This window comes from Lactuca sativa, chromosome 6 (assembly GCF_002870075.4).
Source record: "Lactuca sativa cultivar Salinas chromosome 6, Lsat_Salinas_v11, whole genome shotgun sequence".
In the NCBI taxonomy this organism is placed as follows: Eukaryota; Viridiplantae; Streptophyta; class Magnoliopsida; order Asterales; family Asteraceae; genus Lactuca; species Lactuca sativa.
The window spans coordinates 46,147,343-46,219,431 of record NC_056628.2 but is presented as its reverse complement, the minus strand read 5'-3'; the positions used below and the strand labels follow the sequence as shown (position 1 = coordinate 46,219,431).

General features: G+C 37.9%; 3 protein-coding genes across 3 annotated transcripts; 1 reads left to right on the top strand and 2 right to left on the bottom strand.

Moving 5' to 3' along the window:
* Nucleotides 1–32,109: 32,109 nt before the first annotated feature.
* On the top strand, nucleotides 32,110–34,225 carry LOC111887447 (60S ribosomal protein L2, mitochondrial). Its single transcript, XM_023883618.3, has 2 exons — nucleotides 32,110–32,351; nucleotides 33,113–34,225. The coding sequence occupies exons 1-2, from the start codon at nucleotides 32,249–32,251 to the stop codon at nucleotides 34,060–34,062; spliced, it is 1,053 nt and encodes a 350-aa protein (XP_023739386.1). The 5' UTR covers nucleotides 32,110–32,248; the 3' UTR covers nucleotides 34,063–34,225.
* A 2,540-nt stretch (nucleotides 34,226–36,765) lies between these two features.
* Nucleotides 36,766–38,768, bottom strand: LOC111887458 (uncharacterized). Its single transcript, XM_023883633.1, has 8 exons — nucleotides 38,504–38,768; nucleotides 38,173–38,292; nucleotides 37,969–38,036; nucleotides 37,761–37,869; nucleotides 37,556–37,682; nucleotides 37,225–37,460; nucleotides 37,088–37,139; nucleotides 36,766–36,968 (listed from the first exon to the last, which is right to left on the bottom strand). The coding sequence occupies exons 1-8, from the start codon at nucleotides 38,504–38,506 to the stop codon at nucleotides 36,901–36,903; spliced, it is 783 nt and encodes a 260-aa protein (XP_023739401.1). The 5' UTR covers nucleotides 38,507–38,768; the 3' UTR covers nucleotides 36,766–36,900.
* A 20,177-nt stretch (nucleotides 38,769–58,945) lies between these two features.
* On the bottom strand, nucleotides 58,946–59,870 carry LOC111887456 (histone H2A). The gene is made up of 2 exons (XM_023883631.3): nucleotides 59,550–59,870; nucleotides 58,946–59,430 (listed from the first exon to the last, which is right to left on the bottom strand). Exons 1-2 carry the CDS (start codon nucleotides 59,757–59,759, stop codon nucleotides 59,188–59,190), a joined length of 453 nt encoding a protein of 150 aa, XP_023739399.1. The 5' UTR covers nucleotides 59,760–59,870; the 3' UTR covers nucleotides 58,946–59,187.
* Between the last annotated feature and the right edge of the window lie 12,219 nt (nucleotides 59,871–72,089).

Genomic DNA, 72,089 nt, shown 5'->3' with positions numbered 1-72,089 from the left:
GGATCACTGCTGCAGGAGAGACCACTCCGGACCCACGCTGAAATACAAGGGCGCTTCATTATCGTATACTTTTAAATTGGTAAAAACTAGTGCAACTCGAGTCTTATATTTTGCGTGATCCCGACAGTCAATGGACTCTCGTGCTACATGCACTTGCTTTTGTAGTATACCTTGTTCGCAACAGTAGGGTTGCAGATAAAACTAAAGTACTAAAACGAGTCCTAAACGCCGTCTTTGGGATATCCAGATAAAACTAAAATACTAAAAGAGTACTAAAACGAGTCCTGAACGATCCAACATCGTCCTACACACCCTGTTCATGAGATCCATGAATGCCGCTGGTGCATTGGTGAGCCCAAATGGCATCACCACAAACTCGTAATGCCCGTAACGAGTCCTAAACGCCGTCTTTGGGATATCCTCATCTCGAACTCTCATCTGATGATACCCCGACCTCAGGTCTATCTTGGAGAAACAAGACGCCCCCTGCAACTGATCGAATAGATCGTCGATCCTCGGTAATGGATAATGGTTCTTGACCGTCAACTTGTTCAACTCCCGGTAATCAATGCACATCTGGTGTGAACCATCCTTTTTCTTGACAAAAAGGATTGGCGCTCCCCAGGGAGAGCTACTGGGACGGATGAACCCTTTCCCCAACAGCTCTTGCAGCTGAGAGGATAACTCCTGCATCTCTGGCGGCGCCTTAGCGATAGGCGCAGCCCCGGGAATCAAATCGATACGAAACTCCACCTGCCTCTCGGGAGGCACACCCAGCAACTCCTCGGGGAACACGTCCGGGAACTCACGCACTATCGGCACATCATCCACTGAACTTGGCCTCCCAACGGCCTCTCGCATATCCGCCACATAGGCTACGAACCCCTTGCAGCCCTGCTGCAAACTCCGTCTCGCTCTGGCATCCGAACAGAATACTGAACCACCACGGGTCCCCTCGCCATAAACTGTCAGCACTCCCCCACTAGGATCTCGGGTCGTCACCAATTGACGCTCACAATCTATGACAGCCCCGAAATGGCTCAACCAATCCATGCCTACTATAACACAAACATCCCTCATGGCAATCGGTACCAAATCAATCGGGAACTCCACCCCGAAGATCTCTAGTACGCACCCACGTATCACCTCGGTAGCACACACCTCACGCTCATCGGCTATGGAAACATGCAGAGGTTGACTCAACGCCTCTCTCGGAATACTAATGTGCCGACTAAAAGTCACAGATACGAATGACCGACTCGCACCCGAGTCGAACAACACTAATGTGTTGGATTAATGTCTAAGTCCATAACTATATTTGGTATGTACTTGACCCGACCCGGCATGGTCCATTTGGGTTGCACTTCACCGACACAATTTATATGGATAATCTTTTGATAATAGTATGTTTATGATTAATATTAATATATTATAAGTTCTAATATATCATTATGGAATCATATTATTTAATTAGTATTGATCAATAATTAATTTATAATTAATTAAGTGATCAAAAGGAACTAATTAAATATGGACTCTTATATATATGGAATGGGCCAAGTTCATTTAGGTTGGGCTAAGCTTTCATGGATAGTCGATGGAGAGTTTAACCCATGGATCCTAGGAAATGATAGGTCATGGGTATTAGGGTTTAACCCTAATCCTCCATACTATATAAAGATGTCCTTGGTTGGTGAAATTGGCACTAGTGTGGATACACAAAAGAAGGGCTAGGCAATTTCACTAGAGAGAACCAAGTAATCATATTCTCTAAAGTATTCCAAGGTGTCTTGGTGATTTGTGATTCCACTTGAGGCTTCCACACTATTGGGGCTAAGCTCTTAAAGCTTGAAGACATCAAGCTACATCAAGAGGTATGTATTCTATCTTGTTACATTCATAGTTTTTGTATGCTAGATTAGAATAATACCTTGGATGTTCTTATTTTCATGTATAATAGAGAAAACATAGATCCAAGGTATTTAGGGTTGCATGTACACTTAGGAGTGTTAGAATGCTCAAAACCCAACAGTGGTATCAGAGCCATGGGTTGTTTTCTATTATATTTGATGCAAATGAATTTTTTTTTCCAAGTTGAAGAAAAAAAAAACATGAAGTTTGTCAAATTTTAAGATAATTTCTTGTTTTTGTGAAAAACTAATTATTTGTAAAATTTGAATCATTTGCTATATGAGCTGAATTTGGTCAAATTTAGTAAAAGTTAAAACGATATGATTATTTTATTAGTTTTAAAAGGTTGATCTAAAGAGTTTTTTGAAACCTCCATAAGTTATGGATATGAAAAGGTTTTAAAAAATTGATTCAAAGTTTTTTATGGAGTTACAAAACTTGGTCTTAATATTTTAAAGAATTCCATAACTTGTTCTTAAGTTATGGAACATGAAAAGTTTTTTTTTTCTGTTATCTTGTTTTATGAGTTAATTTAGATTGATGAAAAATATTATTTGTTAGTTGGTTTTAATCCAAATTAATCTAAAAGAAGTTCATAAAATGTGTTTGTGTAACTTGTCCTCAAGTTACATGAAAAGTCACATTTAAGACTCATAAAACTCATAAAAGTTGGCAATGGTTACAAAATGAAGAGTCTTGTGTCATTGAATAATTTTTTTTTATGACTCCATAACTTGTCCTCAAGTTATGGAAGTTCAAGAGTCACTTCATTAAAGAAAAATATGTAACCATAATTAAATCCATAAGTTATAAAATAAAGAAAAAGTTAGTTCTTTTATTAGTTTAAAGTCTTCCATAACTTGTCCTCAAGTTATGGAACTTGAAGAGTTTTTGGATTAAAACTACTTTAAACACATAAGTTATGGAATTAATTAGCTTTGAATAGTTTCAAAACTTGCCCTCAAGTTTTGGAATTTGAAAAGTTTTCACTTATGAATACTTTAATTCCAAGTTAGCCCTTAGAATTTTAAAAGTTAAAATTCAACCCTTATACTTTATAATATTATAAGTTAATAATATATATATATGTATAAGAGTAAAGTCAGTCTTACCGCTAGTACGCCTCATTCACGAAGCCTGTCTATAAGGTGGGTATAAGGTTGTTGCCTATAAAATGGCAACTTAATGGGTGTCCACTCTCACCCACCGCTTGCTTGACCGGTGGAGGGTCGTTAGCCGAACGGGTTTGACAAGACTATAATTCTCCTTCATTAAAAGTATTAATGATAATACTAAGTAACTAAACTCTTAATAATACCCAATCTTAGTTACTTAGGAAAAATGTGAATAAGGTGCTAACCCATGAAATTACACTTTACACTTTGTCTAAGTCGTTAGTGGAGCGTGTGTGGTTAACCGGCACACTAACTTGGACTTAACAAGGTAGGTAAAGGGTGACTTAATATTTATCATAGTATCGATGGAGCGTGTGTGGTTAACCGGCACATCGATTGAGGGGTAATTTATTAAGGGTACCAAGTGATTTGCATGGTTACTTCACACCTTGTTTTGTGATCCTCGGCATCCCAGTCACAAAACCTGAAGGGCACACTCGAGATTTAAACATGCCTTTGAACAGTTCAATGAATCTCAAAGATCTAGGAGTTTCAAAACCAATTAAAACCTAATAATACATTTCGTTTATTTTGGTGGAAATTGGTGAATCGTCATTCACCTACCTTCAAATATTTTATAGCTTGGATTACGGCATACCTCTTCTAAGTTATAAAATAGTTTGTTGGGTCCTAGCCTTAATATTTCATATTGGGTGTCATATTAAGGACTTTAAAATCAACTATCTTGAATATCTCCCAAAAGATGTCTGGTATAGACACCTATGATCTTCCCAAATCTCTTGAAACAAGGTTTCCTAAATGAAGATGATGTCCTTTGGAAATCATACTTCTTTCACCTCCTCCAATTATTCTCCCCAACCCACAAGTTCTTGAAAAGTTTAAGGTCACTCAAGCCCTATTGGCAAGGAAAGGTCTAGGTGTGATCACATCTTGGAGATGTAGTCACATATTGACAAGCCGGGAGAGTTGGGTGTCAAAGTCTTGAGAAAGTTGGCGGTTCAATCACTTTCTAAGTCACATAGTGAGTTCCTTTGGGACACCTATGGAACATACTATGACAAGACCCTTAATGATCTTATCTATTTGTTAAGATCAACTTCCTTAAAACTCTATGGACATTGACAATGATGACATTGGATATCTAGTAAAGCTCTCTCATCCCGGTGGAAAGGGATCAGCCATAGTCAACTCGGTTGACCAAATGGTAAAGAGAAAAGCTAAGTCTGTGATAGTCTCGTGTACCATTATCAAAGGGTTCATATGTTTATATTGCCAAAGGAAGGGGCATTGGTCACGAAGCTGCCAAATTTACCTAAGGATGTTAAAGTCAATAAGTTTGACTCTACTTCAGGTAAAGTCCACTATCTAACTCTGTTAAGTTTCTATTCTGAGATTCTTGATACTTGATGTGACTGGGTCACATGGTGATGTTTTAAGAATCAAAGAAAAAGTGGAGAAACTTAAAGAAAGAATATGCTGAATCCGATCGCATAGATGGATTTCTATCGCATAGTTTGAAAAATCGGATTCTTGAGCTACTTCTTAGGAGTTATGAGATATTGCTTAAGGAATAGATAACAACAAGTTTTCATATGGATTGTAAGGATAAGTTTTTCCGCAAAGTTTTAAAATAAAAGAAAAATTTTTGATTTTATTTATTTTAAAATATCCTTACAATGGCATTTAAGGAAAAATTGTTGCTTATATGATTCCATTAAGAGCAAGAGTGGAAATATGAAATTGATTCTTTCATTTGTGGTAATGTCTAGATTTACCAAATAAGGAAAGATTCTCATCACCCAAGTTTCAATTGGACCGGAACTTGGAATCATGCAAGTTGTATAGCATGATGAATGAGAACTTTCAAGTTTTGGAAAATTAAGACTAATTACTTGTTCACATGGATGTGTGAGTCAAGTAAAGGACTAAGGGATCGAGTACACATTCTTGTGCACTGGTCAAGTCCACCACAAAAAGATTGATAAAACTATTCGTCATAGTTTAGTAAAGCACAATAAATATGATTATACTTACAAGCTTAAGTGTAATTCTGAGACATTGGAAAAGGGTTCCAATGTAAGGCAGAGCGAATAAGAAGAATCAAATTAGGCAGAAGGATAAAAGTTTCTCAAATATGAAAAGATGGGAGAGTACTGTAGTATCAGTTTTTGTGATCATCTTAATGATTAAGAAACCATAGCACAATTAGTTCTCTAAGGAAGTCTTAGTGCATTCTTATGACTAAGAAGAGGGATCTTGAATTGTTGAAATGATTAAATCAAGAAGATGAGTCATACTTCGTTCCAATACAAGTCTTAGAGTCATACTCCAAGATTGTAATTTGAGTGACATGTCTTAAAGAAGGTTTAAAACGCTTGTCAAATGTAAGAGTAAAAGTTTTGTACTCTTGTACATTTGAAATTGGTAAGTTGTGATGTTTTGGATAAAACAAAGACCAACTTAGGCCAATTGTGTGAAGTGTTTGTCTTGATAAGAATCCACACTATCTCTTGGATGTTTGACAAGGGAGTCTTATAGGTCAAGAGGACAGTGGGAGTCTTAAAGGTCTTGAAAGTCTCAAGAACTAATCAAGAATAAAACCTGAAGGTCTTCCCTAGCACACGACTTGAGGTTTATAACCTATCGTGTTGACATATATGTGCCCATTCCAGTTAAAGTTGGCTTTGCATATGAGTTCTTAGAGTTCTCAATTGGTTACACAACTACTTGGAAGCAATGGCAGGCCCTTGAACTGCCACGTGGCAAGAAATTAAGATTGAGTTCAGTCCATATGAGTTTGGATTTGTCATTATCCTTGTCTTGTGACTATGATTTTGACAATTCACACGGATAAGAACACATACACCATTAAATCTAAGTGTCATAAGGTTTCTCTCCGATTCATGAAAATGATGGTGAGGAAACACTTTCACTAAGTAGATTTTAGCTAGATAGCAATTGTGATATTTGCATTCTCAAAGTCGTTAGTGGAGCGTGTGTGGTTTACCGGCACACTAACCTGAACTTGTGAGAAGTGGCAAAAAGGTCTAACCATTATGATTACGGCATACCTCTTCATAATTGTTTAGACTCACAAGTGTGCTATCTAAGGGAAGGTGTATGATTTTGATAAAGTCTTATCAAAACAATCTAGTATCAGAAATCTGAACTTTGGTAAGAAAGTCAATGAAGTATTGATTTCTAGAAGTCCAACTGATTTCTGGGTACATGTCAAAGCTAGTGGGAGCATAAGTGTTATGCTAATAATCATCATGTTAGTGGGAGCATGATAATTATGATAAGTATTGCAAGTTAGCAATGTTAATTATAGAAAAACAAAAGTTTCAATTGGGAAAGAGTTGTTTTGCTATAATTAAGGGAGAGGAAATTATACTTCATCTCAAATCTATAAGCTTAGATCATGAGGTTTTAATCATTTAGTCAAGGATATATATGAATTTCATGTTGGAATGGCTCAACATAAGGAAATTCTGTATACGGGTCCATTATTTGCGTTCTAAAATTCGATTATGATTACGGCATCCCTTTTCATAATCTGAATTATGAGAACTTGGCAAATTGAAATGGTAATAGTATAGCAAAAGACTGGTTTAGTCTTTATGTGAGACATCATGAATCGTGTCCCATATGCTTCAGATATAGGATCGATTACATGTGCTATATTCATCCTTTCTAAAAATTTTCAAATGCCTGGGGCATTAAGGAGGGAAAAGGTTTAGAACTGGATATGACTAAAAGGATTAAACAATTGTCGAGGACAATCTAAGGTTTACCAAAGGTTGTTTACTCAAGGACAATTGGAAGTATAGTGATAATTCTGGAAGGACCATATTGACATAATCTGTAAGGAGGCAACTCTTGTTCAGAAGTGATAGTCAAAATGGAATCTGGAAATGTTTCAAAGTTAGAATTTTCAATCTGTGTAAGATTAAGGAAACTTAATGCAAGAAGGATATTTCCAAGGAGTTGATCTCCTTTGGAATACTTTGTAATGATTGTTGCCAAGCCTTTGTGAGTTTGTGCATAATCGTTACAAGAGTATCAATGCATATAAGTTTAGAATCTAACAGATTTCAGTAAATGACATGAATTTGGGATTCTTGCATTTGCAGTAAGGATTTGGGAGTGTGAAAAGAGAATCATTGAAGCTATGTTCAATTGATCTAGTTCACAAAGTAAAGATCATAGACAAACATAGTATGCATACTTGGTGTGTGGCATGACTAGTGTTTAAGAAAACATAGTGTACATGCTTGGAGCATGGGACAACTATTGTTTTAAATTCAAGAATAAAGTTGATAGTTGAAACAGTATACAATGAATAATGTGTAATCATATGGTGATAAATAAAAGGTGTTTTATTTATGTTCAAAGGGTTGATACCATATTGGATTCAATTATTATTGTGTTTCATTTTGCATGTTTTGACTTCTCGAATAAACTGGGTTATTCTTCCGGAATGACTAAGTTATTCAAACCATCCACAGTCGGTCATATGTTGGAAGTAGATATGAATTAAGACTGTCATGGGTTGGCTTGTAGAGGTCTAAGGTGTTGGACAAAGGGCTACAACACTCATGAGTGCTCATAAGTTCTGAGTATTGGATTCAACCCACGCTCATTGGAATCACTTCATGGATTTTATCACGAGTGATCATGAGACGATAATATCTTATATTCTTCAAACCTAGAGATATGAGTTGTTACTATGAGTTGATAGTACATTGATTGCACGAAAACGCATACGGTAACTCGGTGTTATAAAACGTGCCTTTGTGTATGATTCAACAAGTAGTAGAACAAGCCATATGAGTCGAAGTTTATCCGTTCCTTTTACCTTCGGGATAAAAGCGATATCTGTGGGCCCCTCGATGATTTGATGATGACAAATGGAAGTGCTCGGCCGGGCCAGGACTGATTTGATTTGTTCAATTAGTCAGTCGTCATAAATCGAAAATCGGGAAACAACAAATGGACAGAGAGAATGATTATAATCCATGTCTCAGTCCATATGATATCTAGAATGGAGGAATGTATGATCCCTTATCTAATGGACAAGTCATTGACAAAGGTCAGAGTTCACCGACAAGGTCAGAGTTCGACAGCGGCTTTAAGAGCTACGATTGCCAGTTAGGTTTGAAGTCATACGCAATAATAGTTTTAGACTTATCCAAGTGGGAGACTGTTGGATTAATGTCTAAGTCCATAACTATATTTGGTATGTACTTGACCCGACCCGGCATGGTCCATTTGGGTTGCACTTCACCGACACAATTTATATGGATAATCTTTTGATAATAGTATGTTTATGATTAATATTAATATATTATAAGTTCTAATATATTATTATGGAATCATATTATTTAATTAGTATTGATCAAGAATTAATTTATAATTAATTAAGTGATCAAAATGAACTAATTAAATATGGACTCTTATATATATGGAATGGGCCAAGTTCATTTAGGTTGGGCTAAGCTTTCATGGATAGTCCATGGAGTGTTTAACCCATGGATCCTAGGAAATGATAGGTCATGGGTATTAGGGTTTAACCCTAATCCTCCATACTATATAAAGATGTCCTTGGTTGGTGAAATTGGCACTAGTGTGGATACACAAAAGAAGGGCTAGGCAATTTCACTAGAGAGAACCAAGTAATCATATTCTCTAAAGTATTCCAAGGTGTCTTAGTGATTTGTGATTCCACTTGAGGCTTCCACACTATTGGGGCTAAGCTCTTAAAGCTTGAAGACATCAAGCTACATCAAGAGGTATGTATTCTATCTTGTTACATTCATAGTTTTTGTATGCTAGATTAGGATAATACCTTGGATGTTCTTATTTGCATGTATAATAGAGAAAACATAGATCCAAGGTATTTAGGGTTGCATGTACACTTAGGAGTGTTAGAATGCTCAAAACCCAACATAATGCAGGTACAGAACTCACAAGAAAAGTACCTACGCATAACATATAACAATTACCATAGCATAAACTCAACATAAAATAGATAGAGAATACATACCCGCCACGACGTCAGGCACTGCGCGGACCTCCTCCGCAGTCAACTGGAAGGCTTTTCCCCTAGCCTTCGGTGCTTCGTCCTTTGCTGGTTTGGTCTCAGTAGCTCGAATCGCAGGTGCAGATCCCTGCGCTGACCTCTGAAGTTGGGGGCACTCGGCCTTCCGATGGCCGGTCTGGTTGCAATGAAAGCAAACCGAGAACCCCTTAGGACAATCCCTCGCGAAATGTCCTTCCTTCCCACACTTGTAGCATACCCCAGTCTTGCATGACCCATCATGACTCTTGCCGCACTTCCCACAAGTACGGCCCCTCGAACTAATCGTCCTCGAATCAGCGGGCTTTTCCCGCTTGGCGGCCGGCTGCGACTGCGTCGGTCGCCGATCACCCCTCTGAGACTCGGTCTCCTCCCTCGCCTGTGTCTCAAGCTCAATCTCCCTCTTCCGAGCATTTGCCTGGAGCTCGGAAAATGTATGGTAAGTCGAGTTCGCCACGAACTCACGGATGTCCCTCCTCAGTATACTCAGATAACGGCTCATGTGAGCCTACTCAGTGGTCACCAGTTCCGGGCAAAACAACGCCCGCTCATGAAACATCCTCGTAATCACTGTCACCGACTCAGTCCCCTGCTTGAGGGTCAGAAACTCCTGGGCTAAACGTTCCCTCTCCACCTGGGGAACATACTCATCACGAAACATTGCAGTAAACCTCTCCCAGGTCACTGCCGTCATCTAGGCTGTCGAATAGCTCGCGGTTGCAAACTTCCACCAGTCCTTCGCCCCCAAGCGAAGCTGGTTGAGTGCAAATCGCACCCTCAAGTGCTCCGGACACGAGCACGTATAGAAACACCCCTCTATGTATGAGATCCACCTCATAACGGCGATCGGATTATGTGTACCATCGAACTCTGGTGGTTTCGTGTTGCTGAACTCTCGGTACAGCAACAAATCACCACCCTGGGGTCTCGCAGCAGCAACAGCTGCGGTGGCTGCAGCAACAGCAACATCAGTCAAAGCAGCGTAACGTTCGTCAAACGTCTCGATCAGTGTGGTCTTAATAGACCCAAACATCTCCGGAATCTCGGCTCTGATGGCAGCAGCCACCTCCTCATGGATGATCCGACGGATCTCCTCATCACTCAACCCACTGCTCCCGGTGGTCTGGCGTGTCCCGACCATGATCAACCTTTGAAATACAACATAAGGAAATATCAGGGAAACTCTCGAGTATACTCACACTCGATAACTCAATCATCCTCAACTTCTGGTACCCCAAGGATTCTTACTTGGACTGCGCACCAATCCGGTGTCTTCAATAGTACGGGCCCAATACTATCGTCCACACCAAATCGATATACAACCCAAGTCCTCCTCCTAGGATCCCAAATCGCAAATACACTACTCTCGCTATGCACTGGCTACCCTCAATAGCCCTCTCCTGAGCTCCTCACTGCTACCTACTCACTCTCAAAGTATCTCATAGCAACAACGATCTCCTAAGCTAAGGCATCACAAATCAGGCCCACTCTAGTCCTAATAGGAATACCTAGCCTCTCTACCTGCACAACATAATATCTCATAACTCATAACATATAATGTAAGGGTATTTTGGGGATTCACCGTTCGGGCGCTGGCTGACCGTACACACCTTCCACTCTGCTCGTTTCCAAAACCTCTTTTTCTTTTTAGAAAATTTTAGTTGTATTTGAAAATTTCTCAAATCCTCGGTTTGAGTTCAAATACGCCCGAAGGTGCATCCGAATCCCTCAAACCAAGACTCTGATACCAACTTGTAACACCGTAAATTTTCAAAATAATTTTTCGTTTTCAAAATCACATAATGTATCACATCACAATTACAAATCCATAATCAATATTGTTTTCAAAACAAATCCCAAGATCTCTACACATAATAAACTCCATCGGTGTGTGTACGTGTCAAGCCGTCGCCTTCCCACAGTCCTCGCTGGTACCTGAGACATCAAACACAACAATTGTAAGCATAAATGCTTAGTGAGTTCCCAAAATACCACATACCACAAATACGCCACTCAAGGCTAAATCCGACCCTCTGGTCTAGATGTCTCGGCGGGACCCTCCAGTCCCGCAGCTCGTCGGACCCTCCGGTCCAGTCACAGCTCATTGGGTCATCTGGCCCGGTCAGAATCGTTGGGCCCTCCGGCCCGATCAGAATCGTTGGGCCCTCCGTCCCGATCTATATAACCATACAGCATACAAATTACACATAACACAAAATTTCTAAGACAACACATAATCTCATAGCACATAAGACCCCCTGGTCAACTCGAAATACCACTCAAGGTAATGTATACTGAGAAGACTCACCTCGTATGTCTCGGTAACTCGTAAATCTCATAACCACTAGTGCTCGATCTCCCGAGCTATCGTCCTCCTACAACACAAGCGTATTTCTACTTAATACTACTTGACTCTGGCTGACTAATACCACGAAGTCAAACCGGTCAACACTAGTCAACGGTCAACGGTCAACCTGACTCGCCGAGTCTAGCGTGGACTCGCCGAGTTCCTATGGGAACCCGATCCCTCTGAATCTCTTCCGACTCACCGAGTCACTCACCCGACTCGGTTACTCAACCCCCGGGTTCGTAATCGTTGAACAACCCGCACCAACTCGCCGAGTCTGGGGAATGGACTCGGCGAGTGCATTCCATGCACAACCCCAAACGACCTTCTGAGGTCAGATCCGCTTCACTAACTCATAGATCCAGTCTCCTTAAGCTTATTGACCACGTAAAGTCCCAGTCTTGATGCTCATCAAGCATCCAATAGCTCATGAATGGTGTTTTAGCCTCAAATCCATTGATCCCAAGCCAAAACCTCCATGAATGCATATAAAGCTTTGGTAAAGAGGTGCTCTGGACCTCCATGGGTCCAGATCCAGGACCCTAACTCGCTAAGGGACCATGAGGACACTAGATCTAGCCACAAATGGGTTCAAAAGCCCTAAATCTACATGAACATCACAATAACAGAGAATGATTCGAGATTGTACCTCAGTTATGATGTCCTGGACCTTAGTTCTTCAAGAATCCACCCCTCTCTTGTTTCCTCTTGGCTAGATCTCCTCTTTCCTTGCTAGACAACAACTCCAAGATCAATAATGGCTCCTTCCCTCACTAAAATCGCTCAAATGCTCTAGGGTTTCACTCTGGGGACTGATGAGCGCAAATGACGGCCATAAGGCCCTTTAAATATGCCTCAAACCTGAGAAATTAGGGTTTCATTAAACAACATGGACTCGCCGAGTCCGGAGGCGAACCCGCGTCCAAATCCGCGATCATACTCGGCGAGTCTAGGCTCTAACTCGCCGAGTCTCCTCACAAATTACCAAAATAAATAAATGAATAATACATGGGAATCCGGGCTGTTACACACATCATCGTAACAAGCCAAGAAGTCAAAAACATTCAGAACATTCCAGGAGCATGCGACTTTCCCGACATCTTTCCATAGAAACTACCAGGATTACCTCCGCGATGTCAAGTCGAGTTCAAAATTGACTTAATTCCAGGGGCTACCCCAGTAGCCAAATCGCCCTATCGTCTAGTGCCTGCTAAGATGCAAGAACTGTCCGATCAACTTAACGAACTGATCAACAAGGGCTTTATTATACCAAGTTTCTCACCTTGGAGAGCACCGGTCTTGTTCGTAAGGAAGAAAGACGAATCGTTTCGTATGTACATCGACTACAGGGAGCTCAACAAGCTTACCGTTAAGAATCATTGCACTCTGCCTTGCATAGACGATTTGTTCGACCAACTTCAAAGGGGCGAGTTACTTTGCAAAGATAGATCTGAAATTTGGGTATCAACAATTACGAGTGCTAGAGGAGGATGTCCCGAATATAGCCTTCCGAACTCGTTACGGACACTACAAGTTTGTAGTGATGCCATTCGGATTGACCAATGCGGCCGCAGTATTCATGGACTTAATGAATAGGGTATGTCGTCCTTACTTGGATCAGTTCGTCATTGTCTTCATAGGTGACATATGTATCTACTCTTGTAGTAAGGAAGAGCATAGTAAGCATCTACGTTAGATCTTGGAAACTTTACGATCAGAGAAGCTCTACGCGAAGTTCTCTAAATGCGAGTTTGGGATTCGAAGAGTCGAATTCCTAGGTCACGTTGTTAGTGAAGAGGGAATTCATGTAGACCTTTCCAAAGTCAAATCCATTGAGAACAGATTAGCACCGAAGACGTCTACAAAAATTTGCCAATTTCTAGGTCTCGCTGACTACTATCGTAAGTTCATTCAAAACTTCTCTCAAATTGCGAAACCTCTTACGACTTTGACCCATAAGAGCATGACCTTTGATTGAGAAGAGAAGCAAGAGAAAGCGTTCCAAACGCTGAAACGAGCGTCATGCACCGCACCGATACTATCCTTCCCAGAAGGAATAGAAGACTTCGTGGTCTATTGCGATGCATCCACTCAACGGCTCGATTGTGTTTTGATGCAACGAGGTAAGGTCATTGCCTATACCTCCCATCAACTTAAGACACTCGAAGCCAACTATACAATACACGATCTGGAGATAGGAGCAGTGCTAATTGCTCCGCAGGTCCGAAGATCATCTGGGAAACGACAGAGAAGATCGTTTAGATTCGTGAACGATTGAAGGCCTCTAGAGACTGACAGAAAAGCTATGCAGACAAGAGAAGGAAACCTTTAGAATTCCAGGTGGGAGACCGTGTTCTTTTGAAAGTCTCACCCTGGAAGGTCTTGATACACTTCGGAAAGCGTGGAAAGCTAAATCCAAAATACATAGGGCCTTTCGAGATCCTTGCTAGAATCGGACCTGTAGCTTACAAACTCAACCTACCCCACGAAATTAGTAACACACATTCTACTTTCCACGCCGCGAACATGAAAAAGTGTCTATCTGATGAGACTCTTGTAATCCCACTCGATGAGATCGAGATCAACGAGAGCCTCAACTTCCTGGAAGAACCTGTGGAGATCATGGACCGAGAGGTCAAGCAAACGAAGCAAAGTCGTATCCTTATAGTGAAGGTTCACTGGAATGCCAAGCGAGGACCTGAGTTCACTTGGGAGCGCGATGATGAAATTGAAATATCCTTATCTTTTTACTTAGTTATTTGTAACTACTTATTAGCTTAAACTCTAATTTTGGGACGACATTCCCTCTAACGGGGGGATGATGTGACAATCCTAAATTTCTATTTGTACAAACCCTACAATCAAACACTTCAATTAAAAGTCAAACTCATTTCTGCTAAGTTTTAGCTCGGTTTAGAGTCCGTTTGGGCGATTTAATCTTAATTCTTCAAAAGAACGAATGAGAGGAAGTACCTTATAGAGTTTTTGGTGTAACAATCAAACATTAAACACCTTAACATGGCATTTACGGCCAAACTTGAGGAGTTTGGGCCATAAACTCCCTTATGGTCGTGAACTCACGGTTAAGGCATGAGTTTACTCCTTTCCTTCCTCATTTCTTACTTCCAAGTTCAAGAACATCACCATTCTCTCTTAAGTATCATCATATCTTCATCCAAATCTTCCAAAAATGTAATTGTTTCTTCTCTTGATTTGTTGTTATAACACTTCATCTAGTAGTTATACATGATTTCATCCATGAAATCTTCTCTTTTTCTTAGATCTTCAAGTGTTCTTCAAAACACCAAGAACATACACTAATGTTCTTGGACCTTAAACACTCTTACAAGCTTCCTATAAGTAAGTACACTCCTCTTAACTAGTTATATGCTTGGATTACTTGTTAAACCATTGAAAAACACCAAGAATGCACAAGAACACATGGGTTTACGGCCAAGGCAATCTCCTTGGGCCGTAAACACCATTAAGTGTTGCATATGTGCCACCATTACTTCCTCGGGATTGGATATTGGAATAGAACCATTCATACTTGAGCTATAGACCATAAAATTCGAAATGGTAAGAGTTACCATGGGTTTACGACCGTAAACCCACTAGGGCCGTAAACCCTAGGCCGTAAACTCCATGGGAGTTGGTCCTTGGGCCGTGAACTCTAAAGCAATGCCTTACACCCCTTTGATGCAACCCTATGACCCTATAACACTTAAACCAAAGTGTTTTCCACGTTTTAGGGTGTTTATACTTGCTAATTGTGGTTATAATCACTAATTAGATACATATATGTGTCATTATATGCTAAATAGGATCCGTGTGTACTCAAGTCTTCATTTGACTCTTAGCATCCTATCCCAATCTTACACTCGCATCACTCACTTCAAGTGATTTCATACCCCTTAACTTAAATTTTAAATGATTTTAAATTATTTTATGAGGGGGGGGGGGGGAGGGGGATACAAGTAGAAAACATGTTAGTTATATAATCAATCACATGTGATTTATAACTGTGTTTCAAACAAAGGATTTCATACAATTCAACTATGTTTCAAATAAATGATTTCTTGTACTTTAAAACTGACATCAAGTCATTATTATTTATTGTTAAACTCTTTAGAATGTATTACAAAACATCTTTTAAATGTTTTAGTTTCATCATTCACTTAACCCTTTGTACAAGTTGAGCAATGGGTTTACATTCATACTCAGTAACAATTCAAGACGTACATATAAATTATTATAGGTATAATTTATGATTCATAGAACATTGTTACACAACTCAGGTATACTAAAGTACATTGTATATTCAATAACAAGTTAAGAATACTAGTAAAGAGCATACTATCAATCATTTATTTCAGAATGATTGGGTTTTCATGACTAAAATACATGTAACATTTATATACTTTTATGAGACATTTGGTACAGGTTGTTTATTTCATTTTAAACAATATTATTAAGTCCTTATATTATAACCAGAATCTCTAGCAGGGGATCAAAACAATGTGTGTATCTATATTGGGATTGATAATCCCACACTCAGGGTGCTAGCTACTGTCAGGCATACATGCCTACGAGTGACAATTGTTATCAACAGTTTTCAATGCATTCATAGCATTGGGTCAGGCCATCTAGTCTGTATGGTTATAATAACTCATATAAAAGATATTACCAATACGTTAGTGTATAATTAGTCAAGCATAAGTACAATTCCAAAACATTGAATTATAGACAGAACGAGTTTATACAAACGAAACTACTTTTCATGTACTACAGAAAATATATGATTTTCTGGGAAACATTCATCTATTCAAAGAAACAGAAAGCATTCTCTTAACATAAATACTTATGAACTCACCAGCTTAAATGTTGATCTACGCTTTCAAAATAACTTGTATTCTCAGCCTCTCAGGTGATTAGTAGACAGGTATCGATGGTAGGTTTTGAGAAGACGGAGTACAGTCAAGACTCGTCATTTATTTTGATCATTCATTTTTGGTGTCTAATACATTTCAAAGAACACACATGTATTATAACCTTACTATTAATGCAATGGATGATGTTGTTGCTTGTTTACTACTTTGCATTGTTATGATACTTTACATGACGTCCTTCACCCCCAAACGTTTTCCGCCGTTCCGGTTTTGGGGTGTGACACATAAAGTTCTAGCCTTTAGCAATTTATGGCCTTTTTCTTACCAGGGACTTCTTCTTTGGCTTCGTTTTAGCCTTTAAGATTTTGCATGCACGTAAAGTTTGCAACTTTATGTGGTAACTATGCCCTAGGATGCTAGATCTACAATTTGGAGCTTTGGAGTAGCTTGAAATCATCTGGATAAGAAGTAGATTGTATGTACTCGATGAGTTGGACAAACACACACATCCACACAATTATTTAATCCTTCTCCTAATTTTATAAATTATGATTTAATATTTATAAATGAAAAAACAATATTAATAAATGATTATAAAACATCGATTGATTTATATATATATATATATATATATATATATATATATATATATATATATATATAACGAATAACGAATAGTATAAAAAATAAATATTTGATGATTTTATTGACCATTTTAAGGTTTGTAAATTGTATATAAATTCTATGTTAGTTTATGTATTTAATGAATAACAATATATGAAAACATAAATACTACAACTTTCAATAATATACAAAACACTACAATGTCTACTATAATATTTGTAACAAAAAAACCTTATTAAACACTGATAAATTGATAGCTTCATTTTATTTACTTGTTTTTAAAGTTTATTTTAGCACATTTCATTCACATTTTAGTTAATTTTCATGCATATTTTCCTTTTTGTTATTTTATGACCATTTCGGGTACTTTCTAGTTTCTTGAGCATTATTTGCACATTTTTTTGGAGACTAGCGGAGCGGGATTTTTGGGAGGCGATTGGACTTGAAGGGGCAATGGGGATTTCAAGCTTGATGTCTATAAAGGTGATTCATGGAGTGGGCTTGTTAATTGCTTGAAGTCTTGGAAGATTTGAACTTTAAATTTGCAAGGCGCGAGAGAATTTTCAAGTGTGCAGAGATTGATGATTGGGAGTTTGTGAAAGATTTAAGTGATTTGGAGAGGTAATTTGGGCTCAAATTGATGAAATCTTGAAGAAAAATGAGCTAGAAGTTGATTAGACTCGAACTGGGCCAATGGAATAGCTGTGGGGGCCCAAATCTTGAAGAAGCCCAAAACTACGTCATACTCATGCGGCCCGCGTAAGATTTCCACGCGGCCCACGTGGATTCCTGCAAAGGCAAATTCAGGATTTTATTTGGAGATCTATATTGGGAAGGTTGGTGTGCCTCTTTAGCCTAATCTTTTACATCCGATTTAGAGGCATTATCTCGAGTTTTGGAGCACTTTGAAGGCCAAGAACCCTCAATAACTTCATCTTTTTGCCCTTGAATCTTGTAAAAATTTTGGTACAATCTTCACTAACTTTGTTTTCTTGAGTTTAACCATGCTTGGCTAGACAAATCTTGGTTGACTTTGGTGAAATCTTTTGACTATTTGTTGAATGTTGAAGACTCCATGAAATTGTGTTTGAATCTTTATGAGAATGTTTTGTGTTTTAACATCTTATCACTACTTGTATGTTTTTATTCATGAGTTTAAATGTGTTTGTGGTGATTAGTCCACTAATTTCTTGATTAAGTAAAAGATCCTCAAATTAGCAAGCAACAAATCACACAATCATACAAATATTTCCTCCAACATGGTAGTGTAAGCATTTGACTCGTCTTGGATTTGGTGACTTTTTGGTTCTTAATGCTAGTTGACTTTCACTAATTATATGCTTAATGGAAATTGTGACTTTGACTAAGAAAATTGTATGAGCTTCTGTAAGCATTTCAACAACTAAGAAAAGTCTAGGTAATCTCAAGCTTCTTGGATTACTATAGCCAAATTAAGAATTTAGAACAACTATTGCACCATTGGAATCTAATGATATCTTCATCAAAAAGTCAAAGTGAGGAAACTTTAAGTCAACCATCTTTCACTTATTGATTTTATATCAAACTCTTGTTTTTATTGAAATTGTCTATTTAAATCTTAGTTTAGTTTTAGTTTATTTCAAGTGTTTCAAAAGACTAAACCTCGATTTTTACTTTTATTGTCATTTTACAAGTATTTTTAAAAAGATATTTTTCATAGAGTTACAAAATTGAACCAATCTACGTGGATACGATCCCTTTACCACTATACACTATTTTATTGTAAAAGATATAGGGTTATTAATTTTTTTGGCCTCGACAACCACTATAAATCATACAAAAAATATATAGAATACATATATATATATATATATATATATATATATATATATATATATATATATATATATATATATATATATATATATATATTGTAACGCTCGTAGATTCGGGCTAGTCAATTTAGAGACGATAAACATCAAAAATGACTCTTTGATGGAAGATTATTTAGAAGGATTCATCTTAACCAATTTGTAGTATATGTCACAAGGTTTCCGTGCATATAAAGAACGCCAAAATCCGAGTTATAACGAAGAAGTTATGACTTGTCGAAGTTTCGCGACGGAACCGACACGACCCAGCGCGACGTAAATAGTGAATTTAAGGTAGACAGATATCTATCCTTAGTTATCTAAACGAGAGTCTAAGATGTCTTCGATAGTAGTCCAACGATAAAAAGACAGACGAAAACGGAATTCAGATGAAGGAGTTATGAATTTTAAACGGAGTTTTCCTGTCCCGGCCTACTATAAGTAATATATAACTAATATATTTATAATATATTAAAAATAAAGTCAAAGTTAGCCAATGGAGTCTAAACGAGAGTTGTAGAGCATAATCTCACATACGCGTCGATATAAAGAACGTCGAAAACGGAGCTCGTATGCAAAAGTTATGAATTTCTGAAGTTCGGGGCGCGAAACCCCAAAACTGTCAGATACCACGACGTGGCAAGCAGTGCCACGACGTGGCAAGTCTTCTGACACCTCCGGGAGTCCCCCAGATGCAACTTGCGATGACGCATGCAGTGACAACTAAGCCCACAACGTGGAAAAAGGTGTCACGACGTGGCAAGGGCAGATTTTGCCCTATAAATAGATTTGAAGGGCCAGCCGAGTTTGGTTGCTCATTCTCTCATCTCTCACCCATATTACATCGTTTTACGTGCAATTTTAACCCCCCGAAGCCCCGGTATCATCCCGAGACCCGAAGCGAGTCCCGAAGTACCGAAGATCCTGAGAAGAAAAGAGTTTCCGAGCCAAAGCACTGCCCGCGAGAAGTACGGTGTGTGAAGAGATCACAGTTTCACCGAAGGATACTACTTCTACAAGCCGTAGTGCTTCACGATCATCTTCTGATCAAGTGAGTGTGTGGTCACTTTCTTCTAACACATTAATATTAAGTATTTGATATGAAATACGTGCTATGTGTGTATATATATTGTTGTTTATTTGAGATGTTTGTGGGATGGATAAATTATATAGGTTTTAATGAGTTAAACTGTATATGTATTTTGTATCTGCAAATATGTTTGGTAGAACATGGGCATATAATGTAACGCCCGCAAATCTGGGCTAGTCAAATTAGAGGCAATAGGGGTCGAAAACGACTTTTTGACAAAAGATTATTTAGAATAAATAACCTTAATCAAGTTGTAGAGTATGTTACAAGGTTTTCGTACATATAAAGAACGCCGAAAACCGAGTTATAACGAAGAAGTTATGACCTGTTGAAGTTTCGCGACGGAACCGACACGATACCGGGAAACGTAAATAGTGAATTTACGATAGAGCGAGATTTAGCCTTAGCGATATAAACGAAAGTCGTAGAATATGTTAAAATAAGAACATCGATAAAAAGAACGCCCAAATCTGACTTCGTATGAGGAAGTTATGATTTTTCTAAGATTTAGCATAGCAGTGCACAGCCCGAAATCTGAATTTTAGATCGGTCGATTTTTAGCCGACGGGATCTAAATGAAAGTTGTAGTACTCGTAAATACCAACGCGTGGATATAAATAACGTCGATAATAGAGCTCGTATGCAAAAGTTATGGACGAAGCTTAGTCCCTACTTTTCGAGCGCGGCGAATTCGATACAGTTTTGTAAATACGAGATAGAATGAGAATTAGCCAACGAGGTCTAAATGAGAGTTGAAGATCTCATTAATAGGAACTCAACGGTAAAAAGACAGACAAAAACGGAACTCGTATGCGAAAGTTATGGACGAAGCTTAGTCCCTACTTTTCGAGCGCGGCGAATTCGATACAGTTTTGTAAATCCGAGATAGAATGAGAATTAGCCAACGAGGTCTAAATGAAAGTTGAAGATCTCATTAATAGGAACTCAACAGTAAAAAGACAGACAAAAACGGAGCTCGTATGCAAAAGTTACGGACGAAGCTTGGAGACTACTTTACTATACACTTCCTATAAATACAAGGGTAAACTCCTCATATTTTCTTCACACCATAAGCCTCTCTTTCTCTCTCTAACTTCTCTCTAGCCTCCCTAAACCCCTCCCAAGTCTAGGGAACCTCCCTATCACGAGAAGAAAGCCCCGGAGCGCCCGACGGCTCCGAGAAGAAAAGCTTTCGGCTCGGAAACGCTGCTCCAACGAAGCCCGGTTTTTAATAAAAAAAACCCGTTGTAAGAGAGCTACGCCTATAGTATATTTAATATAGATTTTATTTAATTATAGTAACATTGTTAGGACCTTAAAATAATTATTTAGGCTATTATTATGAGTTATATTGAGTGTTATTTAACGCTTATATAATAGTAATAATAGCTAGACTATTAAATTAGTCTCGTCAAGCGTTAGACTAAACTCTAGTGGTAATGATACTAGGTTTCGTCAAGGGATAATTGTTTTAAGAGTAACGAAGTGCTGTCCGAGTGCCGACTCACCACCTTTCAAGTGAGTGCATGGTCCCTTTCATCTTACACATAGATATGAAGTATTTTAATATAAATTACGTGCTATGTGTGCATATTGTTTGAATACTTGTTGTCTATGCTGGATGAATGATTTATACATGTTTTAAATGATTTAAACTGTATATTTATTTTATATCTACAAATATGTTGGGATAAAACATGGGTAGATGAAATAGTTGGTGAGTGATGAAATAAAATAATGAGAGATAGGTGATGATAGGAAGATGATGATAATTAGGTGAGGATAGATAGGTGATTATGAATCGGTGATGTAGGATACTACAACCTTGTCCGACAATTTGGAGATGTAGTCATCTACTAGACTATAGATGGCGACCACGGACTATTATAGACAACCCCGTGGAAACACCAGCAGGCTAGTAACCTGTAGGTGATGAATTACGAGTTCAGGTGATGTTGTAACTACGTATTCATGCGATGATAGTCTAACCCTTATTATGAAGTATGAGTCCAGGCGATGTTGTGGCTACGTATTCGTGCGATGATAGACTAACCCTTATCATGATTTACAAGTCCAGGTGATGTTGTGGCTGCGTAATCATGCGATGATACCCTAACTCTTGCTAGACACATATTGAGGGAGTAATCCCCGGATTAGTATTGTCTATGCAATGTGGGCGATGATCCTTAGGTAAAGTTCGTAGGAACACTCAAATAAGGAAATACGATGTAAGGAGATGAGAAGTAAATATGATATAGGAGATGACCCTTGAGATAATATCCTTAGGGAAGACTAAAAGAAGATAATGGGGATGGGTAATTGGGTTGATTGTTTGATTGTTTAAACATAATAACTATATTATTGTGGGTTGAAAACCCTATGTACTCACCAGGTTTCCCAACCTGACCCACTCAGTTTATTTACATCACAGGTGACGATATGAAGTGACATTACACTGAGAGATTTAAAGAGATGTAGAACACTAGTGTAAATAATTGTAAGTTCTGTTTATGCTTATGTTTCTGTATTAACAATGACATCCCAAACGTTTTAAAATGAAATAAATACGTTTCTTCGAAAATGTTTTAATAACGTATTTATCGTGTTTTTCTGGGAACAAATTCCGCAACATTTTTATGAAAAGAAGTACTCTGATTTTTATAAAGCATAAACAAAATCGGTCTTTTCTGGCCGTGATTTTGGGGATGTCACAGTTGGTATCAGAGCATTAGTTTAAGCGAACTAGGAATATGGATTTATTTCTAGACTTAAACTTAGAATGCTAAGCGATGATTGTGAGGTGTGAGCACTAGCTTATTTTAGGAATGATGCCTAAAATGCTTTTATGTGCTAAGTACTTGTGCCTGATATGCTGTTAGTTGTTCGGATCTATGGTCTGTTGCCGACCGGATCTGGAAACCTTATGTGTTTAGGATTCTAAACGTACGAATACGATATTAGAACTAGCATGTAAACGTTTCGGAGTGATAAGGATGATTTAAACGTCAATCCTAAGTAAAGGTCTAGATTCACCTCATTAGGTGTATAGATCAAGATGGTAAGAACACGTAGCGGAAACATGAATGCAAATGGGAACCGAGATCAGCCCCCAGTGATTGAGCAAATACCGGTGATGGAAGCCACTGCTGAGCTAGTCACAATGGCCGGAGTGCAAGCGATGATCCAAGCGATGTTGGATCGTCAAATGGAGGAAACCAGGCGTTTGCTCCAGCAAAATCGAGAGGAAGCGACCATTCAGATCGAACGACCCGAGTTGAACGAGGGGCAGACTGAGGAGGGAAACTACAGTGGGACTGTTGGTCAAGCCAACCCACCGATAGTTAGGCAAAACCACCAGGATGGAGGAAATGATGGGCGTGGATGCAAATACAAGGATTTCATGGCGTCCAAACCACCGAGTCTATCTGGAAGCCCGACACCGGTGGAAGTCATAAACTGGATCTCCGAGATGGAGACGATGTTTGAGAGTTGTGAGTGTAGCAACAGGCAAAAGACCGCTCTCGCGGTTCCTCTGTTGAAATCTGGAGTACTAAGCTGGTGGAAGCTACTAGCTGATTCGATGCCCAAAGGAGAAGCGAGCAAGATGTCATGGGAGGATTTTCTGGTGCAGCTAAAAATGCAGTACTGCTCTGAACAGGATCTTCTGGAAATCAACAACGAGTTTCAAAATCTAAAGAAGGGAAAGATGAGTGTCATCGAGTATGCTGCTAGTTTTACGGAGAAAATGAAGCTTGTTCCTTATCTAGTTCCAACTGAACTCTCCAAGGTCAATAAGTTTGCCCATGGATTACCAGCAGACTTTGGTCCAATGGTCAAACAAGCAACCACTTTGAAAGCCGCCATCTGGGCAGCCAAGAATGTTGAGACCCAAATAAGAGAAAAGGGTCTGGAGAAAGTTGAAGTTGGTGAGAAGAGGAAGTTGGAAGGATCCTCAAGACCTGATAATAAGGGAAAGTTCTCGAAGTCTAACCTGGACGACCGAAGGAATGAAGCCAAGTGGTGTGAGAAGTGCAAGAAGAAGCACTTCGGAAGATGCGATGGTGAAGTGACGTGCTATAAGTGTGGCAGGACCGGTCACTATTCCAGAGATTGTACATTCAACAACAAGAAGTGCTATGAATGTGGAAATGATGGGCATATTTCTAAGAACTGTCCAAAGAAAAACGAAGCTGCAAGACCAAATGCTCCGCCGAAACCAAGGGCATTTCACATGATCCTTGACGAAGCAGAGAACCATGCGAGGAATCAAGGATGAGGACTTCATATCCGAAGATCAAGTTATGCAGTAGCCATAGTATTGTATGATGTAGCCTATTAGAGGCATAGCCTAGGGTGAACTTGAACACCTATGTAATCATTTCAAGAAATAATATAAAACCTTTGTTTCGTTATCTGATGTGTTAAGTTGATTCGCTGCATGGTGACTTGGGAAACTGCGAGACAATACTTGGGACGAGTATGAGTAGGTGTGAATGGTAGTAGAGGCCTATACTACCGGAAGCACAGGACTCACACTTGGATCAGGGAAAGTCACAAGGTTACCAAGAAGCTAGTAATTGATTTCGTTTTATTCAAGTGTGTTGTTACCATCGTTTCGGTAATGACTAAGAAGATTGTTGATATTCCGACCCTAGTGGTCATATCGAATCGAGTCCGACTACGATGAGTATGTTGTGTGGTTCAGAGAACCAAGTTTGATGTAGCGTCCGACTTAAACCAAACGGTTGAAATCAAAGCGATCAATAGAAGTATCACACTCGTTGTTAAAGAAGTTGGTGGCTAGAAATGCCTAATGTTAAAGTGTGATTATATCACATTAGAACATGAAGGAAGGCATAGTCTGTTTTAGAATTTAACTCTAAGAGACCTAAGTCTAAGTGTTGCAACATACGATGATAGGTCATTACAATATGACACATCGATCTATAGTAGTAATAAAAGAACTTATCTCAAGTCCGTATCCAACAAGGATCGAGATTGTGACTTGAAGGTCATAATTTGGAGTCTAACCTGAGGTAGAGAGCAGGTGCACGATCGAGTACTCTTACAGTCAATGAGTTTAAGAGATAGAATCGAAGGAATGTAGAAGTTATAATTATTACCTAGGATGAAGAGATGACATATGGATTCATTATACGACCCTGTTTCATTGATGATTCCGGGACGTAATCATCCTAAGGGGGAGATAATTGTAACGCCCGCAAATCTGGGCTAGTCAAATTAGAGGCAATAGGGGTCGAAAACGACTTTTCGACAAAAGATTATTTAGAATAAATAACCTTAATCAAGTTGTAGAGTATGTTACAAGGTTTTCGTACATATAAAGAACGCCGAAAACCGAGTTATAACGAAGAAGTTATGACCCGTTGAAGTTTCGCGACGGAACCGGCACGATACCGGGAAACGTAAATAGTGAATTTACGATAGAGCGAGATTTAGCCTTAGCGATCTAAACAAAAGTCGTAGAATATGTTAAAATAAGAACATCGATAAAAAGAACGCCCAAATCTGACTTCGTATGAGGAAGTTATGATTTTTCTAAGATTTAGCATAGCAGTGCACAGCCCGAAATCTGAATTTTAGATCGGTCGATTTTTAGCCGACGGGATCTAAATGAAAGTTGTAGTAATCGTAAATACCAACGCGTGGATATAAAAAACGTCGATAATAGAGCTCGTATGCAAAAGTTATGGACGAAGCTTAGTCCCTACTTTTCGAGCGCGGCGAATTCGATACAGTTTTGTAAATACGAGATAGAATGAGAATTAGCCAACGAGGTCTAAATGAGAGTTGAAGATCTCATTAATAGGAACTCAACGGTAAAAAGACAGACAAAAACGGAACTCGTATGCGAAAGTTATGGACGAAACTTAGTCCCTACTTTTCGAGCGCGGCGAATTCGATACAGTTTTGTAAATCCGAGATAGAATGAGAATTAGCCAACGAGGTCTAAATGAGAGTTGAAGATCTCATTAATAGGAACTCAACGGTAAAAAGACAGACAAAAACGGAACTCGTATGCGAAAGTTATGGACGAAGCTTAGTCCCTACTTTTCGAGCGCGGCGAATTCGATACAGTTTTGTAAATCCGAGATAGAATGAGAATTAGCCAACGAGGTCTAAATGAAAGTTGAAGATCTCATTAATAGGAACTCAACAGTAAAAAGACAGACAAAAACGGAGCTCGTATGCAAAAGTTACGGACGAAGCTTGGAGACTACTTTGCTATACACTTCCTATAAATACAAGGGTAAACTCCTCATATTTTCTTCACACCATAAGCCTCTCTTTCTCTCTCTAACTTCTCTCTAGCCTCCCTAAACCCCTCCCAAGTCTAGGGAACCTCCCTATCACGAGAAGAAAGCCCCGGAGCGCCCGACGGCTCCGAGAAGAAAAGCTTTCGGCTCGGAAACGCTGCTCCAACGAAGCCCGGTTTTTAATAAAAAAAACCCGTTGTAAGAGAGCTACGCCTATAGTATATTTAATATAGATTTTATTTAATTATAGTAACATTGTTAGGACCTTAAAATAATTATTTAGGCTATTATTATGAGTTATATTGAGTGTTATTTAACGCTTATATAATAGTAATAATAGCTAGACTATTAAATTAGTCTCGTCAAGCGTTAGACTAAACTCTAGTGGTAATGATACTAGGTTTCGTCAAGGGATAATTGTTTTAAGAGTAACGAAGTGCTGTCCGAGTGCCGACTCACCACCTTTCAAGTGAGTGCATGGTCCCTTTCATCTTACACATAGATATGAAGTATTTTAATATAAATTACGTGCTATGTGTGCATATTGTTTGAATACTTGTTGTCTATGCTGGATGAATGATTTATACATGTTTTAAATGATTTAAACTGTATATTTATTTTATATCTACAAATATGTTGGGATAAAACATGGGTAGATGAAATAGTTGGTGAGTGATGAAATAAAATAATGAGAGATAGGTGATGATAGGAAGATGATGATAATTAGGTGAGGATAGATAGGTGATTATGAATCGGTGATGTAGGATACTACAACCTTGTCCGACAATTTGGAGATGTAGTCATCTACTAGACTATAGATGGCGACCACGGACTATTATAGACAACCCCGTGGAAACACCAGCAGGCTAGTAACCTGTAGGTGATGAATTACGAGTTCAGGTGATGTTGTAACTACGTATTCATGCGATGATAGTCTAACCCTTATTATGAAGTATGAGTCCAGGCGATGTTGTGGCTACGTATTCGTGCGATGATAGACTAACCCTTATCATGATTTACAAGTCCAGGTGATGTTGTGGCTGCGTAATCATGCGATGATACCCTAACTCTTGCTAGACACATATTGAGGGAGTAATCCCCGGATTAGTATTGTCTATGCAATGTGGGCGATGATCCTTAGGTAAAGTTCGTAGGAACACTCAAATAAGGAAATACGATGTAAGGAGATGAGAAGTAAATATGATATAGGAGATGACCCTTGAGATAATATCCTTAGGGAAGACTAAAAGAAGATAATGGGGATGGGTAATTGGGTTGATTGTTTGATTGTTTAAACATAATAACTATATTATTGTGGGTTGAAAACCCTATGTACTCACCAGGTTTCCCAACCTGACCCACTCAGTTTATTTACATCACAGGTGACGATATGAAGTGACATTACACTGAGAGATTTAAAGAGATGTAGAACACTAGTGTAAATAATTGTAAGTTCTGTTTATGCTTATGTTTCTGTATTAACAATGACATCCCAAACGTTTTAAAATGAAATAAATACGTTTCTTCGAAAATGTTTTAATAACGTATTTATCGTGTTTTTCTGGGAACAAATTCCGCAACATTTTTATGAAAAGAAGTACTCTGATTTTTATAAAGCATAAACAAAATCGGTCTTTTCTGGCCGTGATTTTGGGGATGTCATATATAAGATTGTTGGTATGTGATAAAAGATGACTTGGATCATGAGATAAAAGGATAAAGAGATAAACTTGTTTTAGATCTGGATGTATGGATCAGATCATGAGGTTAGTTTTAGATCCGAGAGTATGGATCAGATCAAGAGGTTAGTTTTAGATCCGGGAATATGGATTAGGTAATGAGGAAAATTAAAGATACGGGTGTAAGGATTATGTAATTTTGAACTACGTGGTCTTTCGATAAGGTATCATGAGTATAGTCCCTTTTAGGAACATGATTTTAATACGAGTATTGATTAAAGTATGAAATATACATATGTATGTAAAGTATTTGTTATTTTCCGAAATACGTGTTAGATATATTTGATGATATACAACGTGCGAATCAGTTATGGTTCAATATGTGTTAAGATGTGAATATATGATATTATTACTTAAAACTCTGTGTTAAGTATACACTAGTTAGCATTGCCTAAACGGAGTTAGTATCGAAAATTGATTATAAGCATAGTAGACTTGCCTAGTGATGGGTTAACACTTAAATAGGGATGTTTAGTTCCATTAAGTTTGGACATTGGGTAGCCTCATATTAAGAGTACGTGTGTTGTGAGATTGATGATCGGTGTAGTACGTCCTACGTATAGAAGTACATTTTATATACGAAGTATTTTTCAAAGCTCTGTGTCTTGGGTGCTGCTTGTGCCAGGGTACTATTATGTTCTCGGGTACGAGGCTTTCGCATACCGGAGTACTATAATGTGCCAGAAGTACTATCATGTACAAAGTCTTTTTGACAATTTTGTGTGTCGGCTACGGGAGCGTACAGGATTACCCTAGTAGTATTTCCCCATACTTTTATTTTGAGAGAGCTTTGGAGTCAGCGTTTCTTTTATGAGGTGATCGACCGAGTTTCATATGTCATCGTTTTCTTTCACGAAGTAATTAAGGGAACTTCGTAGACTGCCTAATAAAGTGTGTCGGTAATAGACCACTGCTAGGTATGTCTGGTGTTATATTGTCGGATAGGGTGCGTCTGAGGGTGAAATACCTCATGTATTCAGGCCACTGCTAGGCAAAGTTCGATGCTGGGATAGGTAGAGTCTGGAGGTATAATACCTCGTGATAGTCGGACCACGCCTAGGTATTGTTATCTAGATAACTACCCATGACTTAAAATGTCTTGTGGTTCTTTCTTTTACAAACGAAGGTTCGTGGTGAAGCTTATTCCCTTCCCCTCATTTGATGTCATTATTGATCCTCGTTTGCTGCCAGGGAATTTCCGAAGCAGCTTCGTTAGTTTGTGGTTCATATCGATTCTTAGGCTAGATCTCGTAAACAAAGCATAAACAAATCGGTATTTTTGGCCGTGAAATTGAGGATGTCACACACACATACATACATACAGACACATACATACATGCATGTTATTAAAATAATCATATCGTAATTATTAACTTTGAAATAATTATATTTATACGAAGTTGATATAAAAAGTCATTATAAAATGTTTGATGTCTTTAAGGCATACAACAAAAAATATTAATAACATTAATCTAATTATAAAATAATACTTATTGTTCCAAGAAAAATGCGCATAGTAATAACCATTATGCGGAAAACACTCTTTTTTTTCAACTCTTCGTATTTTAATTAAAAGTATTTTAAAACATGTTATTGTTTGTGAAAAAACTTATTTATATATTACTAATACGAATACAATGTATATAAACGATAAGAAAATCAAAAGTGAGTACCGATAACCATAAGTTACAAAAACTTTTGACTTATAGTGATTAATAACTTTATATTTGAAATCATAAGTATACACAAATTAGAAACTCTTTTGTTATTGTGAAAATTTCAAATGAATTCTATTAAAATACACGCTATTAAAATAATCATATCACTATTATTAATTTTAAAATAATTATATTTATACGAAGTTGATATAAAAACTCATTATGGGATGTTTGTTGCCTCTTAAGGCATTCAATAAAAAATTATTAATAACATTAAACTAATTATGAAAAAAAATGTTAAACTTGAAAACTCATTTTAGGCCACTTCATATAAGATTTGTACAACTTGTTATAACGATGGACTTGAAATTAAGCTTTTATGATAGAAATTATGGAGCATATCAATATACTTAGCATGAATTGTTTTAATCAATTACAATATGTTGTTCAAACAACCTTTCATACATGTATAAATGTAGGGGGAGCAAAAACCGAACCGCAAACCAAAAACACCGAAAAAACCGCATAAACCGAAACCAAAAAACCGAGATCAAAATGAAAACCGAATGCGGTTTTTAGGTTTGCAAAAATCAAAAATGTTTGGTGCGGTGCGATTTCTAGTCTTGCAAAAAACCGAACCGCACTGAGTATATATATATATATATATATATATATATATATATATATATATATATATATATAAAGTGTTGATATTTGTAAGAACGAAGAACTCATGACATTTAAAATTTCTTTAAATATACATATCTATCTTATCGAATGATGATTGTATATTTTTAAGTATACATATAGTGATATTTACAAGAACAAATAATGTTTATTATATTTTTTAACATTTTAATATTAAGAACACTAGTGATGATAGTATTATTTATATGAATACATTAATAGATATTATCGTATGTATTTCTAAAACAAATATTATATTTAATTCGTATTATACTCAAGCATTAGAACCATGTTGAATGAGTGGTTATGTTATTTTATTTCAAACCAGGATGTGATGGTATCGGTGGTTCATCTCCAATATATCATTTGGGCTTTAATTTTGTCAACTTTATAAGAGTATCCCTCATCACATTTGAAATAAAACCTTCACCATTCTCACATTTCATATAAGGTGTCAATTTTCTGGCTTTTAAGCCACATCTTTGAGGAGTCGCATATTGTTGGGGATGAAAATTTTGACGCTTCTCATCTCTACATAAAGTTTCTCAAAAACTGATTAACACTTCTCATCCGAATCCAAGTATGAGTTACTTGAGTTTTAGTAAGAAAACAAAACAAAAATCAAATAAAAAAACTGACAAAAAACGCAAAGAAAAAACGGAACCGCAAAAAACCAAAAAAAAAAACATAAAAATCGAACGGTGCGGTTTGTAAACTTCAAAAAACTGATTTGCAGTTTTTGGTTCGATTTTGGCCAAAAACCGCACCGAACCGCACCATGCTCACCCTATACAAATGTAAATATAAAATGAAACCAAAATCTAAGAAAAAACAAAGCATATTGAAATATTCATAATAAAAACGAAGAGATAAAAACAAATAGGCTAATGATGATGTTCTCACATGTAACTTCAAAAATTGCAAACCACAACTCGAATTGCAAATCACTATTGGAAAAAAATATAACACGATTAAAGTATGAGTAAAAATGATACATTCATCCATAACCTTGACTTGTATAACTTTTTTAGGGATTCTATCATTGCTAATACGTTCTAAAAGAATTGTGTCTATTGGATTTTTTTTCTTATGACATTTTTCTTACATGTAAGAGTTTATATAACATGTTTGGTGTTTAATGCTAAATCAATTACTTAGAAGACATTTGAAAAGTCATTTTAAAATATGAAAAGACAAACGAATTTCAAATCAATATGATGCTTAGAAATATAGGGCGTGTTTGGCACGAAGCTTTTGGAAGCGTTTGGCAGCTTCTAACTTTTAGCTTTTGATAAAACGCTCTAGTTTAAACTAAAAGTTTCGTTTGGCAGTACGAGCGTTTAGCTTTTAGTTTTAACAAAACGCTCCGATTCCAAAAGCTACTTGATGTAGCGTTTAACAAAACACTCATGAACTTTTAAAATCAATTTCCATAATTACCCTTAAAAATATATTTATATATTTATTTATTTTTAATCAATTGTCCTTTTATGTAATTTTATATATTTCAAAAGCTTCCAACTACTTTTGCCAAACATTCATATAACAAAAAAAAACTACAGCTTTCCGCTACCAGCTACCTGCTACACGCGACCAGCTAACCACTACCCACTTCCAGCTAACAGCTACTTTTACCAAACACGCCCATAATCATTTGAGAATATGAAAAGACAAAAAAAGTTTCAAATGAAATGATGCTTACAAAAATATTTTTATTATAAGATATATCATATTGCTTTAAAACACCCTAATGGGCTCCAAATAAGCCCATCGCTAACCACTGTAGGCCTGTAGCGTAAATCGGATTATCGGACTTCGAGTGCTTGGGAGTTGGTCTCACGGTAAAGTGCGTTGTGACTCTGCAACCGGAGCTTCTTTATCGTTTTCAAAAGGCAAACAGAGAAACCCTAGAGAAAACCTCAAATTCCTTACTTTTGAATTGCGACTAGTGCAATTGAAAATGTCATTTTCTTCATATTGCCGTCGAGCTGTTAACGGATCCGTTTCTTTGATTACATCGAGGATTAGCAGCTCTCAGATGAGATCCAAGCATTCTATCAGCCGTAAGTGTGTTTCTATTCAACTCTTGATTTAAAATTTTCTTCCGCAACGGAAACTAATTTGAAAAAATTAAAGTTCGAGGAACATTCAATTCGATGTCGGGATGTACATTTCTTTTGATTTATGTAATTATTTGTATTGTTTTTTGTAATTATAGTGTTATGGCCGTGTTCGTAACCTGGATTGTCTTTCCATGGTTTCAGTTGACTCATTCTGTTGATTGTTGAGGGATTATTTATCCCAAATTTTAGTCATGGAGTTGGGATCTTCGTTGTACATTCAGATTGAATGTTTCCCTCATTACAGTGTAATTAAATAACTAGAGTTAGATACCAAATTGTGTACTGCGTTATACTTTTGGAGAAAAATGTTGCTTAAAGACATGAATTTCTGTTTTTTAACTACACAATGAAGCCCATAACATCATGCATTTGAGAGTACTAGGTAAGTGTAACATCGAACCTGGAACAAAGAATCCGTATTAGCATGATTCAACAGAAGCTACCACATTGAGAAATGTGCATTAAGGGATTATTTTTTAACACTAATATCATCACCAATTTGTAGCCTTTCCTTGCCAATTCTTTTCCAGCTTCCTTAATCTTTGTTCATAAAGAAAGTTATCAATGAAAAACCTGAGGCATGAAAAGGCATTACATCTTAGGATTTGAACAAATATAACTCTCTGTAATCTGTATCATTATCTAAAATTCCTTTACCAAAGAAAACCAGTTTTACTAATGCGATCATAATATTCCTACAGGTGCTCAAAATGTGAGCTCTGAAAGGCCACTTAGGCAATTTGTTACAGGTAAAGACAAGTCAGCAGGTAGAAACTCAAAGGGTCGTATCACAATTTTCCACAGAGGGGGAGGGGCAAAACGGTCACAAAGAACAATTGACCTAAAACGCAACACTTCATCAGTAGGTGTAGTTGAACGAATCGAATACGACCCAAATCGCACTTCACGGATCGCAGTGGTCAGATGGGTCGAAGGGGCAGCCGTTGACCGCCCGAAAAAAGTCAACTCCCTCCAAAAAAACTTCACCCCATCTCCCAAGATCCTACCCTCCATCTCCATCAAAGGTCAGTTTTCATTCTCTTCAATTCCCGGAATGTTAGAAGACAAAAAGGTGGAATCTTTAAGGCCTAAAACAGATCATGTAGTGGTTGGACTTGGACTTTCAAAAGGTAGTAGGACATTGACTAGTCAAAGTCAAAGTCAAACGGGGACCCAAATGAGAAATGTTAAGGATGTTTTCTTATCTGCTTTTTCATCTTCAAATGGGAAAAGAAGACATAATGCTCCTTATTCGTTTGTGAACGCGTTGGGTGTTCCAAGAATGGCGGTGGCAGGGGCAAAACCGGAATTTTTTGTTCCAAGAATGAAAGATGATGTGAAAGAGAATGAAAGTTTGTTGCTTAATGAGGTAAAAAGGTGGGATAAGGATAGTGTTGTGTGGGGGCATAAGTTGAAACGAAAAGCAGCTGTTTCTTGGGGGAGTTTGAGACAAAGGGGGATTTTAGGGGTTGTTAATGAGTCAAAGTCAAAGTCAAAGGTGAGAGAAAGTGAAAAGGTGAAAAAAGATGGGAAATTTGGAGTGGATCGAGCACCTGTGAGTTATATATTGGCTACACATCAAATGGAAGCAGGGAAGATGGTGATGAATTGTGATTTGACTACAAGATCAAATGATGAATTTACATACTGATTTTGATTTTGAATATAGATTCAAGATATGACAATTGTTGCTTTCGTATTTGTAGGTGTTTTGAATCTTGATGATGATGATTTGTATGTTTGTTTGGTTTTTTTGAAAGTTCTTGGGTTTACCCAGGTATAATGCATAACAATGATCTAGAGATAATTTTATCTTTTTTTTTGTTCGAAGATAATAAAACAGTATGATGCTATATTACACAGCAAATTGAAAGTATAATGTTTTACTACGTGTGTATATGTTGTAATAAAATATAAAAATGGCAAAAACTACTTTATAAGAAGTCACATCTTTGCCTTATTTTTCAGAAAAGCAAAATATTACAAAAATAAAAACTTCAAAATTTTACATAAACTAGCATTTTACTTTCATAAAATTTGATTTCCTCCTTATTTTGTTAAAAAACATAATTTAACAGTAAAATTTTAGAAAAATCCATAAAATAGCAGTGGACTTTCTAAAAATAAATTTTTTAACATTTTTTCCAAAACGAAGGTACAATGTTTTGTTCTGTGTATCTTTGTTGTAAAAAAAAATACAAAAAATGTCAATGTTAATAATAAATTTCACAATTTGTCCCTTGCAAAAAACAATTAAACAATTTTCAACAATGTGTCATCCTACTTACATTTGCTTTTCATTATAATGATGTACTTCAGAAAAGTGTGTATTTGTTACTTTGTGTCTATTTGTTGTAAATAAGATGTAAAAATGTTCCATTTTGCTATTTTCTTTTTTTCAAAATCCCATCATACTAAAATATTAATTGGTTTTTCCAAACTGTTATTTCATATTTATCATCAATGTGCATGTGTGTATGAAAGTAGTGTTGCTATTTCTTTGACAAAACTATAAAATTGGTCCCTGTGGTATTCAAAAAACTTTGGATAGGGTCCAAAAAGTTTTCAACTTGCATGGAAGATCCAAAATCAAGAATTTCCTTTGGTTTTGGTCCATGAAGGACTTGAAAAGACTGTTTTGCCCTTTTTATTTCTTTTTTTGTATTTTTTAAATTTTCTTTAATAATTTATTTATTAAAAATTAAAAATGAAAGAACTGGGCCCACTCCCACCCCTACTCTCTCTCTCTCTCTCTCTCTCTCTCTCTCTCTCTCTCTCTCTCTCTCTCTCTCTCTCTCTCTCTCTCTCTCTCTCCAGAAAGAACCCACACACACACACTCCATATACGAACACAATCCATGATGAACACACTCATCCACCATCGGTTTCACCGATAAACTCCACCGCCAGTCCACCCAACAACACCGGTTTCACCGATAAACTCCACCGCCAGTCACCGTCATCCACCACAACCCTTACCAGAAACATCCTCATCATCTCCCTCTCTTCACCAGAGTAAATCAACCCCAAATATGTCAAACATCACTACATCACTCACTCAAGAACATACAATCACTCACTCAAGAACATACAACCACCACCTCAACGCCTCAGAAGGCCCATGAGCCGCCGAGAAGAAACCCACTCGTTGGCCGTTTCCAAAACAACTGTCTCTCCGATCTACAACTCGACGAAGACGATGGTTGATCCGCCCGTCTTTCTCCTTCTCCGGAGATGTTCCAGCTCACTGATGGCGGCGACATTTAGGGGTTCCAGCTCACTGATGGCGGCGACATTTAGGGTTTCAAGCAATCATTTGCAAATGAGGGTTTCAGATCCGTTTCCGTTTAGGGTTTCAAGCGATGACGGAGGCAACAAAGAGGGAAGATGGATGGTCGATGTATCTCCAACCTCCTGAGAATCGTCGAGCTCCATCGGTGACATATCACACCTTCAGATCCAAAGTTTTACTACTGAATGTGGGTTGATGTTATTTCTGGATTTAAAAGTGTTTTTTGTATTTTTGTTTTCTTTGTGTGTATGTATGAGATATAAGAGAGAGGTAAAGATAGAATAAATGGTGGTGGTGGTGGCTAAGAGTGGTGGCCGACGATGGTGGATCGGTATTTGTTTATGTGTGAAAGAAGAAAGGATGAGAAGAAGAAGACAATGGAGAGAGAGAGAGAGAAGAGAACCTGCTGGTGGGGTGGACCCAAAATATATTTTTTATTTTTCTTTTATTTATTTTTTAATTAATAAGGTATTAAAACAAATATAAAATAAAAAAAAAAAAGAAATGAGAAGGGCAAAATAGTCTTTTCAATATTTTTTGGACTAAAATTACAGGAAATTCTTGATTTTGGACCATCCATGCAAGTTAAAAACTTTTTGGACTCTATCCAAAGATTTTTGAATACCACAAGGACCAATTTGACAGTTTTGTCTATTTCTTTCTTTAAATTTAAAGTCCTTTTTATAACTTCTAACTTTCAAAGTCATCCCACTACAACATTGTATTTTGTATTTTCTGGACACATTTGCCCTTGAACAAAACATACAGTGGGTTTCAATAGGTTTTCTCTATGACTATTTTGCGGCTGCTCAAATAACTACCTTTAATACAAATGTATGATTGTAACCTTAGCATTAAAACAACTAATGTTGTGTTTAAAAAAGTATTTGGAAATTTATGATTCCTAACAACTATTATTTACAATATACAATATGTCAATAGTTTTTTTTACTATTTCAGATTCAACTACATTCTAATTTATCATAGCGTTTGTATTTATCGTTTGTACTGTTATTATTAAAAAAGTCCTGTTACTGTTATAGTCATTCTTTTATGTATGTATTTGCTCACTGTAACATTTTACTTTGAAATTAAAAACACATTAATCTTTTTTCACAATATTGTGGTAGTTTTCTGCATATCTTCTAAAGCATACAAATAAATATACTCCAAAAAAAAACATGTAAGCTTGATGATCTACACAAGCAAAACCGCATTAATGCATCCATCATTCTCAGGATTATTCGTGACTTGTGCATATTTCCCTGCATTCAACCACATCCACAAACACATCAACATCCCAAAGAAAGATTATTATTATTATTATTATTATTATTATTATTATTATTATTATTATTATTAAAAAGTATAATCATAATCTTACCCCATACTACTTTCCCAGCTGGTGTGACCAGACCTAGTTCACTCACATTCACCTAAAATTCACATCATTTTTTGTTCAAATTTACTACATGTAAACAAAGTCGGAAAAATAAAAATAAAAATAAAAAATGTAAGTACCTCAATGATTGTTCCCTTAGTGACAACACCAAGTGATGTATACATTGGACCATTAGGATTCTTCTTCACGCCAATCATTTCAAGATTAAAAGTGCACTTGAGTTCAGGATGTGTCACATGGGCTTTCGTAAACCTTAAACCAGTTGGACGAATAAATCTCTCGTATTTTGGAGGTTTTCTTGTGAAGCCTTGTCCTACAAATGTCACTTTTGTAATCATCCTCTTCCATTGTTTCGCTGCAATCAATCAATGTACACAAGTTAACTTATTTCGTTACACAAACAAAAAAGATGAAGAAGAAGAAGGAGGGTAAAAGAGTCAAAATACTCACTTTTCCTTTTCCCAGTTCTGATCACTTTGAACATCTCGTCTTCAGCCACGGGTCTTACCTTGGGTAAAGGCACGTCCCACTTTCCTGCTTTCTCCTTTCTTTTTTGTTTTACTGTGTTGCTAAGAATCTGAATGTTTGTTGATTATATTATATAAGGGAGGAGAAGAAGTGTTTTTGTTTATTAATTTAAGGAAAGGAAACAAACCTTTGCACGTGTTGTGGTTTCACGATCAAGAAGATAGGCAGGAACAGCACCTTCCTGAACATCATCATCCACCTTGCGTCTACTTGATGATTCTTCATGCATGGCCAATCTATTATATTAAAACACTCGGAAGTTAGAAGGAGAAAATGAAAAGAAATCGATGCTAGAAGATGATAATGAATGATAAAAGTAGAGCAGAGATACTAACGTCTTCTTCATTTGAGCCTTTTCTGCATATCGTTTCTTGGCAAACATCTTACCCTTGATTCCTAAAGCCTGGAACAACCATAAAAGAAGGAAACTTTTTTAGAATTCCATGGCTTCCAATTGAGATTTGAGCAAATAGTTCAAACTTTCTAAGAAAACTATCCAATTTGAGAGATTAAGGAAGTGATTGATAAAAAGGCACAACCTTTTGAGCAGTTTGGGAGCGCTTGTGAACTTCACGGGCTTCCTTCTTCCGCTTCCTCTCAAAGTGATCATGGCGATAACCATTTCTCTTCCTGTGAAGCTCTATGTAATCTCCTTGAGGCTTTTAACAACAAAAGAAAAAGGTTATCAACTCACAGAAGAATACCAAAATTAACTGTTGGGATGCATTATTTTTTAGATTCAAGCGGTAAAGTTGGGCATAATCGAACTTCCTTAACGAAATTTCATTGATAAACAAAGCATGTGAATCCATCCAATAAGCAGTTCAAAGCAATTTAGTCTTTTGGATACACAATCGTAATACAACTAACCATATTGACGTCGGTGGATAAAGCAGATTCAACTTCTTGTTTGCTCCAGGCAGAGTTTTTCAATCGAAACGATGCTACTTACCTGAGATGGGCGGCGATAAGGATGGGATGAAGTGTGAAGCAGAGAGGTGAACCGGTGAAGGACGGAGGCGGATGGGAGGTGTTAAGTGTTACGGGCTGTACGGAATACAAACTACGATGAATTAGGTTATAGGGTAAAGAAAGCAAAACTTTGAACCATCCCTATATGAATCGGTTTTTAGCAGCCCAAATATCAACAAGCCCAAACTTCTTTTTATTATTTATTAGATTGGTCTATTATAATTCTAACAGTATATATAATACATTTATAAAAATATAAAAGTTATAAAATATTATATATAATTTAAAGTAGAAAGTTTTTACCCAAATCATATCCATTTATCTTTCTTTTCTTGTTGTGTCAATCCATATACTTAAACGCATCAAAATAGCTTACACAAATTTGTTAATTTTGATGTATGGTTGTCGTGTCGTGTCGTGTCATGTCAGATTTTTTCAGGTTTAAATATAAGATGAGAAAAACCGTGTTAAGCCGGTATATTTGTATGTTACCATAGCCCCACCTAGCCTAACCCATCACAAAATACAAGACATACCATATAACAAATATTGTAGCCTAATAAATATTTTGTTTAGATTGGTATATTATATGTAATACTTTCTAATAAGTTATTTAAACTAGTGTGTTAACCCGTGGGGAACCACGGATCACGTTAATTATTTATTTTTTGCGACCATTTTGTAAATAGTAAAAGCATTCAGTTATTTTTTTGTTATTAAATATATGATAATTGCTTCCACCGACGAGAATGGTTATTTTATAAAGTTCATGAACAGTAAACACACTAAAAACAACATATTGAAAGTAAATATTATTTGATATCAAACAAATTTATATATACAACAAAAGATGACAATAACTGTTTTGTATATGTTCGTCCCAAGATGACATAGTTTTACTGAAATATTTACAGATTATTGTTAATAAAGATAATGTGTTGAATGTAGTCTGTAGCATGTAGTATGGACCAAAAGTGATACAACAAAGGGAGTGCAGTTTAGGTCTACGTATGTTCTGAAAAGATCAAATAGTTTTACTGTTTTTTGGCGTTTGTTCCTTCGTTCGCTTCGCTGTGGTTTTTGTATTTCATTCGTTTGGGACTTGGTGTTTTCTGTGTAGTGTCTGTGAAATGGATAGATGTTGGTTACGCGTCGGATATAAATAAACTACTATATGTTGTTTTTACCTGTACGTTTAAGATCGCGAAAGAAATAGTTCAGTCAATGAATTTAGATTCATATAATGTACGGTTATTTGGTCATGTGCCCGATACAAGATATGGGCCACCAACCCCTGGAAGTTTGGGTTGTATCGTTTGTGGTGATGATGTTACTGGGGCTGCTTATGACATTGTTGTTTATTCAAAGTCACCTCCACGAGTTAGTAAGCTTCATGGAGATTAAGATAATGACCTACTTTTATTATGTGGAGAAAAGAGTTGTTTCCGAGGTTTTTTCGATGTATTTTTCTTGATATGCAGCCTTGGCTCCACTTTATTATGATGTTTGATAGTGGGAGTTATTGTATATGATATAGATAATCCTGACTTATTCCATTAATCTTAATATTGTGTTGAGGTATGAGTATTGGATTGTGTCTGTTCAATCTTAATGGAATTGAAATTCTAGATTCCATTCCATGGTTTTGTGGTTGAGAAATTCTGGTTGTGGTTTCTAAATTTGAAAGCTAAAGTCGAAGATATAACCATTGTTTTGAAAATCGGACCGAATCGGTTCAACCGAGAACGGTTGAGTCATCAGTTGTATAAGTCTCAAAAACCGGTTGTGTACCGAATCACAGAAAACCAACGACTGATCAAAAACCGATTAAAACTGGACCGTTTACCACTAATTAAACCATTTTTTAAAAGACTAGGACATTTTCCGGCTCTTTATAAGCCAACTTTAAAAGCCTACCAGACTTTGCAAGCTGGACTATTGTCGTTAACATCTCAAAGGCTGTGATATCCTTCTCTTAAATCAGATAACTCAAAGTAAACAAATTTTGTTTGATAATAGATTATTCTACAAATTACTAAGATGCGTTTAAAAGATACTAGCCATTTACCAACGCCAAGCGACGGGTGCGAATAGTTTTTTCAGAAATTAGTTTGTAGAGGCGATTAGTTCCTTTGCGAAAAATTTCTTTCAGATATTTAAAATTAGGATAATGTCCATGGTTAGTTTCGAAAAAGGAATAACTTTTAAAGAAAAAGCAAATGAGGTTGGAGCATATTTCTTCGAGGAGTTTTGGCCTGATAATAATCAATGCTAAACATAATTAAGTTATTGATAGGTTATTAGTTTTATAGCTTCTCGTAAGTCATGTAAATACAATTAATGTTGTTGATTAAAATGCCGGACTACATATATTTTTTTATAGACATGTTTACATTACATTGACAATCCACATGCTTTCAAAATTAATATTATACTTGATATTATGAATAAAATGATAGGGATAGTAAATTTGGGATCTAAAGTGTAAAATAAGAGTTATAATCATTGTATCATATGGGAAAATTTTTGGGATCTACATCACCGCTTAACATTTTTTTTACATTTTATCATGTGTGTTGAAATATGTTTTTAATTATACATAGGTTGTAGGCAAGATGCTGACATTAGATGCCTTTTCTACCCTTTCGTTGTCTTTTAGTAAAACATTTGATCTAAAATAACACCAATATGATTAAAAAATCGAAAATCTGTATTTCTTCAAAACTTGAAATCTATTGATCTTCAGCCCTTAATGATAATGGACTTGATCATAAGCAGCACCGATTATGTTGTCATTTAAGTAACAAATTTTTTGGATTCATTCTTTATAAATATAAATAATGTAATTTTTTTTATAAAAAAATACTCAAACAAATAAAGTTGTCTAAAAAAGCCAATTTCATCAATATTTCAATTACAAAAAAATGTTTGATCTATGTAATTAAATTGAAATGGAGAATGAGAAATTAATTGTGTAAAACAATATGGAAGTTTAACTTCACCAAATTTAGTAATTCATTAACCGGTTTGTGTTTCTTATTTATTAATCCCTATATAACATTGAACACAAAAAAATTGATATATAATTAAGTATAAACAAAGGCAACCAACTGTTTTAAATACATAATTAACTAATGTAGAAACAAAAAGGATATATATTTACGTAGTTTAAAAATGTTGAGCCAGATGAACAATCGAAACACTTGTTTATTCAATACGTTTTCTCCAAACTTAATCACTCACTCTTTCAAAACCACAATTACAAAACACAAATAAAGTAATAAACATAAAGTAAAGATTTGCTCAGGAAGTCACCGGCACGTCAGCACGTGGTGGTTATGGGTGAAAGGAGATGAGCATATATATTTTTTAGTATTTATTGTGGCATTTTACATATTATAAAAAGTCAAAGAGTAACTATGGTAACTTAGATGTGTCGGTGGAATTAAGGCATCCAAAAGATCTGTATGAGACGGTTTATGTAGCTCAAGTTCTTCATCATTTGGTAGTTTTTCCTTGATAAATCCACATACAAAGACTTTGTTGGCATGTCTTCATGGTGGTCATATGTAGACCTATGGTATCATTTACTTTAAGACAATAATAATAAAGCCTACACACTTAAACCAATCACAAACCCAAAAATGATGACCAAATCAAAAACTAAAACTTATCATGTAAACTACATAAACACGTCAAAGACACACACATACTTTACAACTCATGAACCAAATAAAAAGGAATTCCATATTTGATAACCATAGTTTTGTATGTATTTTTCCACCTTCCATGAAAAATTAAGGACTTGTGACTCAAATGAATAAAAATCCACCTAATAGAACGAAAAAGCGATGAGACAGAGAGAGATGGAGATGAAGAATAAAAGGGGGTAAACACAAAAAATAAACTCATACACGTCACACATGGGTCCCACCCCCAGCAAACACAACACACAAATAATCACAACACATAGTCACGCGCAGTGGCGGACCTATGTAGGGCATTTGGGGTCCCGGGCCACTGCTTAATTTCCGGCACGCAGTGTAAAATTTTTTTTTTTGGGGTTTTTCTATTAGGTGCACCCGCTTGAAGTACGAGGGACACCCCTACTAAAACAGTCTGCGTCCGCCACTGGTCACGCGTGCATATAGTAGGACGTTTTCAGACAAACACAATGAGAGAATAATTCATCACTATTGCTTACATCAGTTTGAAGATGTAAACTTAAAAAGTTTAATGAATTCTCGGATCCTGGAAACCACCTACACAAAATCAAGAAATCATAAAAAAAAAAAAAAGTGCAATAGAACATTCTTGACAACATTGATAACAACATCAAAAAGGATCCAATGTAGCAGCCATTAAAAGGACCTGATGGATGCTAATGGTGTGAGAATGGGGGATTCACCACTCTTGCCCCTACATTACAGGCTACAGGCCTACTACTGCCCCTGCTTCCTTGCCACATGTAGCTCTTGCTACCTCTTCAATTAACAAAACCACCCTCTTCTTATAACCTCACTCTCTCACCTCTTTACCGAAGACATTGCCCCTTAGGACACAACTACCCAGCCTCTTTCTTACTCTACCTGCCTAGGTTGTTATATTACAATACGTTTGATGATACATCATTACTGGAGTTGGCTTTTTTCCGATCAAGTCACGGGAGAAGAAAGAAACGAAGTAAATCGTTATTCTTGTTGGATGTTTGGTTAATCTTCAAATAAAAAAAATACTGATAAAAAACATAAATAAACTTAAATGAGAATAATTGAACAAACATCTATTTACAAAAAATTGAAAAAACATAAATAAACTGATAAAAAATGGAAAAAAAAAATATACTCAAATGCATCTCATGTTTCAAGATCGACTTATGTGTGTGCACAGAGACACTAGCAATATAGAATAACCTGATAAGAAAAAACCAGTTATCACATACATTAAGAAAAACTATAAAAAAATAGAAATATAAGAACCAAGCCAGACATTGCATATTAAAAATTATGAGAAAAAAACCAAAATCGAACTTGTCTTCATTGCAGATAAAAAAAACCCTAAAATCGAATTAGAGAAGTTACTCTTAAAAGACACATAAATCTTTAATAGTCGTACTAAAAATTTGACTGCAAAAGTCAAAATTAGAAAATATATATATATATATATATATATATATATATATATATATATATATATATATATATATATATATATATATGAGTTATTTTTATATTTCCTACACGAATGGTGAAAGCGAAGAAGAGAAGAAACGGAATGAAGCCCTAAATTCCCGAAGGAAAAGAAGTCGTAAGCATCAAATGCAGGAAGTCGGAAGGAAGAAGGATGGAGTTCAAAGTTGTTGGAGAAACATATGACATACCGCAATTCTAAACAATAACAGAGCAAAGGTGGTTGGCGACAGAAATCGAATTCATGATTTCTTGGACGGCAAATCGTTGATTGTCAAACCCAAAAAGTTGGAGACATTGCTAAAAAAACACAATAGGATTAGAAAGAATACCGATTGAATGAATATCATAAGAAAATTAGAACAACCAACAACATACTGAAATTCCTCAGAGTGGTTGCGGTTGCAGGCGTTTGGTGGCCACAATAGAGCGCAAAAGGTTTTTGGTGAGAGAAATCGAAATCCTATATTTTTGGATGAAGTCGTTGGGATAATCAAATGAACAGTAGGAGACGAACGAAGAAGAAAGGAAGATAGACAGAGACGAATGAAGAAGAAAGGGGTGGAGGAATTTACAAAGTGATATGGATTGTTACAAACTGATGTTGATGTTTTTGTCATTACGATATTAAGATGTTGCAAATGTAGAAGGACGAAACAGTAATTCTGTCCAAAGTGATGTGGTGAAAGTCTGAAACATTGGAAGTTTGTTCTCAGATGTGTTGGGTTTTAATATATGTATATAATTTAATATATTTGATAAAGTATTTTAATTTTATTTTACTTATTTTAAATTATTATTCTTAATAATGAAAGTTAATTAGGATCAGACAAATTTATTAATAAAAGTATGTGTATGTATATGAGTGCATCTTTTTATAAGTTTGTGTGTTTATTAATAAAAGTATGTGTATGTATATTAGTGAATCTCTTTATAAGTTTGTGTGTCTATGTGTCTATTTGTCTATGTAATGTATGTGGTATTGTATTTTTTGTTGTATATATACGTACGATATTTACAAAGATAATCAGACACATAGACACCACAATATAATGAAAATAAAAATAAACAAATAATTACAAATAAGGGTAAATAAAAGTAAACAAATAACTCCAAAATACGAATTATAAATATTTTAATTATAATTTGGTAAATCATTCAAATTTATTGATTTAAAATAACTACAAATCATTTTGAACATTCATATTTTTTGTCACTTTTTTTTTATCTGCATGGTAACTAATCATGGTCGTGCATACTATCCCGGTGCCTCATCGTGGGTCGTGGTTGTGGTGGTCCATGTTGCCGAGAATGATCGAGAACGGCCAATTAAACGCATTTAGTTACTCCTTTTAACTCTTCTAATGGAAGGTTTGGAAATTAATTTTTTTTCCTAATATTTACTTATAAATATAACCACACATCTTCTTATATTTCACACAATCATTCTCTCCGATTTATTCACATTCACATATTTGTGTTGCTTGATCTTTCAAAAATCATGGCTCTCAAAATGTGGAATTGGTCAGAAGAGGAAAAAAAGAGGTTAACATTAGCATGGGTGTCATTTTCGGAAGATGGAAATAGTCAAATGTCTAGAGATCGATTTTTTAGGAAAAGTTTGAGACGTTTTCTACGGTTTAATGGGTTGTCCACTTCGTAGTATTTATGAAATATTTTCGAAGTGGTGCGATATGAGGGTAAAATCTAATGGGTTTTGATACATAAAATAGATAGTTTTCACAAAAACCGGCAACGAAAGTTATAAAAATTTCTAGTAAATTTCAAGTATATAACAAAACCAAAACCACTAGTAATCATTTTAAAGAGGTTAGAATGATATAAAAGAACCATAAGGTGTTTAGAAAATGACAACATTCGAAGCCTTTGGACCCTCTTGGATTTAAGGTGTTGATGAAGATGGAAAGAACAAGAAGCTTGAACTTCTCTATAAGTATCATCCGTCAAGAATAAGGTACCAAAATTGTTAGATTTCTTCTTGTATGAATTTGTTGTTTAAGCCTTAAGTGTTAAAACAATTAAACACTAAAAGGAAGATACAAAGTGAACACCAAAAGTAAGAACTAAATTCAAAAGCAAGAGCTCTTGTGGCTCTTAGAAGGGTATGACTTTTGCTAGAGAAAGAGAAGAGAACTATGACCAAAAACTAGCTACTTTTTTCATGCATAAGAGCCCGTTTTTATATCTCATGCAAAGTAAAACATTTATATTAAAATACTCTAAAGTATTTGATATAAAAAGAGGCATGGGGACAAGATGATGAAGGTTGACAGACAACCTCCACTCCCTCCCCCCCCCCCCCCCCCCCTAAAAGTTTCAGTCATGAGGCTTAATGGGACAAAAAACTTCACTAATCTTTTAACCATGCTAGATTAGGCATTTGATTTAATCATGGTTAACCAAAGTGTCCAAAACTTTATACATGACTTATGTTATAATACCATATAATATAAAGACTATTTTTCTACTTCCTATAATATTGTTTTCATAAAATAATAATTAGTCTATAATTAAATACAAGAGTTGAATTTATTTATTAATACCAAATTACTTAATAAATATGCAATAAGTATCAATTTGATTAAGGTGTGATCCTATAGAATCATATTTCATTACCAATGTCACTCAATAATGATTTCTTGAGCATATAGATCAAACATAACATGTTGTAAGTTCGACTGAATTTATAATTTTGGTATAAACAATGTACAAGAAGGTGATATCGCTCCGGTTGCTTTGGCCATACATCAATATGAATACACAAATCACAAACCGTTAAACATCTCAAAGCTTGGGTAAAGCTGAAAAATTCTCCAAAATGGAAAAAACATTCTTTAAAAAAAATGGGGTTAATGGTAGTTGTTTGTGCTTGCATTTTTATGTTTTTTTCTATTTTATTTTAAGTTGTTTTTTTAATATTAATGTAATGTTTTTATTTTGAATAAAAGACTACTTTAAAAAAAAATGTATGTTTTTATTGTATTTGTTAATTAAATTTAATTAAAAAGTAAGGTGTAGAAGTGTGTTTAGTGATAGGTACACTAAAGTAGGGTGATCATTTGAACCGAACCGGACCGGTTCTTGGATCGTACCGTTTTCGGAGAATAAATTGGACCGTGGACCGGACTTGATGAGACTTTTCGGGTTCTTGGGCAGGGTTGGATCAGTACAACTTTACATGCATACGATACAAGTCGTTAAAACGCGTTTTGTGGTTTGATACAACTCGTTAAAACAAATATCTTGTTGGGTTTGATACATTACAACTCATTAAAATGAATCCGTTTTTGGATTTGATACGATACAACTCGTAAACATAAATATTTTTTCGTTTCTTGTATGCGTTGGACAGGTCATGTGACAACCCCAAAATCTCGGCCAGAAAAGACCGATTTTTCATTTATGCTTTTAAATATTTTCAGAGTAAATCCTTTTGATTTGAAAGAGTTGCGGAATTTGTTCCCAAAAACAAAACATGATAAAACATTGTTTACCGAAGCATTTCATAAAAGAAATGTATTTTCATTATAATCAAAACTCGGGGTGTCATGTTCCGATACAGACCAATAAGCATAAACGAATACATTACAAGTCATATAACAAATATAAACATATGCAGACTTGTAAACAAAACAACTTGATGGTTCATCCATCTCATGCCCTTCCGCCACTACCTGTAATACAATTTAAAACTGAGTGGGTCAGGCTTGGGAGCCTGGTGAGCATATAGGGTTTTCAACCCACAATAAATATCATATTTAATTTTCACCAACCAACAATAACCCAATTACCCATTCCCGTTATTCTCACTTTAATGTCCCTAAAACAACTAACATAAGGGACCTAGTCTAAGAATATTTCATCGGGGCGACAACACATGCTTCGGGGGTACCTCAGCAATATAAGTCAAATAAGGCAACCATGAGGGGGATGGAGTACAGCGAATGAACACCCAAGTTCATTAACACCTACAGGTGGCGAACCTGCTAATGTTTCCACAAGACTGTCTAGAATAGCCAGTGGTCGTCATCTAAACTCCGCTAGATGACTCAATCAAACAACAACGAGGCCTCTCATCTGTTTATTACACACCAACTGTCTACCCATGTTCTACCCAACATATTAGTAGATAAAAATATACATTTGTATACATAGTTTAAAGAAAACCTGTATAGCATGCTTTAATCAACACATATATCACATAACAGATGAGGCACACACACACATAACACATATCTCATAAAGAAATAAGCAGATCTATAAGATAGAAGAGAGTGAATACTCATTCACACATAACACAACCAAATATATACACATAGCACGTATTTTTATATAAAATACTTCGTATTATTGTATTAGAAGAAAATAACTACCCACTCACACTTATAAACAACAATATAATTAATACACTCGAACCAAACTCGTATTATTATTGTGTTTAAGAAAGTTAGTATACACTCACTTGATCAGAAGATGATCGGACAGCACTACGGCTTAAAGAAGTAGTAATCCACAGCAGATCTGGAAGATCTCTTCGAAAATCGAACTTTTCGCGGGCAGAGCTTCGACTCGGGAACCGCACTTTTCGGGATCTTCGGGATCTCGGGACTTGCCTCGGGGCTAGAGTATGATACCGGGACTTCGGGGTAGCTTCGGGGGTTTTTGCACAGAGCTTCGACACGAAAACGAGAGAGAAATGGCAAAAATACCCGGAACCCACGCATCCTATTTATAGTGAAAATATCTGATGTACTCGCCGAGTAGGGAACACCTACTCGCCGAGTTGGCCCATACTCGCCGAGTAGGGGACACCTACTCGCCGAGTTGGTCCATGTGGCGGCTTTCTGGTGGTGCCACGTGTCAAACTCTGGGTGGTGCCACGTCACCCCTATCGCGTGTTAGCCTTCGAACTTAGAAAAATCATAACTTTCGCATACGAGCTCCGTTTTTGACGTTCTTTATATCCACGCGTAGGTAAAATCAATATCTACAACTTTCGTTTAGACTCCGTCGGCTAAATCTTGACCGATCTCAAATTTAACAGTAGGAGGTGTTTAGACTGTTAAATGACCGCGAAGAATTCGTAACTCCTTCATACGAACTCCGTTTTCGTCCATATTTTTACCGTTGAGTTCCTATTAATGAGACCTTCAACTCTCATTTAGGTCGCGTAAGCCAAAAACCGCTCGAACTAAAATTCGAGTTTCGGGCCGTGCACTGCTAAGCCGAATCTTAGAAAAATCATAACTTCCTCATACGAAGTCAGATTTGGGCGTTCTTTTTATTGACGCTCTTATCTTAACATATTCTACAACTTTTGTTTAGATTGATAAGGCTAAATCTCGCTCTATCTTAAATTCACTATTTACGCTTCCCGGTGCCGTGCCGGTTTTGCCGTAAAACTTCGACAGGTCATAACTTCTTCGTTATAACTCGGATTTCGGCATTCCTTATATCTCCGGAATCCTTGTTTCGACCACTACAACTTTATACAATGATATCAAGTTTATTTTAAACTTAAATTTCGACGCTTATTTTTATTCTTAATTAATCAAAACACATAATTAAGCAATTAAGCACAAAACACATAATACGCAAATAATACATTATTATTATTTCAAATTGGGTTACAAAGGTTAACCTAGACTATTACATTGCTAAAAATGGCAAGCCCGGAAACACAGGCGTTACAATTCTCTCCACCTTAGAATGATTCCGTCCCCGGAATCACACATCAACAAACAAATGCGGATAGCGACTCAACATGTCACTCTCCGTCTCCCAGGTGAGATTCGGCCCATTCGTGTGTTTCCATCGGACAAGCACTAACCCAACCATTTTGCGTCGCAACTTCTTAGTCTTTCGGTCAACAATTGCCTCTGGTTCTTCAATCAACCTTTTTTTCTCATCAATTCTCAATTCAGAAATTGGAATTATATCGGGAACTTCTCCCGTGAACTTCCTCAAATAACACACATGAAAGGTGTTGTGAATTCCATTCAGCTCTTCGGGTAATTCGAGCTTGTAAGCTTGGTTCCCAACCCTCTGAAGAACTTTAAAAGGTCCAATAAACCTTGGACTCAACTTTCCCCTTTTACCAAATCTTATAAGTCCCTTCCACGACGAGACTTTAAGCAAAACCGAATTTCCAACCTCAAAAGTTATCGGTCTTCGCTTCTTGTCAGCATAGCTCTTTTGACGATCTTGAGCTGCTAACATTCTTTCCCTAATTATTTTCAACTTTTCAGCAGTTTGATGAACCATCTCCGGTCCCATAAACTGTTTTTCCCCAGCCTCAAGCCAACAAGACGGCGTACGACACTTCTGTCCATACAAAGCTTGATAAGGTGCCATCTTAATGCTCGAGTGAAAACTATTATTATAGGAAAATTCTACCAACGGTAAATGTTCATCCCAATTACCTAGGAATTCCAAGGTACATGCTCTCAGCATATCTTCAAGTGTTTGTATCGTTCTTTCACTCTGACCATCAGTCTGCGGATGGTAAGCTGTGCTTAAACATAACTTGGTACCCATTTCCTCTTGTAGACTTTTCCAAAACCTTGAGGTGAAACGGCTATCACGATCCGATACAATCGTTAACGGAACACCGTGAAGCCTCACAATTTCCTTCACGTAAGAATTTGCAAGCTTCTCCATAGACCATTTCTCCCTGGCCGCTATGAAATGTGCACTCTTAGTGAATCGATCAACGACCACCCAAATCATGTCGTGACCATTCTTTGTTCTGGGCAGTTTAGTGACAAAATCCATAGCAATGTCTTCCCACTTACCCATAGGCACAGGCAAAGGTTCTAAACTCCCGTACGGTTTCTGATGTTGTGTCTTGACTCTCGCACAAGTCACACACTCGGCCACATACTTTGCAACATCAAGCTTCATCGTCGGCCACCAGTAGTAGGGTTTCAGGTCCCTATACATTTTAGTGCTACCCAGATGAATCGAGTACATGGTCTTGTGAGCTTCTTCCATCAGAAGATCCCTAATTCCTCCTAACTTAGGTACCCAAATACGATCTTGGAATACCTTCAGTCCATGACCGTTAGTACCAAACACCAACGTTTTACCCAAACGTTCCTCCTTTCGGTCATTTTTCTCAGAAGCTTCCTCTTGAGCTTTCTTTATACTTTCCACAATAGTCGAGACAACTTCAATTCTCAACGCTCTTGGCCTCTTCCTTTCAAGATTGACCTTCCGACTGAGAGCATCAGCAACAACATTAGCTTTACCGGGGTGGTAAAGTATCTCGCAGTCATAGTCTTTGAGAAGTTCTAGCCAGCGTCGTTGCCTCATGTTCAATTCTTTCTGATTAAAGAGGTATTGGAGACTCTTATGATCAGTGAAAAGTTTGCACTTCGTGCCATAGAGGTAATGCCTCCATATTTTCAGAGCGAAAACTACCGCTGCCAACTCCAAATCATGAGTCGGGTAATTCTTTTCATGCTCTTTCAACTATCGAGACGCATATGCTATCACCTTTTCTCTTTGGGTCAAAACACAACCCAATCCAACACCAGACGCATCGCTATAAACAGCGAAGTCTTCAACTCCATCGGGTAGAGAAAGTATCGGTGCCTCGCATAGCTTCTTCTTTAACTTCTCGAATGCTTCTTTATGCTTCTCACTCCAAGCATAAGTAGCTCCTTTGTGGGTCAAAGCTGTCAATGGAGTAGCGATCGAAGAAAAACCTTGGATAAACCTGCGGTAATATCCGGCTAATCCCAAAAAGCTTCGAATCTCCGTGGGACTTTTCGGTTGTTCCCACTTCGTCACAGCTTCGATCTTCGCTGGATCAACCATTATCCCTTCTTGGTTGACCACGTGACCCAAGAATTGGACCTCACGAATCCAAAAATCACATTTGGAGAACTTCGCATAAAGCTTCTCCTTCTTCAAAACTTCTAACACTTCTCGCAAGTGTCTGCCATGCTCCTCCTGGCTTTTCGAGTAGATCAGAATGTCGTCTATGAACACTATCACGGATTTATCAAGGAAAGGATTACAAACCCTATTCATCAAATCCATGAACGCTGCTGGAGCATTAGTTAGTCCAAACGACATAACCAAGAACTCGTAGTGTCCATATCTAGTTCTGAATGCAGTCTTCTCGATATCTTGCTCTCTTACTTTTAGCTGATGATATCCTGACCTAAGATCGATCTTCGAGAAATAGCTCGAACCTTGCAATTGATCAAACAGGTCATCAATCCTCGGCAACGGATATCTATTCTTTATTGTTGCCTTGTTCAGCTCTCTGTAATCTATGCACATTCTCATACTTCCATCTTTCTTCTTTACAAATAACACCGGAGCTCCCCAGGGCGATGAACTAGGTCTAATGAAACCTTTGTCCAATAACTCCTGAAGTTGCATCATCAGCTCCTTCATCTCCGTCGGTGCTAATCGATAAGGTGCTTTTGCTATTGGCGTGGTTCCTGGTAACAAGTCTATTCTGAACTCCACTTGTCTATCAGGTGGTAATCCAGGAAGATCCTCGGGAAATACTTCCGGATAATCACACACCACTGGAATGCTCTGCATCACCTTCTTTTCCTTCTTAGCATCAATCACGAATGCTAAATATGATGTACATCCCTTGGTCAAACACTTTCTGGCTTTCATTAGAGAAATGATCCCAGAATTCACTCGTCGTGTGTCCCCATACACCATAAACGAATCTTTTCCAGGCGGGTTTACTTTAACTATCTTCTTCTTGCACAAAATTTCGGCATCATTGGCGCTAAGCCAATCCATTCCCAAGACGATGTCGAAACCATTAAGTTCGATAGGCAATAACGCCTCGTGAAACTTATTCCCATTAAGGTCGATTAAGATGTCTTTCATACGATGGCAAACAGGTACAAACTTGCCACTAGCTACTTCGACTAATAAAGCATCATCTAGTCTATCAATAGGCAACGCTAGCTTTCTACCAAACTCATGCGAAATAAAGGAGTAGTTGGCTCCAGAATCAAACAATATATGAGCAGGTAATTCGTTTACGAGAAAGGTACCTGAAGCGACATCAGCTTCATCTTTCGCAGCCTCAAGTGTCATCTGGAAGGCTCTCGCCTTCGGCTTTGGTGGAATGTTGGGCCTAGCTGCCTCCTTCTTCCTCGGACAGTCTTTCAAAATATGCCCCTCTTCATTGCAACCAAAACACATCCTTTTGTTGTTCGGACATTCATTGGCAAAATGTCCAACCTTTCCACACTTGTAGCAGGTCACATCCTCGCTACATTTCCCAAAGTGCTTTTTCCTACACTTATCACACCACTTTGCTTCGCCTCCTTTTCCTCCAAACTTTTTCGAATCAGACTTCGAAAATTTGCTCTTCTTACTGGAACCAAATGTTCCTTCAAACTTCCTTTTCTCACCAACCTCAACCTTGACGGTGGTTCTTCCCTTTATCATGTTCTCAACAGACTTGGCAGCCCAAATAGCTGCCTCTAGAGTAAGTGCTTGACGTACTGGCACCTCGTACTCCCATGGAAGTCCCTTCGCATACCGATCCACCTTTGCCAACTCGTCTGGGACGATACGCAAGGCAAACTCCATCTTATCGGTGAAGTTATTGGTGTATTCATCAACTGACATGCTGCCTTTTGTCAATGTCAGGAACTTGTTCTCCAACTCCAACAAATTTTGAGCCAAACAAAACTTGCGCTTGAACTGCACCAAGAATTCTGCCCATGTCAATTGTAGTGGCTCATTAGGGCTTAAAGTCTTCACTAGAGTGTTCCACCAACGAACGGCTCCTCCTCGGAACTGACGCACTGCATAGATAGTTTGCAACTTACCTCTGCAGCCACACGTCATGAAGGCTAGCTCCATTTCAGAGATCCAATCCATAACCCCAATCGGATCCTCCTTTCCATTGAAGGTCGATGGTTTGCAAGTCAAAAAGTCCTTGTACTTGCATCCCATTCCATCATTCCTTCCTTCACGGTTATCTTGCCTAACTATCGGTGGGTTGGCTTGACCAACAGACCCACTGAAGTTTCCACCTTCTGAGTGCCCTTCATTCAGTTCAGGCTCTTCCACACGAATCGACAGTTCTTCACGATTTTGTTGAAGCAACCGCCTAGTTTCATCCATCTGACGATCCAACATCGTCTGAATCATCAATTGCACACCAGCCATGGTTATTGGTTCTGGTGCTGCTGCTACGACAGGTATTGGCTCAATCACTGGTGGTTGATTCCTGTTTTCGTCAGCATTTCCAACTCCACTTCTTGTTCTCACCATTTTGATCTACACACCGAATAAGGTGAAATTAGATCCTCAATCATGATAGATATTCAAATCATCCTTATCACTCCGAAACGTTTACATGCTAGTTCTAATGTCGTAGACGTACGCTTAGAATCCTACACACATAAGGTTTCTAGATCCGGTCGGCAACAGACCATAGATCCGAACAAATAATATCATATATGGCAACATATAACATTTAGCACATAAAGCATTTTAGGCAACTTTCCTAAAATAAACTAGTGCTCGTGTCTAAATCACAACAGACACACATCTCAAAACTTCACTTAGCATTCTAAGTTTAAGTCTAGAAATCCTACAAATTCCTAGTTCGCTTAAACTAATGCTCTGATACCAACTGTGACAACCCCAAAATCTCGGCCAGAAAAGACCGATTTTTCATTTATGCTTTTAAATATTTTCAGAGTAAATCCTTTTGATTTGAAAGAGTTGCGGAATTTGTTCCCAAAAACAAAACATGATAAAACATTGTTTACCGAAGCATTTCATAAAAGAAATGTATTTTCATTATAATCAAAACTCGGGGTGTCATGTTCCGATACAGACCAATAAGCATAAACGAATACATTACAAGTCATATAACAAATATAAACATATGCAGACTTGTAAACAAAACAACTTGATGGTTCATCCATCTCATGCCCTTCCGCCACTACCTGTAATACAATTTAAAACTGAGTGGGTCAGGCTTGGGAGCCTGGTGAGCATATAGGGTTTTCAACCCACAATAAATATCATATTTAATTTTCACCAACCAACAATAACCCAATTACCCATTCCCGTTATTCTCACTTTAATGTCCCTAAAACAACTAACATAAGGGACCTAGTCTAAGAATATTTCATCGGGGCGACAACACATGCTTCGGGGGTACCTCAGCAATATAAGTCAAATAAGGCAACCATGAGGGGGATGGAGTACAGCGAATGAACACCCAAGTTCATTAACACCTACAGGTGGCGAACCTGCTAATGTTTCCACAAGACTGTCTAGAATAGCCAGTGGTCGTCATCTAAACTCCGCTAGATGACTCAATCAAACAACAACGAGGCCTCTCATCTGTTTATTACACACCAACTGTCTACCCATGTTCTACCCAACATATTAGTAGATAAAAATATACATTTGTATACATAGTTTAAAGAAAACCTGTATAGCATGCTTTAATCAACACATATATCACATAACAGATGAGGCACACACACACATAACACATATCTCATAAAGAAATAAGCAGATCTATAAGATAGAAGAGAGTGAATACTCATTCACACATAACACAACCAAATATATACACATAGCACGTATTTTTATATAAAATACTTCGTATTATTGTATTAGAAGAAAATAACTACCCACTCACACTTATAAACAACAATATAATTAATACACTCGAACCAAACTCGTATTATTATTGTGTTTAAGAAAGTTAGTATACACTCACTTGATCAGAAGATGATCGGACAGCACTACGGCTTAAAGAAGTAGTAATCCACAGCAGATCTGGAAGATCTCTTCGAAAATCGAACTTTTCGCGGGCAGAGCTTCGACTCGGGAACCGCACTTTTCGGGATCTTCGGGATCTCGGGACTTGCCTCGGGGCTAGAGTATGATACCGGGACTTCGGGGTAGCTTCGGGGGTTTTTGCACAGAGCTTCGACACGAAAACGAGAGAGAAATGGCAAAAATACCCGGAACCCACGCATCCTATTTATAGTGAAAATATCTGATGTACTCGCCGAGTAGGGAACACCTACTCGCCGAGTTGGCCCATACTCGCCGAGTAGGGGACACCTACTCGCCGAGTTGGTCCATGTGGCGGCTTTCTGGTGGTGCCACGTGTCAAACTCTGGGTGGTGCCACGTCACCCCTATCGCGTGTTAGCCTTCGAACTTAGAAAAATCATAACTTTTGCATACGAGCTCCGTTTTTGACGTTCTTTATATCCACGCGTAGGTAAAATCAATATCTACAACTTTCGTTTAGACTCCGTCGGCTAAATCTTGACCGATCTCAAATTTAACAGTAGGAGGTGTTTAGACTGTTAAATGACCGCGAAGAATTCGTAACTCCTTCATACGAACTCCGTTTTCGTCCATATTTTTACCGTTGAGTTCCTATTAATGAGACCTTCAACTCTCATTTAGGTCGCGTAAGCCAAAAACCGCTCGAACTAAAATTCGAGTTTCGGGCCGTGCACTGCTAAGCCGAATCTTAGAAAAATCATAACTTCCTCATACGAAGTCAGATTTGGGCGTTCTTTTTATTGACGCTCTTATCTTAACATATTCTACAACTTTTGTTTAGATTGATAAGGCTAAATCTCGCTCTATCTTAAATTCACTATTTACGCTTCCCGGTGCCGTGCCGGTTTTGCCGTAAAACTTCGACAGGTCATAACTTCTTCGTTATAACTCGGATTTCGGCATTCCTTATATCTCCGGAATCCTTGTTTCGACCACTACAACTTTATACAATGATATCAAGTTTATTTTAAACTTAAATTTCGACGCTTATTTTTATTCTTAATTAATCAAAACACATAATTAAGCAATTAAGCACAAAACACATAATACGCAAATAATACATTATTATTATTTCAAATTGGGTTACAAAGGTTAACCTAGACTATTACATTGCTAAAAATGGAAAGCCCGGAAACACAGGCGTTACAGGTCAACCTTTGATTATTTATACCATTTGTTTGAACTTTGAATCAAATAAGTAATCTACCTTTATTTATAATATTTTAACTTGTAAAATTAATTTTTCAAAAAAAACAAAAATATCTAATATATAAATCAAGTTCACCAACAAAAGTTAACAATTTTAACACAAACATACAAATGGTAATTAACATAACACCAAAAATCATTGTTTAGACTTTAAAATCAATCCAACTAACAAACGTTATAATCTAATCTTCCATTAGCCTCTTCCACAAATCATGGTCATATAAATCTAACATTTTTAAACCTTGTGTAATCTCTACATAAACACAAAATAAAAATGTTATTAGTATTTAATAATAAAAATGAACAAAGATTGTAAATATTTTATCCAAAGCTATATCATCATCGTGCAAGATGTCATCAACATTTTCAAAGAATTTCACCATCTCTATTACAATTTTGAAGTCATAATTTTTCGGTAGTCTATCGAGATCCCTTTCATATGATTTATATATCATGGAATACAAAAGTATAAATTTTTTGTTAAGAAACTGAATATTTCAGTTTTAATATCCCAACTTTGAAGGATTGCAATTCATTGAATATAACACTAAAAACAAGAAAATTATAGTCTAAATTCATCTACAAACTCAAAATTACACATTGGAAAAAATCGCATGTCAATCCGACTTAAAACGAATGAGATATAGTTTTTTAAAAATTTTCACAGAATACAAACTATAAACTTTTGCTGAAAATCTGAAATATTTCAACTTTGATATCTCAACTTTAAAGAATTGTAACTCATTGAAATTCAACAAAATATAACAACATATTTTATGAAATTCAACAAAAATTAACAAAATCAACCAAAAACCGTAACCCTAGTTTACATATATAATCACAATAAAAGTTTTGCACAATCTAACAACATAGTTTATAACATTCAACATAATTTAACAAAATCCAACAAAACTTACTTGAGTTTCATCATCATCTCCAATCCAATTGTCATTCTTTCTTTTTATTCCATTGCTTTTGATTACACCGTTTGTAGTTTGTAAGACTTGTGAGGAGGAGAATGAAAATCGAATTTCTATGAAAGAGAGATGAACTATTCGAACTTGAACGTGAATGCCAAGAGACGTCGACAATTTTGGGTAGGAAACAATTGCTTAGTAAGGCCGATTGAAGGAGTTTTGATTCCTTTGCAATGTCTATTGAAGAACTCATAAACGATTGGATGGAACAAAGATCGATTTTGGTTGAGTTGAGATCAGTTTTTGGTCGAGTCCAACGAATTAAGAACTCGACTTGCGAGAGGGTGGAGTATGGAAAACATTGTGTCGATCGTACGAAGGGTATGGGAGGAGTTGTATGACTTTTTTGCCAAATAAAAGGATAATTAGAAAAATATTTAAAAAGATTATTTTTTTTAATTAACCCGTCCAAAGCCGATTTTTACCCAAAACCGACCGGACCGGTTTTGCTCAAATCCTAGAACCGAGAACTTACCCGGGGGTCCAAAAAAACGGTCCGGTCCATAGGTCCACATCCTCACCTCTACCCTAAAGTTTTAGAGTTGGTTGTAGTAATGATGTGACATCCACCACTACATACATTGATTAGTGGTGAGTATCGTAAAGTGAGAATGTTATTGAGAAAGTTTGTGTTGTAGAAATGACATCAAGGACAAAGCAATTTCCACTTCTATACTGCTATAGTTGGAAATTTTCTGTCTTCCCTCTATTGACATGCGACCATAGAAATCCAAACACTCCTTTAAGATCTCCAATAATTCAACCATTAATGTGTTCCTCTTTAAAAAAATACTTGCATTCATATCTGTTGTTTTAAGCTCTTCTAATTTTAACGGACAAACACAAAAGAGTATCTTCTTAACCATAGTTGACAATGACAGAATTAATTAAGCAGTGTGTCCGAAATTGATTCAAACAACACAAATTAAGAGCTCGAGTATCTAGAGTTATCCTTCGAATATAGCTTGGTAGTGGGATAATGCACGTTGCTATTCCGCTCAATTTTCCCAAAGTATCTTCTTCATTAAGATTTTATGTTTCTTAGGATGAGAAAACAAATCGGTGCAGCTGCTTATATAGAATGTAGCTCAAAATCTAAATAAATCAATAGGGTAAAGAAAATGAACCAAAAACACTCGTACTATAGATAAGTAGATTACAAAGGGTCCATTAATTTCAGAAAACTAAAATTTTCATTTCGAAAAAGAGAGATTCTTCTTCAAACCTAGAAGCTAACATAAGCAAGGCAAACTACAATACTTCCAAACATTACCTAAAAACCGATTAAACATGAAGTTATCCTACATCACCAGAACAATGTGAATACGTACAAAGAGACACTGAGAGAACGTTTTCTTCAACGCCTAAGCTTTCTTTGGGGATTTAGCTGCTTTAGCAGGAGATTTGGGCTCCTTTGTGGCAGTCTCAAGAGATTTCTTTGGCAAAAGAACTGGGTTAATGTTGGGAAGAACACCACCATGAGCAATTGTCACACCAGCTAGAAGCTTTCCAAGCTCTTCATCATTTCTCACAGCCAACAAAACATGTCTTGGTATGATTCTCTTCTTCTTGTTGTCTCTCGCAGCATTTCCAGCCAACTCCAACACCTAATCCCAATTCCAAAATCACATCAGCAAGCACAAACAATTCGAATTGCAAACAAATAACGATTATTAACGAAATGAACGAGCTTTACACAAAGCCCTAGCTTTTTTTTTGCAATTACCTCAGCAGCAAGGTACTCGAGAACGGCGGCGAGGTAAATCGGAGCACCGCTACCCACACGCTTGGCGTACCGACCATTCTTGATGTGTCGGCCAATTCTCCCGACGGGGAACTGAAGACCAGCCTTGACGGACTTGGAGACGGACTTCTTCTTTGGACCACCTGCCTTCCTTCCGGCGGCACCCTTTTTCACCTTACCACTGGTCTCCATTTCAACGTATGTGGATTCTAGAGAAAATAATCGAGGGAAATGGAGAGATTGTAAGTTTTCCGGCGAGTTTTTTGTTGAAGGTAAGAGAAAGAGATGGAGCGTGAAGGTAGCAAATGAATTGGGGGCTAATTTATATGGTACTCTTTTGCGTTGCTGATCCGAGTGGTTTTTATGTGTGGGGTTTTGTGGCCGTTGGATTGTATCTAATTGATGGATGGTGGGATCTGACGATCCGTGTGATTAGTTTTTAGCCAATCAGAATCGGCCATGTGTAACGTAGACGAGTTTGAAATCGTTGTTTGGTGGTATGATTGAAATTACGTATATTATCTCTAATATATTTTGTGATGCGAACAATATTTATAATTTTAGTTTCGTCATGTGTTTTATCCTTATACAATGTCAAAAACCTATCATTTTTAGAGATATCCCTAGTATTGTGAAACACTAACTGAAGATTGTAAGCTCGTATTGCGGAAATCATGCGTGTGTGTGATGTGTCGTTACCGCGCCGGCTCCTTCCCCTTCGCTGAAAAGGTACCTGAAACAAAACTGAAGATTGTAAGCACGAAGCTTAGCGAGCTCTCTCATCATACCACACACCATACAATAACATACTGTCAGGAAATTTCGGGGTGCCTGACTACCCAGGTCAAGCCATTCTGGGTGTAACACCCAAAGTCAGGAAGGCCAAGAAAGGAAAGAAAACCCTAATTTTAAGGGACGACTCGTCGAGTCCAAGGAGGAACTCAGCGAGTCCGAGCGGGATCCGGGTCGAGGAGTAAGTGACCGACTCGGCGAGTCGGCTAAGGGGACTCGGCGAGTCTGGTCTGAACGAGGAAAACCCTAATTCCGGGAGTTGTATCCTATATAAAGGGTGTTATGTCCCTCCCTCAGCCTCCATATCATCCTAGAGAGCCTGTAAACCCTAGATTTCGTGTGAGTTTCCATCATTTGAGAGAAATAGCTTTGGAGGAAGGAAACTTTGGAAAGGGACTTGAAGATCAAGAAGGTTGCTTCAAGGGAGAGGTGTAGATCCGAGATCTACTTCAGTTTGTTTTCATCTTGGAGGTAATAAACTGCTATTTTCCCTCCTTTGCATCTATATCTATTTTTGTTATGAGATTTGGGGGTTTTATGGTTGTTTGAGACCCAATTTGAGTTTGGGGGCTTAAATATGTTGTTACCACTTCAGATCTATTGTTGGGATGGTCCAATATGTCATAAAGCATCAGAAGATGAGTAGTTTGTGAAGTGCTTTTGTCCTTAAACCTAGCCCTAGTGTGTTTTGAGCCTATATCTCTTTAGTTATACGTAAATTTTGCAACTTTACGCGAGGATTGAGCTTTGGAAGTATGGATCTATGATTTGGAGCCCCTGCATGGCTCGAAAAGCCACTATATGGATTAAGATCAGGAGCGACTCAACAAGTCACATGGGTCGACTCGGCGAGTTGGACGAAGTTGGGCAAGAACTCGGCGAGTTGGAAGAACAACTCGGCGAGTCTGTTGAAGTTTGTCTTGGACTCGGCAAGTTTGTTCTTGGACTCGGCGAGTCAAGACGCGAAACCCCAAACCCTTCGAGTTGAGACTCAAATCAGTAAGCCGAGTGGAGACTCGGTGAGTTGGACAGGTCAGGACTCGGAAATCGGTAGACTCGACGAGTCATGGACTGACTCGGCGAGTCGAGTCGTGGATGGGAGGACTCTGAGTTTATGAACTCGACGAGTCAGTAGGAAGACTCGGCGAGTAGGGTTGACATGGGAGGTTGACTTTGACCAGGGTACGCTAAAAGTCATGGGGAAAATTGGTCGCGAATGTTCAAGGCGTACGCCCAGCGTACGCTAAAAGTCATGAAACCCTACTTTTTGGGTTGAGCAATATATAAAGGACATGTTGGCTTCAACCCTAGCCCCATTTCAGCCTCCCCAACCTCATAAGAAACCCTAGAACATCCCTGCCCTCATTTTGTGAGATCTTGACCTTGGAGAACCCGTTTTTGGTGGTTTAAAGCTTGGAATAGAAAAGAAGCAGGTTGGCAAGGAGGAACCTTGGAAGCTAGAGCTTGTAAATATGGGATAAGTGTTTCATTTCGGACCTCTTCAAGGTAAAAAGTTTTGAGCTTGGTGATTAATCTCTTAGATCTCCTTTAGTTTAAGTTCATGGACTTTTTGGTCCCAAGATTGGGTCTTTGAGACTTAAACACGTTTCTAAGACCAGGGTTGCCTCCCTTAGAGTCATATGAGTCCCATAAGCAGTAAAGTTCCAACCTTTATGGTCCTATTAAGTCCATGCAAGAGATCTAGTCCCCTTTATGTAAGTAGAAGATTATTTTGGGAGTTTAAGTTGGTTTGGGTCGTATAAAGTCACCAAGTCAGTGACTTTATGGCTTAAGACATGGAATAAGGCTTGGATATGAGTTTTTAGCTTCTGAATCGAGGTATTAAGCACTTAATAGAAAGTTAGCTTAACATGGTATTACGTTGAGCGTACGTGCAGGTACGCCCAATATACGCGTCATCAAGCTTGTACGCTAAGCGTACATTAGTGTAAGCCCCGCGTAATCAGTCTGTGTTGGGTTTTGTGCTTTGGGCCATGCTTTGGGTTTTTGGACTAGTGGGCCATCAGGAGTCAGTAAATATGGGCTAGGTATTGGTGTTAGGCTTAGAGTGAGGCCCAATAAAGGAATGGGGCCCAATGTAGCAAATTGGGCCATTAATGGGCCAAGAGTGGGCGAAGAAGCCTATCTAGTGATGGGGCCTTTCAGAAGTCAGACTGTGATCCAAGGGTATTTTTGGGCTTGTGAAGGGCCCATATGAGGAGTTAGGCCCAATGTAGACAATTGGGCCATAAGTGGGCCTCTAGTGGGACATTGATGGACTTAGAAAGAATTAAAGGGTTTGGGCCATGATTGACCCACACCATAGCTGGGGTAAAATAGTCATTTTACCCATAGAAGGATCCTTATTTATGATTTAGTGTCTTAATTAATCATGATAGCCGGGGAGCAGCCGAAACAACAGTCAGGGATTCTTTACTCAGGCTTTCAGCAGTCAATTCTTCGAGGTGAGTTTCCTTCTAGTAGGAACAGGCCTACGACCACAATGTCAGCTCGTTTAGTTAGCAATAGTTCCGGACTTCGGTCTGATGCAGTAGTTTAGTATACTTGGTGTCCTTGAGATACAAGCATGTTATGTGTTATGAGTTCCGGACTACGGTCTGATGCAGTAGTTCAGTATACTTGGTGTCCTTGTGATACAAGCATGTTATGTGTTATGAGTTTCGGACTACGGTCCATTGCAGTAGTTCAGTATACTTGGTGTCTTTGTGATACAAGCATGTTATATGTTATGAGTTTCAGACTATGGTCCGATGCAATATGCAGTATATGTGTTTATGTTAGATGTTATGATTATGTCATGCTATGTTTAGTTAGTTATGGGCTTCGGTCCGATGCAAAGTAGTTATGATTATGCTATGCTATGTCCGGTCAGTTTCCAGACTTCGGTCCGATGCAGAGGGCAAGGCCCTGGTTAGTTCCGGACTTCGGTCCTATGCAGAGGGCAAGGCCCTGGTTAGTTACGGACTTAGGTCTGATGCAGTTTCCGGACTTCGGTCGAGGGCAAGGCCCTGGTTAGTTCCGGACTTCGGTCCGATGCAGTTTTCGGACTTCGGTCCGATGCAGAGGGCAAGACTGTGGTTAGTTCCGGACATCGGTCCGATGCAGTTTCCGGACTTCGGTCCGATGCAGTGGGCAAGACCCAATATGTGTTTATATGTTATTGTATGGTATGTGGTAGTATGGGGGAACTCACTAAGCTTCGTGCTTATAATTTTCAGTTTTGGTTCAGGTACTTCCAGTAGCGGTGGGAAGAGCTCGGGGTGATCGCATGACACACACCATTGATTAGTCAGTCTGAGATGTTTTACTCTAATAATAAGAATATGTTTTGAATTAACACTCCGATTTTATGTTATGATTTATGTTATGGTTTTATAAAATATGGTTTTAGTAATGTTTTTTAAAAGAAATTTTTAGTCATGATTTTTGGGTCGTTTCAAGTTGGTATCAGAGCCTTGGTTTGAGGGATTTGGGCACACTTTTGGGTGTGTCTGAACTCAAACTAAGAAATTGGTATTGAAATTTTCAAAAGGAAAAATCAATTTTTTTTAAAAAAATGGATTTTGAGAGAAGAAAAGAGTTTTAGAAAAAGCGAAAAGAACTTTGAAAACCAAGATGCTCCATGTTGAGAGAAAAACTTGGAGACACACTTGAACAAACGTTAGAACAAGTATATTGCAGAATAGTTAATCTCAAAGGATCTAAAAGCTCAACAATAATATAGTTAGATAGTTAGATAGTTAGTTGCGGAAAGTAAAGAAATATAAATGACAACAATTGTTATATCAAGAATACACTTAAACTGATTCATAACAAGGAATGCATTCACTCCGAGTTAGAAAGGAAGATCAAGTTTAGTGATTAAGTCTAGAAGACTTGCTCCGCAAAGAGATTATGTTTCAGTAGCAGTTTAGACTGTGAAGAGTAATAAGATAGAGAAATGAAGAAGATAACTTGGAGAAATATATTCAGAATAATTCACAAGTCATCGAGTGATAAGAGAAAATGGTTGAAGAAGAAATATTGTGTATTAAGAAGTTAAGAGTTATATTGAATACATTAGAAAGAGTCTCTATTTATAGAGTCCCAGGAATAAACAACTACTCTATAAGCAGTCGTGCAAGGCATGCTGGATAATACAGTACATTACATAAAGATAAGAAAAGGAAATAATAAAGAATGCGGATGCTGAAGACGTGTTGACTCCGGGTGCTGAGATGATTGTTGATGGTAAATAGTTGCGGTTGATAGATGATTGCGGTATCTTAGTTCAAGAGGGTCACTTTTATGTTTTAACAATTTCCCCCTAAGTGACCTCTTTAACTTCGGTTCAGGTGTCAAGTTTGAGGAACTTGATCAAAATCCATCAGAATTTTTTGACATTTTTCAAGCCAAGTGTTTCTTCTAGGAATTTCAAACTTGACTTCATTAGTAGTGTGCTTTGATCTTTCTACTGCGGTCTTGCAGATGTCAAGTTGTTTCTTGGGCAGGCGATGCATAACATTCATCGGAATGAAGTATTTGACGTTGTCCGCCTTCCGTTTGAAAATGATCCCAAGGTCAGGAAAGTTTGTTGCACCTAATGATCTTTCTTCAAAGCCTTCGGTGGGCATTGGCACAGGTTCAAGTGGGGGAAGATCAAACTTCCTGATGATGGTGGGGTAGATATCTGCATCGATCTTGGCGAAGTCACAAACTGTGTCCCTTAGAAAGGATTTGGCTTTGTCGAGCGCCATTTACATCTTCGGATGCTTCTCTGCCTTGTTTTGGAATACTCTGGCAATGAGGAATATTTCTTCCGGATTCATGCTTGGAAAATATGTCTGAGTACGTATGTAGTCATGCTCTCTTCTGGTAAGAGTGTACTGAACAAAGTCAGCCTTCATGAATTTCCGCATCTTGTAATTTTTAACTGCGGATGGTCTATCGTTAGACCATATGTTTTCCACATATGAGCCATGCTTCGTATAAAAGTGATTGATTCTTTCAAATTCCATAGGCAGTCGTTCGTGATCAGGGAGACTGTAGTCAAAGGACTCAAAAACTGCAAGATACTTGGCATTGGGAGAAATTGGAATATCCCAATAACCATCGGAGGGAGGTTCATCATACGTGAGATGTGGAGTGTAGTCTTCATCCAGTAGCCTGCAGAGCGGATTGACCCATGAGTTAATCAACGACTCATCTATCATTGTATCAAATCCGCATTCTCTCCATATGAGCTCAACAAGCTTGGCCGCTTTCCAATCGTGTTTCCTTTGGGCTGTGGCAGGAGAGTCTGTGGAACTTGTTGATGACATATTTTCCTCAAGATTTTTGAGGTGAGGAGGAGTCTCAGGCCTATTTAGGGTGTTGTGAGGAGATGGAATATTGTGGGATGGTGGAGGTGAGGGCTATGGTGTGGGAATTTTCTTTGTGGTGATGGGAGGACTCTGAGGAATGGAGGTATCCGAGCGGTGGACTTCTTCATCATTTCCCCCTCTTGAGGGATGCAATGGAGGTGCATCCTCAAGCCATTGTTTAAGGTCATCCACTTTGGCACAAACTTCTGCAAAGTGAGCTTTCATTGTCTTAGCCAGTTGTGAGTTGTTTGGGGTGGAGGAGTTGAAGAGCAGCTTGTGTATATCCTTGGAAAGCTGGAGGATCTCAGGGTCATGGAAGTTAGAAGATAGGGATTTTTGCATTCTGTTGATTGTGTCATGAAGAACAAAGATAGTGGACTCATAGGCAATATGGGTCTCATTTATCACTTTATGAGATATAGAAGCTTGGTCCGTAATGGCTGTTTGAAGATCTTGTTTGATTGTGGTCACCTCAGTAATGAGGCATTCCGCTGCAGCCATAAATTCTTGATGATCGGCCCTGTGGTTGTTATCAAGAGATCGGATTCCCATTTCGACTTTGAGAGAGATGCGCTCAGCAGCCATACGCTTTCTCGTCTCAAGTCTTTCAACTCGTTCAATTAAGGACTGCGGTCCTGGAATATCTTCAGATGGAGGTTGAGTGGGTTTAACCGCAGCCAAAATTTGATCACCTTTGGCTTAGAGATTGAGGAATTCCTTCCTAGTAACAACATCCTTCTTCTTCTTCTTTTTCTTTTCCTTGGGCTTGGAAGTGGAATGTTGAGAACCGCTGGACTCTTCTTATTCTTCGAACATCATAAGGTTGTCATCTGAAGGATTTGGTTTGTTGTCCTCTTGGATGTCTTCATCATCAAAACCGAAGGTAAGGACTGAGCTGAGTTCAATTGCCAACGCTTCGTCTTGAGATGGGTTGATTGTGGGAGATGGAACAAGATTTGGAGTAGGAGGAACCTTTGAGGTAGTTGCGGCTGCGGTTGAAGCTTGAGCTTTCAACATAGTGTCTGCCATTTGATCCATCCAGGTTTGAACCTTTTGGATTGTGGCAGCAGTATGGGCATTGGTAATGACATTTTCCCAGTACTTGGCCACAGATGGTATTTCCTGTTCCTTCTGTTGTTGTTGTTTGACATGTTGCTCCTTGCGGGCTTGAAATGCTCTTTTAAAAGCAACATATTTCTTGATTTCGGCATCAGTAGTTGGCTGATACCGACTCCAAGAGTCACTTGAATCATCGCTGTCAATTCGTTGTGTTCGCACCAAGGTGTCCCCTGGGTTCACAGATCCTTACACATGAGTGCTCACCGTGCCTAGACCACCTGAAAGGAATGGAAGCAGAGTAGGATTTCCTGGGCTTCCTTGGTCTCCTTGACCCATGGTTAAGTCTGGCCTCGGCCCAGTTCTGGCATGGGCGAAAGAGATGCCCTGCAGATTGAGTGGTGTTTGAAGTGTTTGGGATATATGCAAAAGGATGGAGTCCAACTCCTCAGAAGAAAAGGTATGCAGTCGGGAAGCCCTGGAGACCTTAGGGCGATGTCCAGATTTATCTACTTGAGATATAACTGGGGGGCTGTCTCCACGTTTGGATGATGAAGAGGATGAAACAATCTCACATGATGAGGTTGAGTGGTATTCAAGTGTGATATTGAATGGATGTGCGGGCATCCCAAGGACTACCAGAGCCTATTGAGAGGCTACAGTATCAGTCTGGTCACGCATTTGGCCAGAGGTTTCGGTTGTTTTTTCTTTTCTTGAGGTTAGATATTGGTTGTCTATCTTCCTCAGAGTCACTGCTCGATACAGTGGTGGGTTTGGTTTTTCGTTTCTTTGAGGGTGTGGTTTGTTTTGGGGTGTTCTTCTTAGGTGTGCTAGTTTTCTTTTTAGATGCCACTGTTTTTCTCCGTTGAGAAAGGTTAGATAGTGTAGTAGCAGAGGGGGCTGCGGTACCCTCAGGAAGAATGATTGTAGAAGGAAGAGGTGGGGTAGAAGGGTATGGCATAATACCCTCCGTGGGATTTATATGATCTGAGACATCAGCAGTCTCAAGACCAAGCAAGGTAAGAATGTGAATGGGGAGCCTGCGGATAGGTCCAAACAAAGTTTGATCAGAAGAAGGATTGTACCTTTTGAGATCCTTAATGACAAAGAAGTTGATGTCACTGCCCAAGTTGATACCATCATCCGCATGTAGATCAGATATGCACAAAGACCATAATCGAGCAAAGGTGAGCTCGGTTGGGTTCTCCCTTGGGTGCTCTTTGGGAATGTATTGGAGGAAATCATCCCATAGAATTTGTCCATAACTGACATCATGGCCCGTGTAGATGCTCCACACTAGTTCAAGGAGCTTTAAACCCATGTTGTCGATGCCTCCTGTCCTGCCAAACAGACAGCGGATGATGAAATGGCATACGAACTGCCAAACCGCAGGCAGTTGGTTCTTCTTAAACTCACCAATTCCTCGAATCGGTTTCTGATAACCCATTTGGTAGAGTGCAGTGGTGATGTCAGATAAGGATGGTGTGAAGATCTTGATGGAGGGATGAATCAAAAGATTTATGGCAGTCAAGAACTTCTCTTTGGTCAAGATGACCAAAGAATCATCGATGAGATTAAGATGCACTTCTTGTGAGTTTTCCAGTGGTCTGTATGCAGAAAGAGCACACTTGAAGAGTGTAGAAACAGGAACAACGTTAGTGAATGCGTCAAATGGACCAAACAAAATATGGTTCTTGAGATACTTGATCATCAGTTTGGTTGGGGCATTGTACGACTGATGATCTTCAAACACTGCTCTGAAGTTGCTTGAAGCTATCGTTGGAGATGTGGAACCAGTTGGATTCATGGAGCCTGAAGCCTTGTATTGCTTTTTTTATGCACCTGATTTCGCCATTAAGAGATGAGAAATTGGAGTTCTTGAGAGTTTATAGGAGTTTGGGAGAGTTGAGAGAGAACAATCGATTAAACAAAGAGCGTAAACGATTTTAGGGAATAAGATGGGTTTATAAAGGAGGTAAAAAGGATTTTAACCCTAGGTAAAAGATAGAAGAATGTAAGAAGTTGAATGGAGTTTTTAGGGGGAATCAGTGATTCTGGAATTGAATCTCAGCCACACGAAGATGAAACATGTTTTGGAGAGAATTTGAGAGATCTTAAAAAGGGGTTTGCATTTAATGGCGGATTAGATGCATGGTAATACGTCAGGTAAACATGGGGTGATGAGAGAGAAAGTTGTAACTGATGGGACGTGGTTGGGAGAGGAAAGGACAAGTTGAGGATGAATTTATTTGGGAATCGTTCTTTTTGTCATCATCCCTAAAATAGGTATGATACGGGGTTTATTCAGAAAGGGAATGTGACAGTTTCTAAAGGGAATGTTTGTATTTTATTCAATGAATGATCATTAAATAGCACACAAAGATTCAAGAGTTAATGAATCTGTTGGAATTATTTAAGACGATTGCGTATGAAATCATTATTGCGGTTGAGAAACTTCATCGCGGATGAGCAAAGAAAGATTTCAAAGAGAATCTATGAGAAAACACTTGTACAAAGGTTAGAAATAAAAGATCATTAAAACCCATGAGAGGTACGCATGATATATGGTTGCGGTACCTAAATTGCGGTACCAAAACCATCCATCATATGTAATTCTAAGTTAGAACCGCAATGGGGACCAATGATAGTATGCGGTAGCTAACACTTCATAAAGAATTGTGGGTCCGGATTCATCATTCCCAACATTTATAAGAATGCATTGAGTTCTGTAGAGTCAAGAGCTTTTGTAAAAACATCAACAATCTCTTCATGAGTAGGAACAAGAGATGAGTTCAATATTACCTTTCAGAATATGATCTTTGATGAAATGATACCGTAGCTCAATACGTTTTGTCTTGGAGTGCTGAATAGGATTATGAGAGATCGCTATAGCATTTTCAGAGTCACAGTAAATTGGTATCCGCAACATTCTATACCCGTAGTCTAGCAATTGTGTCTTCATCCAAAGAACTTGGGAACAACAGCTGGTTGCGGCCACATATTCGGCTTCTGCAGTAGATAGGGATACACACATTTGTTTTCTTGAAGACCAGCTTACAAGTCTTCCTCCTAGGAATTGGCATCCACCTGATGTACTTTCTATCGAGCTTGCAACCTGCATGATCCGCATCGGTGAAGGCTTGAAGACTGAAGTCGTTGCCTGCGGGATACCATAAACCCATTGATTTGCTTCCTTTAAGATACCGAAGAATTTGTTTGGCTGCGGTCATGTGAGACACTTTTGGATCAGCCTGGTATCTTGCACATACACCAATTGCGAAGACAATGTCAGGTATGCTTGTGGTGAGGTACATTAGTGAACCAATGATACCTCTATAAGTCTTGTGATCCATAGATTCACCAGAGGGATCAGCAGAGATCTTATAACCGAAGGCCATAAGGACCTTAGCAGAAGAGCAGTTGTCCATTGAATATTTCTTCAGAAGTTCGATGGTGTATTTTTCTTGATGAATGAAAATTCCTTGCTGAATTTGTTTGACTTGAAGACCTAGAAAGAAATTAACATCTCTATTCATGCTCATTTTGAATTTGTTGGTCATGAGCTTAGCAAATTCATCTACCATGCCTTGATCATTAGACCCAAAAATGATATCATCCACATGTATTTGTACCATCATAAGGTGGTCACCATTTGCTTTTCTGAATAATGTGGGATCAATCACTCCTCTTTTGTACCCGGATGAGACAAGAAATTCAGAGAGTGTCTCATACCAAGCTCTTGGGGCTTGTTTCAGGCCATAGACTGCTTTTTCAAGCTTGTAGCAGTGGTCTGGAAATTCAATATTTTCAAATCATGGAGGTTGCTGAAGATAAACCTCTTCTTTTAGTTCACCATTGAGAAAAGCACTTTTAACGTCCATTTGGTGTACCTTGACATTTTTGTGGGCTGCGCATGCTAGAAAGATCCGGATGGCTTCCATGCGTGCTACCGGAGCATACGTTTCATCGTAGTCAATGCCTTCTAGTTGACTGTAGCCCTTGGTAACAAGTCTTGCCTTGTTTCTGATGACATAGCCAAATTCATCTAGCTTATTTTTGAAAACCCATCTTGTACCAACAATAGTATGACCTTGTGGAAGAGGAACAAGTTGCCATACTTTGTTTCTTTCAAAATCCTCTAATTCTTCTTGCATTGCGACTATCCAGTCTGGTTCAAGCAATGCTTCTTTGATCGTTCTAGGTTCAACCGAAGACATAAATGCTGCATAATGGCAGTGATCAGATAGGTCATTGGAAGACCGAGTCTGGATACCTGCGGATAGGTTGCCAATAATTTGACCTGGTGGGTGGTCTTTTGTCCATACATAAAGACGTGGCATCAGATGATCAGCAGCTGCGGTAGAAGGGATATCTTGGATGTCAAAGTAATCTGCGGTTGGGGATGGTAGTCCCCCTAGATTTGAGAGCATCCTGCTGAATCATCTTGATCTATTGGATCAGAATTTTCTTGAGGAATCGGCAGAGGTTGAGGTTCCCTCTGGATTGCGGATGGGAGTTCCTCTGGAACCTGAGAAGGTTCCCCCTAGAATGCAGATGGGAGAGTGACAATTCTAGGATTAGTTCTCGTGTCAATATTCTCTATGAATTCATCATCCGAGTCCTCCGAAGGTTCGTTTGATGGTGAAGCTTCACTTTGGGCAGGAATGTAAGCAGCATCAGGTACTGGAACCTCAACGGTTGCAACAAGATCCGGAGTAGAGTTTTCCCCCTCAACCGAAGAGGTGGAAGTATTGAGCGATACTACTTCAGATAGAGAAGGTCCAGATACGTCGGCATATTGTTGAGCTGCGGGTGACACTAGAACTTCGGATAGTTTCGCCGTTTCAATGGGATCAAAAAGATCATCATAGTTGATTTCAACTAGATTCAGAGGTCCGGAAGCGGCTGGAATGTCACTTTCCATGATTGCAATGGTTTCGGTGGATGGAGGTGCAATGCGGATGTGAGAGTCATCAAATTTCACATCAAAGCTTTCAATGATCAACCTTGTTCTTCTGATGAGCACTCGATATGCAATCTTGTTAGTGAAATAACCAAGGAAGATACCTTCGTCAGACTTTAGTGCAAACTTGTTGAGTTGGTCTCTATTGTTGATCACGAAGCATCTACATCCAAGGATATGAAAGAAACGAACATTGAGTTTGCGATTGTTGAGACCTAATATGGTGTTTTATTGAGACGCTTGCACACGATACTTCGGTTTTGAACAAAGCAAGCGGTTGCTACTACTTCAGCCCAAAAGTAGAGAGGAAGTTGGGCGAAGTTAAGCATGGATCTGGTTGCTTCAACA

Excerpts from the sequence above, each read along its gene's own strand:
- LOC111887456 (XM_023883631.3), bottom strand. The coding sequence starts at position 59,759 with ATGGAGACCAGTGGTAAGGTGAAAAAGGGTGCCGCCGGAAGGAAGGCA. Across the intron at positions 59,431-59,549 it reads TCGAGTACCTTGCTGCTGAG|GTGTTGGAGTTGGCTGGAAA; the intron begins GTAATTGCAAAA and ends AATTGGGATTAG.
- LOC111887458 (XM_023883633.1), bottom strand. Across the intron at positions 38,037-38,172 it reads GCTCCCAAACTGCTCAAAAG|GCTTTAGGAATCAAGGGTAA; the intron begins GTTGTGCCTTTT and ends TGGTTGTTCCAG. Across the intron at positions 37,683-37,760 it reads AAACCACAACACGTGCAAAG|ATTCTTAGCAACACAGTAAA; the intron begins GTTTGTTTCCTT and ends ACAAACATTCAG.
- LOC111887447 (XM_023883618.3), top strand. The coding sequence starts at position 32,249 with ATGTCATTTTCTTCATATTGCCGTCGAGCTGTTAACGGATCCGTTTCT. Across the intron at positions 32,352-33,112 it reads ATCCAAGCATTCTATCAGCC|GTGCTCAAAATGTGAGCTCT; the intron begins GTAAGTGTGTTT and ends ATATTCCTACAG.